The sequence below is a fragment of the Rhynchophorus ferrugineus genome, unplaced genomic scaffold (genome assembly GCF_030347505.1).
Source record: "Rhynchophorus ferrugineus isolate W39M unplaced genomic scaffold, kcgeb_rfMv2 rfM7, whole genome shotgun sequence".
Classification (NCBI taxonomy): domain Eukaryota; kingdom Metazoa; phylum Arthropoda; class Insecta; order Coleoptera; family Curculionidae; genus Rhynchophorus; species Rhynchophorus ferrugineus.
Window position 1 is genome coordinate 27300186 of NW_027472586.1, and position 72089 is coordinate 27372274.

The following is a 72089-nucleotide window of genomic DNA, read 5'->3' on the forward strand; positions in this document are numbered from 1 at the left end:
TTATCGTATATTTATAGAAACACTCCTTATTTTTTAATTTAAGAAACTATTAAAATGGAAAATGGACATTACCAATTTAGTTGTATTCTAATATAACATCTCTTACACGACGATATCGTGAACAAGTGAAGACAAATACCAATGGTGATCTTCGGTTTTCTATTTAAACATTTGCATGTAATTGTTTTCTCATAATTTTACCATATATTCTCGTATTTCAATATAACTTGATGGCCTTTTTGTTTTTTTACTTTTATTTAAAATTAATATGCTGTATTTCTAACATATAGAAAAGTTCCCACGAATTAAACATTGTCGACACAAGCAAGCGAAACTTGAAGAAAAAAGATACGACAATTAATTGTCTAACAACATCGATGGAAAATACTGATCAAATCCTAACGGACGCCTAGTAAAAAAATATCGTGATTATCAATAATAATAAATAATAATCTTGGCCCTTGAAGTTAATAATTTAAAAAGAGCTTATAAGAATAATTTATCTTCACAGAATTTTAATATTGAACCATGATACTAACGATACCTGTCATCACCCCTTGAACCTCTTGCACGTGCAGTCGGGTGATTTAACATTTCACTCCAGAAGAGAGTGACTAGTATGCGCTGGTTTCAATTGTAAGCTTCATGATCGTTTTCTTGCTACAATATTTCAAAATACGGAATGATTCGGCAATTCCAATACTCAATGGCTATTTTAAGCAATTTAAATTGACCTTTCTTAGCCCTAGGTTAGAAATTCTTTGGATAACATCAGGCCATCAGCTATCCAAGGTTTCCTTTTTTTGATAAATACCTCAATTCCACTTTTAATGGGCAAAGTCAATGAAAAAGCCGAATCATTTATTCGGAATAACCCTGCGACTGAGTCAGTTCTTATATCATATATTTATAGGAACACTCCTTATGTTTTAGTTTAAAAAACCATTAAAATGGAAAATGTATTAATTTGATAAATTAGTCATACAATGGACATTACCAATTGAGCTGTATTCTAATATAACATCTCTTACACGACGATATCGTGAACAAGTGAAGACAAAAAGTTTTCTATTTAAACATTTGCATGTAGGTGTTTTCTCATAATTTTACCATATATTCTCGTATTTCAATATAACTTGATGGCCTTTTTGTTTTTTTACTTTTATTTAAAATTAATATGCTGTATTTCTAACATATAGAAAAGTTCCCACGAATTAAACACAAGCAAGCGAAACTTGAAGAAAAAAGGATACGACAATTAATTGTCTAACAACATCGATGGAAAAGACTGATCAAATCCTAACGGACGCCTAGTAAAAAAATATCGTGATAATCAATAACGCGCCGCAGCGTAATAACCTTAACCTTTATTCTCAATTCTCAGTCTTTTTCTACTTTTAAAAGGCAAATCGTCTAAATATTGTCGCTACGTATAATTAATTGCGGTTTTTCGAAAGGTCGCTTTTTTTCCTAACGGGTGTATAATATCAAAAAAAACTTTAAACGTTTGTTAAAATGCATATATGATTTGTTGAATAAATCATAAATCCGATTATATTAGCTCGAAATGATTAAAAACTTAATTTAAAATAATTTATTAGATTTTTCGGTTTGTAAATATATTGGCTTTCAACTACTAAGAAGAACTTTGTTTTCCTTTTTCTGTTTTGGGGTTTTTCTAATTTTTATAGTCTATTTCTCTACACTGGGCAATTTCATCATGCCGACGATGATTGACTCGTTGGTTAGAGTTTCCTGCTTTTTTACTGAAATTTGTTTATGGCTAGATTTTTTGTCGCATATATGTTTGGCCGTTGGATTGCTGTTTCTTCCAGTTTTTATTTTCAATCGCAGATGACTTTGTGGAGTTTTGACGTTTGTCGAGATGCTTTAATTGTTGTACAGCTCTCATTTTATTTGGCTGAAGTTATTTTATTTTCTTCTGATGCACTAGACACCCTTTATAACTGGCAGAGTGTCCTTTTTCATTGCATAATGCACATGTTGCTACGTTATTGCGTTGCTTTCTGCATTGATTTCTGTGATGTTTACCAGCACACTTCTCACATCTAGGTTTCCTACTGCAGAAATTTTTAGAATGCCCAAGCAGTTTGTGGATTTGGAAATACTATTATTTCTCTTCGGTGGTTCTACTTTTATTTTACTATCTATTAGATATTTCACGCCGTAAACGGTTTTGCTGTTTGGTTGTTGTTGTGTTCTGAATAGATTAAATTTGCTAATATTGCTTAACTTAAGTGGGGAGGCAAAGGAATTGTATCTCCTTGTTTCTCTTTTTTCGATATTCTGTACAATATGTCCTTGATGTTTTCTTATCAGCGAGGAAGGTTTCATCTCGGACTTCTTCCTCCTTTTATTCTTCACTTCTGTCCATCCGGGATTTCACCTATTTCTCGTTCTATTTCGTCAGTGTCAGTGAAATACTCTTCTCTTTTCTTGGTGTTTCTTGGAGTTTTTTTGACGAACCTAGTTAAAATAGATATTGCTTTAACTGCTGATTAGTTGCTTTTAATATATTGTTTTCATTCATAAGTGCAATTGGATCCATTTTCTTTCATGTTTGTATATATTTTTATAAGAGTTCTTGTTTTCACTGTCCTATTACTATAAGGGCGAAACTTGGAACGTTATTCACATTAGATTAATCGTATCGCAGTAACGCGTACCAGGGACCGCTAACCAAAAGTTGATCATACTAAAATACAGATGTATATTTTGTAATATTTCTGGAGGATTATTTTCGAAAAGGGAAAAATCCGTCTTCTCTCTATTAAAGGTGAGACTGAACTATATTTTGATGTTAATGACAAAGAAGAGAAAGTAAGAAGACCTCAAAAATTGGAATACATTGAATTGCAAGACTTTCGGACTTCCAGACAGTTTAGCAGTTGATGAATAAATGGTTTCCAGATAAAAGGGAGGGAAAATATTAATAAGACACATTGACTAAAAATGCAATTTCTAACCACCTCTTTTAGTATCACGGGTTCTTTAACTGCCAAGCAACAAAAGGGTTTTCTTTAACATATTGTGACTAGCAATGAAAAGGTATCTACAAGGAAAATCCCAAGGGCAAAAATCATGGGTTAGTGTAACAAAAAGTGGAATATTTTTGATCATAAAGTATTTCGGTGGATATCAAGCAAGGAGTATTGCAAGCTGCTTAAACCTAATGAAACTCTTACTATAAAAGTCTATCGATGACAATTCAACAAATATTCTCATAAAGCTTTCATACTCTATAATATAATTCCCTACAACTAAAGTATATTAGTTGTATACTGACCTTTAGTGACTTCTTCTTTCATCGCCCTGTCTTGGTAATCGTCAGCATGGAATCATAAATTAACATTCATAAGATTTTATTCATTCAACAAATTGAACGACGTATTGTTGCAAAAAAAATCAGCCATAGCGAGTATAAGATTAGCTCTATATTGTAGCTCATATATTGCTCTGTTGCAGCTCGAATGGAAGCTTCTGGAGCCGCCAGCCTACTAAGCAGATATGGCACCTTCTGATTACTACTTGTTCATATCGATGGAGCATGGCGCTCCTTCAACACGTTATCGCCATAATATATATTAGCAATTTTTCTCAATAAGTGCCTTTTATAAAATGTGCAGAAAGCATGCAAACATTTAATATTATCTGTGCGTTATACTAAGTGTATGAATTAGTTCTTAAAGATTGTTCAAAAAAAGTCAAAGACAAAGTTAACCATCTCTGAGATGACATACAAATTCCGTTTCAAAAGGAACAATTATTTAATATGTGCTGCATTGGCCGAAAAAAATTATCGAAAAAATGGACCTAGATATCGTATGCAAGAGAAAAGGCTCTTCTAAGTCTCGCCAGCATGTCCCACTAAATACTTTTACATGCCGTCAAATTCCTTTACATAGTATAAGTGCATAATATTAAAAGCATATTGCAGTATGGAAACCACTGGTCTAGGCATTCATGACCAAGTATAACATCCGAGTATTGGAGTATCCGCGTTATCTATCTGATCTAACACCACGTGGCGTTAATTCCTCAAGATTAGATCTGCACATAAAAAATGACTACGTATCAATGAAATTGCAAAAAATAACAATGTATGCAATGAATGAGTTCACCGAAGAAAACGCTTAATTTAATATAATAATAATATAATATACTATCCCTTAATCTACTAAATAACAGCTTTTAAGCAAATCAGGAATTTTAATCGTGTCTTTAACGTTGCTATTTCTATTACGCATATACCGACGACATTCTTATCTCGACACAATAAAGCTTTCGAGGGAAGCCCTCTATTTGTTATCCCAACATACAAGTCACCGTTACGCACAGCTACGATAACTCATGGGTAAATTTGTTTAAAAAGATAAAAGTGATGAGAAACGTATTCGATTAGTGGGTTTAGTGTTTAACTGAATTACGTAGAACCTTATCAATCAAAGAATTATGTTTAATCAACAGCAAACAAAAAATAACTCACGATTTGAAAACAGAACTGATAGATTGAAAAATAAACAACATGTATAAAATAGATATGAAATAGATAGATTCAAACTAAAACATATTTGAATTAATATCTGTGAAGTTCTGTTGTCTCATTCAAATGATTGCAAATATTATAATTTCATTAATAAAGTGTAGATTCTTCCCTGTGTTTATGAGTTTCTTTTATGAGTGTAGAATGTAATTTTATATACATTTTCGGTCACTTCAATAATATATGGGTTCCTGATATTCTCATAACCTGGTTATATAAGGTTGAGAAGAATGCAATTTTGGTTTTCTAAATTCCAAAATGTTCGAAGACTATGAATTGCTGAACTTGATGGAAAACCAGTTGAAGCTGTCAACGAACTTTCAGATAACTTGACAGTTGATGTATCAACTGTTTTCAGGCATTTAGATGAGATAGAGAAGCTCAAAAGAGAGGAACAGTAGTAGTTACTCTGTAGTTTCACTTTCATGTTTCACTGCTTACAAAACACAAAATACTATATAATTATGTGGCATATTGTGACTGATAGTGAAGACTGGGTTCACTGAGTTCACCAAGCGCAATAAATCAATCTCAATAAATTAAGTTCTAACTTAAAAGTGCAAAAATCACATAATATGGAAGTACCTAATTATATCCTACTTAACCAAGAAGAAAGTTATTTTTAAAATAAAAATAAAACAATACAGAAGTCAAAATAAACATTTTGTTTTGATGGTATAAGTATGTTCTTCTTCAACTGACCTGAAATAATAGTTATTCTCATTTAAGAGGATGTTATTTGCGGATTTGCTCTAATAAAAACCGTTTGTTGATTACAGAGAAAGTTTACTGAATTAAGTGTTATTTTGTTCGTTTTCACTTCGTTTACGTTCAAATTTCCATCGGCAATGAAAAGGACATGGAAATTCTTGACGCAATCTCAAACAGCACGTATTTTAAGTATTTTATCTGTGCAAATATTAATAATTTAAGAGGTTCATTACACCGGTGAAAGTCTTGTTCGTCAGCACGATAGCGTTTTCTCTTTAATAATATCCACATATATTTATTATATATAGAAAACAATAGATTTCTTCAAACCTAATTACAGAGAAATTAATATTTCGTATATATATATATATATATATATATATATATATATATGATATGATATATATATGTTGATGTTATAAATTCCTCAGGCATGACCACCAAAAAATTACTAAGCGAACCAACATAATTTATCAGAAATCATTAATTATTAAGTACTTCGGCTAATTACATGAACTATATAATATTATTTCATGTTATATGTGATATGATAAAATAAAAAGGGGAAAACCGAAAAACCTAGTCAAGAATAATATGAAAAACGACTGCTAAAGAAAATTATAGAAAGAAACAGAATATATATTCAACAAGTACTATTAAAAACAAATAAGAACTAAAATAATGCATAAAAAGAAATTTAAACCTGAGTACAGGTACGATTAAAAATTACTATATTAACAAAGCTTTGGTGCAAAACTTTATTTTTGGTAAACACGTACAATAAAAATAGAGTAAATCTCAATTGAATGCTACAAAGCATTGCGAAAGAAAGCTGAACTGGTTATTGGTTGTTATTAGATGCCACGTCATCCATTTTTATTGCACTACCTTTTTTGTGAGAGGACAATAATTTATCAGAAATCATTAATTATTAAGTACTTCGGCTAATTACATGAACTATATAATATTATTTCATGTTATATGTGATATAATAAAATAAAAAGGGGAAAACCGAAAAACCTAGTCAAGAATAATATGAAAAACGACAGCTAAAGAAAATTATAGAAAGAAACAGAATATATATTCAACAAGTACTATTAAAAACTAATAAGAACTAAAATAATGCATAAAAAGAAATTTAAACCTGAGTACAGATACGATTAAAAATTACTATATTAACAATTGCTTACGTGCTAAACTTTATTTTTGGTAAACATGTTCAATAAAAATAGAGTAAATCTCAATTGAATGCTACAAAGCATTGCGAAAGAAAGCTGAACTGGTTATTGGATGTTATTAGATGCCACGTCATCCATTTTTATTGCACTACCTTTTTTGTGAGAGGATAATAATGATTGATGTAGAATAAAAATTGTAAATTTCAGATTAATACAGTGCTGAAGTATCGCAGCTTCAATTTTATATTGGGTTGGTCCAAAACAATTCATTTTTTTGTCAATACATGGGCGTACACACTGTGTAACTATACTTAATCATAACGAGGAACTTGTCAAGATAATTTTACCAGGTTTTGTCATCAAAATGGGGTGTTGCCATAAAATCCACCATAAGTTCCTTCTAATAAATCATTAAAATTTATAAAATATATATTGTCATTCTAACAGTGTATATTTGGGGAAATACATAGCAGTTTCGATATTTTCGATAAATAAGTCAAAAAAATTAACCCAACAAAGCAAAGCTCAGTATATGACCGTTTTGTATTTAATATTTTATTGAATTTTAGCACAATAAACATCTCGAAAACATCACAATCAGTTTTCTATCTCAGGTCAATTGTTTTTTTTTATGTTTATATACTGCTTGACTATCGTAACTTGATATTGAGTTGGTCCAAAACAGTTGCTTTTTTTGTTATACATGGGCGTACAATTCTAATATCATCTTCAATCAAAACAGCCAAAGACCATCGGAGGCAATTTCGCAAAAAAAAAGTGTTTCATAATGAGAAAGGGTAATAACACAACATTCTTTTTTTAATAACTTAATTATGTTTATATTTAATTTCCTACCGCAAGACTACTTTTTTAGGCTTTTAAATTTATATAATTCTTATGTTATACGCTTTTTGTATGTAATAATGAATTTCGAGATATAATATTATACAAAATTTTGGTTTGTGTTTATTTGAAATGTTATGCTGACGATTCATTATGCATTGATCAAATTCAGTTTCAGCGAAATAGTCTGTTAGGTTAAGGTCTGGTGAATAACCTGGATGGCTTTTTTAATCTTATGAGCATTATTTTCATAGAAAGGTATTTTTTCTTCTGTAAAACAGATTTTTTGGTCCAGTTAATGCAAACACTTGAAGATTATAATCCACAAAATATATACGTTTCCTTATTAAACATCTTTGTTTTAAGTGATCAAACAGCGTTATTCCGACCAATATCACTATTGCCGACAATTATCACATTATTTGGAAAATTTATATTGAAAAGGATAAAATCAATCATTGTGGAAATATCTTATCTTATTCCATATCACCAATTTAGTTTCAGGAAACAACATTTCGAAAAAATATAAAATTACCAATGTCATAACAAAATCACTAGAAGAAAATAAAAATTGGTTGAGCAATATTTTTAGATGTTGTTTCGATAAAGCTTAGCTTGAGCGTTTAAAGCATAAGATTAAAATGCTTCACCCTGTCCATTACTTTTAGGATCATATATTATAATATCATATATTTTAACTTGAGGAAAAGACAAACAAGTGTATCAAAAGGAAGTGATAGTCGAACCAGCCTTTTATCTGCTGAATAATAAGGACATGCCTACTTTCAATGACAACGTTGTTGCTTCATTTGCAAAAGACACTACAATCCTAGCCATTGGAGGTAACAACACCACAAAAGTTATAAGCAGCTATTGCCAAAATACAACGCTGGACAAATGAATCAAAATAAATCAGCGCATATTGATTTATCCAACAAAAGAGTCAAGCACATAGTAGTAGTCATGTATAGAAATACAGTCAAGAAGGCATGACCCTTGATGTTAAACTCAGGTAGAAGCCGCACGTTAGGAAATAATGTGAAGAACTTAAAATGAAACAAAACATAAAATGTACTGGTCATTGGATAGGTATTCAGTTCTGAGGGTATATAATAATCTTTTAGTTTACCAAAAAATCTTAAGGTGTCAGTTAAGCTCTAGAAACATTATACAAAATTTCCAAAACTGGATAATGCGAGGTAATGTTGATGCTTCATGGTGCATTTGTAATGACAATCTGCATAAGGACCTGAAAGTAGAAACCGTGGATAACGTTCAATCACTAACTAATAAATACATCTCCATAACACCATCAGCACATTAATGTTGGAGTTCTCCTGCTTCTAGATAATGATGGTTTAGTCAAAAGATTAAAATTATCGATAAATCTCAGTGCACATTAAAACCAGTGGCTTAGATGTTAAGTCTAAAGTGTCTACCGGAGAATAAGTAGTTTGTCATTTTAAAACCATAACAAATTAAGATATGAACAATCAGCTCATTAGTCTAAATTTAATAAATTGCTATAATAAGTGATTTTAAAGAAATCCTTGCTTATAATCAAGAAGGCTTGATTGTTAACAATAGTATATATATATATATATATATATATATATATATATATATATATATATATATATATATATCATTGTCAAAAAAATATGACATAAAACCACACATTCCCAAATTTCTAACAGTCTGTTTCAATTTATAATATTCCTCCTATATAAAATAATCTGTAATTCTATAAGTACTGTGACTTTAACGTTAATTTATACAAATTTATACAAAATCATAAATATTGAAACATTCTGATATAAAAAAATTGCAAAGCTGTATTTCTTAGACAACTGTGCAAATGAAGACAAAACTTGGAAAAACACCAAAAAGGTCGACGCTTTTTTTTCCAGCGAGAGAAAAACGACTGACGTCGACACGACCGGCAATCACACAAAAAAAATCGAAACCGATATTCGGGGAAATCAAGACGAAGCGACACCAATTCGTCCTCCTCCTCTTCCTCTTTCACCACCGGCTCGAATTCGGCGTGAGTGTAACGGAACGGATCGGATTCTCGGCTGCAGTTTTTCTGGAGTTCGAAACGTCGAACGCCATTCGGACGGCACTGTTTCATTTTAAAAGAAATAGCAAAATTTCGCCTAGGCTTGGTTAGCAACCAGGACCGAAAAAGTTTTGGTATTTGGGTCGTTGACTTCTTCGTCCGCTTGGCAGATCCACCGGCCGCCGGTGTCAGCGGCAATGCGAAGAAATTTTCGGCAGGATAGATTTTTATCTAAGCCGCTTAATTGAGTAATTGCTTCCTGCTGAAAAAGGCCGATGTGGACGTATCAGAAATTGAGTACTAATCAAACAAATTGCTACTCGACCAGCTATTAATAAATATTGAACTGTTCCCAAAATTAATTTGACAGATTGAATTTTAACCAGCCTGCTAATAGCGTGTGATGGTATCTTGCCCAAAATCCATCCTTCCTTCATATGTAAATAATTGACAACAGTCTCTATGCCCTGAAACTACGAATCATACTATATTTAAAATAGCTTTTTTATGAAACATTAAATTAGGACCACGGATGTTCCTGATGACGTCAAAAATCCTACAGCTACAGCTGAAATTGTAAGAGTTTTTTTGCTGAATATAACTATAGCTCTTACTGATTCGAGTCATACAGAACACTAGAAAAACTATTGACACACAGAAAACTATTAAATTATATTAAAACTATTTTATTAAAAAAAAGAAGATGCGACTGGCTGAACGGCGATACAAAACGACACAACAGACCAAACCCATCTCACTCGTTCTCACCATTCAGGCTGTTGAGATATCAGGCTCTTGCACATGGATTCTATATTCAGGGCTGTAACGTTGCATTATATAACACATCCCTGATAAAGAAACAACCACGAGGATGTCCAAATTCGAGTAGACTAAGTTAATTCACAGCAACTTTAGTCCGCCTTTGGTGGCCTTACATCTTAAACTGTGAAAACTGAAACTGAGATGTGTCGAGAATCCACGGACTGTGGATGTTTTTCAAAATCTTGAATGTTTCTTACTTGGAATAATTTACGGCTCGGTCTCCTTGAACATCCTCAGTCTACCTTTTGTGACTTTATAGCTTCAACTGCGATATTCTTGCCCAAACTCCATTTAACCACACCAAGGTATACTTCAACTTAGTGTGGTACGATTTCCAATCCAACGTCAATCTATCCTCTTTTCTTTATAGTTAATTTGATTCCGTCTAATTTAATGAATTCAAAAGAGAACAGCTTTAAGATCTCTCCAAATTCTACCGACTGTGCCTGTTATAACGCAGGAAAGGTCAGAAGAAGAAGCAACTTATTGAACAGCAATACAAACCTACACTGAAGCTATTTATCTGTTATAAAACAGACGAAATCCATCTCACTCGTTCACCATTCAGTAATCTTAAAATAAATGGCTCTTGCACATGGCTACAATAGTCAGGGTCGTAATGCTGCATTATATAACCAAGACATGAATACAATTTATGATCATTTATAATTCCTGTTGTCCATAAGAAATAGTGTAAGATATGACAAATATGACAATATCCCAGTTTTTTAAATGAGTGCACACGGACTCACTTTTGAGATGGTCTCGAAAAAAGGTTTGGCGAGGCTAGATTATTCCAGAAATTATTAGTGTATGCAAATAGAGAATGAAAAACTTGATAGAGAATGAAAATAGAGAAAAATATAATACAACACAAAACTTCAAACTTCTACTGAAAAAGTTATATTAAAAATTAACAGTTGTTCAACAGCCACGCCAGTAACCATTTTGGGTTAGTCTGAATGTCTTCTGGGGTGGCTTCTAAGTTAGTACTTTTTCTATCTCGATTTTTTTTCTTATATAATGATTAACTCTGAAAATAAACACCTAACTTCTGTATATAACACAACACTTTAAACTGACAAAATAAAAATAATTAAGTCAATTACGCTTAAATCCCCGAAATAAAGGTTTTTGCTAATATATCAGATATCAAATAAACATTAACCCCAAAGTTTTATAGAGAAATTAAGGAAAAAAACAACAAAATTGAACTTCAAACTTCTCTTCTAAAAGTTATATTTAAAAATTAACAGGTTAAATTTCCAAAAAGATCCCGGTCTGACACATAGATGGCGCTACTAGAATTAAATCCATATGGTTTTTAGTTAGCCCTAACCTTCAAAAGATGCGTGTATAAATTTAACAGCTGTCGGATCATTAGTTTGTGAATTATAGTATTTTGAGTGAAGCAACTTGTGTTATTGTGAAAAAATGGATAAAAAGGAATTTCGCGTGTTGATAAAATATTGCCTTTTGAAGGGAAAAAATACCGTTGAAGCAAAAACTTGGCTTGATGCCGATTTTCCGGGCGCTGCCTCAGGAAAATCAACCATCAAGGATGGGTATACTAAGTTTATACGTGGTCAAATGAGCGATGAAAACATTTTAAAAAGTCCACAAAATAATTTTGTTTCAGCGTAAATTGAAATTGAATGAAATAGCTGATACTCTAATAATATCAACTGAACGTGTACATCATATCATTCACGTATGAGGAAGCTCTGTGCAAAGGGAGTGCCGCGTGAGCTCACTTTTGAGCAAAATCAACGACGAGTTGATGATTCGGAGCAGTGTTTGAAGATGATCAAGCATAATAAACCCGAATTTTTGCATCGATATGTGACAATAGATGCAACATGGTTCCATCAATTCACTCGACAGTCATCCCAGTGGACTGCACACGATCAACTCATTCCCCAGCGTGGGAAAACGCAACAGTTGGTTGACCAGGTTATGGTGTCTGTATTTTGGGATGTGCATGGAATAATTTTCATTGACTACCTTGAAAAAGGAAGGACCATCAACAGCGACATGGTGTTATTAAACCGTTTGAAGGACGAAATCGCCAAAAGACGGCCGCATTTGAAGAAAGAGAAAGTGCTGTTTCACCAAGACAATGCAACTTGTCAAAAATCCATGAAATGGGTTTCGCATTGATTCATCAGCTACCGCATTCTACAGATCTGGCGCCCAGCGACTATAGAAATTTTTGTAGAATGAAGAAGTGATTGCCGAAACTCAGGCCTATTTTGAAGCAAAATACAAATCGTACTACAAAAATGGTATCAAAAAGTTGAAGTATCACCCTAGAAGGGAATTATATTGAATAAAAAACTAATTTCGCCAAAAAATGTATTTTGCTATGGTAGGCCGGGGACTTTTCGATTTACCTGTTATATATCCAGGGAGATCCTTCACATACATAAATAATATTATAAACTAAGATATATAAAAATGCATCCAAAGTTTTGCCTCCATGATTTCGTCTCAATTTGCCCATATATTCACACATTTAATATTATTTCCTAACAATTCTAATTAAATGTTTTCCTTTAATTAACTATTAAAATAATAATAATAATTATCGGATGAGTGCCTTTAATTTTGGTAATTAGTACCATTTTTGTAAAAATTTTAAGAAGAGTTCATCTCGAAAATATCTGTAATAATATCTGGATCTCCAGATTCAGATTACCAGAATTTTTTAATTATTTTTAGGGCATAAAAAAATACCGACATTTTTTTATTTCAAATAAAATTTAACTTAATCTTGAAATATAATTGGGAAATAATGCATATATAAAAGATAACATATAATTATTATAAAAATAAAGCCTGTTTCTGAAGTCTTTGGTACATGTTACGCCACTTATTATGAATCACTCTTATAATATTCAACACATTTATTTTACTCAACTTTTTTTTATTATTTAATTAATACATTGTTACTAGTCTTTTCCATCTAGGTATATAACAAGGAGGACCCATCGGTCCTATCTCAGTCTCTGGAGAAATAATGTTTATACATGTCACTGCTGAATTTTTTAATATATGCACCTCACTACACAACACTACACAAGATCAGATGTTTGATTATTTTAAGTCTGTGTCCTGTTCTGATGGTATCCAAAAGTTGCAATATTTCAATAGTCGTGTGATAATGGAGTCTTTCCTCAAGCCCCCTTGCAATTCTCTTGATTTGACTGGCTGTGGGTATCTGAAGGTCTCAATGTAGGTAATCCGTCCTATAGTATTCGGGTGCACCCACAATACCTCTCAGGACTTTGTTCTGAAAAATTTTTATTTTATTTATGTTACTCTTTGCAGAACATCCCTATAATTGAACTCCGTATGTCCATATAGGTTTCAATATTTGCTTATATAATAGCAATTTATTATGTACTGATAATTGTGATTTTCTTCCAATTAGCCACTACATTTTCCTATATTTCAATTCCAGTTCTTTTCTTTTCTTCTTTATATGTTCCTTCCAGCGAAGTTTCACATCGAGATTCATTCCGAGATATTTAGCGTTATTGCTAAATATATGGAATTATAGTATTATTTAATGTTACTGGTGCTTGTACGGACTGTTTATAGGTGAACTGCACATTTACAGATTTACTTTCATTAATTTTTATTTTCCAAGCTTCCAATTAATTCCTTTAGTTTAGTTAATTTCTGGAGTATTATTCCAAACAGCTTCTTGAATATCTACTACGAATTTTTCTGCTTCAAGTTGAATTGTTCAGTTGTCTTGAAGGGTACATTTATTTGAATTCCTTTTTCAATTATTCAGAAAATCCCTCCCAGTCTTTTCTCTTGTTTTTTAACGTTGGGTTTCTTTCTTTTCTAAATATATTTTCGCTCAACGTCAGAATCACTGACGTATGATCTGAACTTTGCTCAAAATTTTCGACTTTTATATAGTTGGATGTTATGTTTCTTACTATGAAGAAGTCTAACAGGTCTGGGGTTTTCTCTTGATCAGTCGGCCAATAAGTTGGTTTTCCAGTTGACATGTAACTACATCTTAGTTCAGCAGCTACTTTATGTAGTTCATTGCCTTTAGTTGTTGTCATTCTTGATCCCCATCTTGTATTATTTGCATCGAAATTTTTTGAAATTCTACTTAACTTGATCAACTAAATCCAAGTCCATTATTAAATCACGCTATGTCCCGTTTTGATTAATAACTTTTAAGGCTCATGATTCCATCTTAATAAAACTGATGGTTTTTTTGGGAGACTCACATCAAGACAAGTGCTTCGCAGGTATCGTGTGACGTCAATTCGATATCAATAATTTGTTACGTAAAAAAAAAAATTAAGAAGAAGAATATTTTATCTAAAGTGTAATTACAGCAGAATATTTTTTTAACGTTAGTTTTTAATGTTGCTTTATATTCAAATATTTATGAAATTATTAGTGACCTGTAAATCCTTCTCTGTTCCTGTTCAAATTTTTTTTCTAGTTATTTCTTACAATTGTTGCAATTATGCATTAAATCTATTGCACTATCCTATTTCTATCCTAAATCTATTAGTTAGTATTCAAAATTTCATCGATTATTCCGATAATTCTTTTGTTTTCCTATATGCATGCTCTCAAGGGCATGTAACATTGTATCAGTTTTTACAGCATTTAGCCGAATCATATCTACCACTCTAAAATGTGGGTGTGATGCTTACTATAACAGTGGTGCTAAAATATCGGATTCTCTTGGTAACTAAAATAGTTCATTTTATATTTATTACATAGATTTTAGAATTTTATTAGGCGTTTGCATGTATTTTGATCAGCAATATCTACTGAAGAAATTTGAAACCTAACCTAAATGTTAAATTCATCTATTCAATTCAAAATTACACTTTCGTCATTCACTACATCTACTATTCGATTTGAGGAAATTTATTAATCAAATCCATTAAACACTTTTAGAAACGCATAGTGATGCTGTCCCATCATGTATCAGTTGTCGGTATTGATTTCAATGACAAACAAGGACCTGGAGGACCAAGAAAACACAATTCAGGCTTTCAAAGAACTTTCAGACAAGTCAGTAATTGATGTTTTTTTTTAACCTCAACTGCAATATATAAAGTTACCAACTGGACTAAAAAATAACAAATGAAATTAAGTGAAACAAAATCGACACACAAAAATTTCATAAATAAAAGAATCACACCACAACGTGTCTTCATTAACGACATGCCAACAGTACAAAATACCTTGACATGACCCTAGAGGCTCAGATGGAAGAAGCATATAAAAAACAAACTCAACATAAAGTTGACGAGAAATTGGTTGTTCATCCGAGTTATCAGTTTAGAACAATCTTATTCTCTATAGGCAAATATAAAGACCAGTATGGAGCTATTGAATTCAGCTGTGGGGCTGCTGCACTGTTTCTAATATCCAAGTGATTCACAGGTTTCAAAATAAAGTTCTCTCATATATAAGTTTCTGTTATCCATTGCGACCTAGAAATTCAGATGGTCACGCACACTATCAGAACATTTCCCACTGAAAAAAAAACTACCAGATCTTGGTAATGTTTGAGTATCAAGTGATGTAGAAAATATCTTAATTGTAGTTATTTATTAGTATCTTAAGACAGAAATGTTAATCGTTAGTTTTGAAGTAGTAATTTTTTTTATAAAATCTTTATTAGATGCGCAATAGTACAATCTTAATTATTCATTAATTTATTACTACTTTTCATTTGTACTGGGATTAATTCACAAGCAAGAGGAGTGCGAGAAAATACATCAATATGTATTCCTTAATAATAAAATTATAATAACTATAGCTATTGTTTACACTAAAGGTATATTCTTTATATAAATTCGTATGATTTGGTTCGCATCAATCTCCTAATATCCTGCGCGCTGACCAGCAGTTGCATTGTTGCTACGTTAGTATGATTTAATAATCTTCTTTCGTGTTCCAATGCGAAATCTTGAATAATTTCGCAAATCCATTTGATTTCCAGGTCGTCGTGCAGTTCTTCGTTGGTTACGCAGCGATAGGCATTGGTAATCAGTCGAATAACCTTGTTTTGACAGCGTTATATGAGTTGATTTGAATTTTCAGTTCAATCCCATATTTGGACCCCATAGGTCCAAAGTGGCTTTATAATTGTCTTATAGATCAACCTCTTTGATTTTAGATCAAGCTGACAGTATCTACCGACTAATTAGTATAGTTGTTTTATTTTGGTTCTAATGTGTTTTGCCTTTTGTCTAACGTGATGTTTCCAAATAAACCTACCGTCAGGATCGATTCCAAGGTTCTTAGTTAATTCTGCTTGAGGAATCGAGCATCCATTGAGTGATATAATTAAGTTTTTATTATTTCGCTTCAATGCAAAATTAACGTGGACAGATTTGGAGCTATTAAGTTGAATTTTCCAATATTTCGCCCATTTGTAGATTTTGTTGACTGCCACTTGTACTTTTTCTATTGCCCTAGGCAGAGATATGTCGTATGCCATAACAATTGTGTCGTCAACAAAGGTTGCAAGTAGTTTTGTTGTTGGAATATCAGCAGTGTAGAGCAGTTATAGGAGAGGTCCTAAGACGCTACCTTGTGGAACTCTGGCCGAAATAGTTTTAAATGTAGAGAACGCCATTTCGTGCGGTACTCTAAATTTTCTTCCGAAAAGATATGACTCCAGCAATTGACAATAGTTACACGGTAACAATTTGCCCATCTTACAGATTAATCCCAAATGCCAAACCCGATCAAAAGCTTGTGAGACATCCAGGAATATTGCGGGCATTCTCAAACGCTTTCTCATTAACCGCAATTACTTTGTGCACTTGATCGATTATTGAATGACGATTTCGAAAACCAAACTAGAAATCTGGTATTATTACAACATTTTTAACATATTTAAATATTATCAAATAACTTTGATATTACAAGTAGTAGCGAAAAAGGGCTGTAAGATTCAATTTATTCTGCAGGTTTGTCAGGTTTACAATAGTAAATGATGAAAATATATATTTTTTAAATCATTGAATCAATAATTTCCAGGTGACGATTGATTGGATCGCTGCCAAACCAACATATTGTGGCAATTTTTATTAATATTATCAATAATAACTATAATAATTATACCTTAATCTAATATATATTTAATAATCTTATAGTAATATCTTTTTAAAGTTAAAAAAAGTATCAAAACATATGCACCTAATATATTAAAATAAAAGTCCTTGTATGTACCTAGGCGTATTAATCTATTTTATTGTCTTAACAATATCGTGATTCAATTACAAGTAGAAATGTATTTCTCAATGAATTAAATAAATCTCTAACTATTTACCTTGGGATCCTGTCTCATTCAATAATAAAAAATCGATCAAAATAATGGGTTAGGTTAAATTATTGTTCCTTAGACAATTTATCACCTTTTCGGTGTTACAAACCATATCAAGATCCAACGTCATACTTCATTAATTGTCTAACACACTGTTCCATTAATTGAATCATCATAGTTAAACCCGCAAAAATTGTTTGTACAGGGAATTGCAGATATTTCCTAGATAGACAAGCTATTCACAGACACTGAGACAACCGAAAAAATTGGGTTGGGTAAAAGACCCATTTTTTAATATGTGTCACGTCAAACTTTGTTGGCATTACTAGGCAAATTTCGTCCAATGCCATCCATGTCGCTACTCAATTCAGTTTCAATCACTGAATCATCAAAACATCCTGTATGTAAACATAGCCATTATAAGATTTTGATATTTATTTTTAGATATTTTATTGGAACTACTTGAATGGTATTTAATTTTAAACGAATTTTATTAAAATTAACTAATGGTTATGATCTCTACTCATACATGATTGATATGTAATATAATGCTGCTTATAACAAATAATATATTTATTGACTATACAGGGTGTGTTAGTAATTGTTTTCTGTCCGTTGAAACAGATTTCACTAGCCATAAGTAGGCAATGTTATGATTTATCAAACGTCATTTTATTCTAATGGTATTAGCCTCAAACTGCACAAGTTATGATCCGTCAAAATAACAGCGTTCTAGATTTAAAATTTTTTGAAAACGTAGATTTTTTTGCCCGAATACGTACATTTGCGCAATGCATCAAAATATAAGAAACGTAGTGTTCTAGAAAATGTTCAGATTGGTCGAACATGTTGATGATGCGGAATTACAAGAGTTATTAGATGAAGACCGATAACAAACTCGAAAATAAATTATAAAAAAGTTGAATCTGAGCTCTGAGTCAGCAACTTGTGAGGAATTACAAGAGATGGGAATAGTCCAAAAGATAGGAAGATAGGTGCCATATGAATTAAATGACATGCCATTGGAAAATCGGAAAATCTTCAGTGAAATGCCGTTTCAAAGATATGAAAGGAAGTCATTTCTGCATCAAAAAGTAACAGGCGATGAAAGTAGATTTTTTCGAAACTTTCAAGAGAAAAAAGTCATGGTTATCACCTGACGATCACGACCATGTTCTGTATCTGGAGGAAATAGGTTAGTGTGGTATATTATGAATAGTCATAATATACCGGTCATGTTGAAACCTAGAGATTTAATTAAAACTGATCGCTACCGATAACAGATGTTCAATTTGAACCGTACATTGATAGAAAAACGTCCACAATACGCTCAAAGACATGATGAGGTGAATTCGCAGTATCACAACGTGCTATCTCATACAGCAAAACTACTAGTTCTGAAATCATTTGGATAGAAAGTCTGATCGCATCTTTTGTACTCTCCAGAGCTGACTTCATCCGACTACCAGGATTTCGCCAATTTCGAAGAAGGCAAACACTTCTTCTGAAGTGGCATCCAAAATGTGTAGAAACCAACAGCTTCACAATAAATAACGTAATTTCTTTAGCAAAATAACCGGAAAGGAATTATCTGGTAGATATATTACGGGTGACAATACATCAAGGCAGGCTATCGTAGCCTAAAGTTGCTGTGCAAAAATAATACCTTGGAATTTTTTGCTTCTAAGATCTGTATTTATGATATTAATGATTGTTAACAATTATGTAGGTTACTACACTACTGGTCCCAGAAAACCTATAGCGTCAAATTTTTATAGACGATGGTAGTAGTAAATTTCGTTTAGCATAATCACTAGGTTTATTTTTCATTAATTACTATTCGATATACAGATGGCCATTCTTTACTAAACAAAAGTAAACTTTCTGTAATTATAGTTGAAATTGAATTAAATTAATTAATATAAAAATAAAATATTATTATATTTATTACTTACTATTCAAACCCATAAGGAACAACTACACTAGTGACCCCAACAAAAAGATGAGAGTAAGAGCAAGATGAGACTTAGTGTTGGGGACCATGTTTCGACATGCAGGTTAAGAAATAGGTCCCTAATTGATAAAACCTAAAACATACAGCTTTTAAATTACGTAATTAAATTTTAAATAATTAAATTTTATAATGATCTAAATGTACCAATGATTAGAAATAAATTAAAGAAATTGTTAGATTAACTTTTGTTTATTACTACAATGCTTCTTCGTAGATTATAGTCCAGCTATTCAATAGAGATGTGATAAAAAGAGGGCCTATAAATTCGGCGTCAAATTTACAATATCTCTAATAAAAAACTTCTAGAGCTTTTAACCTGACCTGAAGCTTACAGACGCCTACAACAATTGGCAACAGAATTAATTTTTTTGTTTATTATATATATAAATTAATAAATTAACTAATGGTTTAAAATATTTGTATTCTTTTATAATCCACACATGTATAGACTAAATTAATTTAACTAATATTGAAAAATATTTTATAATAAGTTTGTTGTGAAAAATTAAGTTTAAAGTATTAAACTAACCAAACAAACTCAGCTGATAAGATCAATTTACTAACCCATATTTTATTTTAAAAAGAGGTCTTCTAAAAAAAAGTTGAATTTAAATGTCGTTCTGTGTATTACCAAACCCCCCAACCCCCCGCAACCCAAAAAAAAACATTGTATAACTATTGGCCTTGAAACTGAAATATCAAAAGAACGTCATAGTACAAGCATTTCCTAGACTACAAGTTAGCACAATGTACCATTCATTCACTGCATCAAGAACAACCGAAATAATGGGTTTGCCGACAATATTATTCTTTGTACTAGTAAAACTGTTAGTAAGCAGATCGCGTCCAATGTCAAATTTTCGAAATGTTATTATGAATGACGCTAATTCGCTCATTAGATTGTCATGAGTTGAATTAAATAATATTAAAACTGTACCGTATATAACAGGTCATTTGAAAAGTCCCCGGCCTACCGGAGTAAAACACATTTTTTGGCGAAATTAATATTTTTTATTCAACATAATTGCCTTCAAGGGTGATACACTGATTATAGCGACTCTCCAACTTTTCGATACCATTATTGTAGTACGATTTGTCCTTTGCTCCAAAATAGGCCTCAGTTTCCTCGATTACATCTCATTCGACGAAAATTCTTCTTTCCAGCGAACATTCTTCTGACATCTGAAAACAGGAAATAGTCGCAGGATACCAGATCTGGATAATACAGTGGATGAAGAAGCAATTCGAAGTCCGATTTATGGATTTTTTCCGTCGTTTTCACTGACCTGTGACACGGTCTATTGTCTTGGTGAAGCAGCACTTTCATTTTCTTCAAACGCGGTCGTTCAAAAACAGTCCTATAACGCTATGTAATAGTCGCTGTTGGTGGTCTTTCCTTTTTCAAAGTAATAAATGAAAATTATTCAACGCGCATCCCAAAATACAGACGCCATGAATTTGCCAGCGGACTGTTGCGTTTTCCCATGCTTTTTGAGCGGGTTCATCTTGTGCAGTCCACTCGGATGACCGTGGATTGGACTTCGGAGTGAAATGATGGAACCATGTTTTATCTATTATCACTTGTCGACGCAAAAAATCATTTAAAAAAGGTTTATTAGGCTTGATCATCGTCAAACAGTGTTCCGAATCATCAACACGTTGTTGTTTTTGCTTAAAATTGAGCTCGCGCGACACCCACTTTGCACAGAGCTCTCTCATACCCATATATTCGTGAATGATATGATCTACAAGTTCAGTTAATATCTTTAGAGTGTCTGCTATTTCATTCAATTTTTATTTACGGTCATTGAAATTCCTTTTGCTGATTTATTTAATGTGTTCGTTGGTGACAACCTCTTTTGGGCGTCCACTTCACCTTCCACTTCGGTGCTTATTTTACCATGTCCAAACTTAGCATACCAATCCTTGATGATTGATTTTCCTGGAACAGCGTCTGGAAACTCGGCATCAAGCCAAGTTTTTGCTTCAACTGTATTTTTTCCCTTCAAAAAGCACTATTTTATCAACACCCGATATTCCTTTTTATCCATTTTTTCACAATAACACAAGTTGCTTCACTCAAAATAGTATAATACACAAACTAATGATCCGACAGCTATTCAATTTATACAAGCATCTTTTGAAGGTTAGGGCTAACTAAAAAACATATAAGATTTAATTCTATTAGCGCCATCTATAGTGCCAGGCCGGGAACTTTTCAATTGACCTGTTATTAATATTAGAGATCGCCCTGTGGTGGAAATTTTGCCACAATTTATTGAGTTAAGAGGGTGAAGAGAATAATTTTAAAATATGTTAATTTTACTAAAACTTGATTTGGCAATATTTTCAAGATAAGATCATAAATATATTTGATATAGAACATTAATTACAGTAACAAATGTTTGTATGTTAAAATAAATATCTCAAGAACTAACACTCACTAACTTGTTTTAATGTAATTTAATTAAATCTAGTTTTCCATTAAGTCTCAATAATTAAAACACTAATCTTAAATTTAAATTAATAATTAATTCTTTAAGTTTAAATTAATAAACACATCATTGAATATTATATCAAAATTATCAAGAGCAAAATTATTTTCAGAACTGTAACAAATTTAGAGCATCAAATTTGTTATGCTTTTTTTTACATTTATGTTATAAACATAAAGGTAGAATATTAAGTGAAATAAACATATCTGTATATTTAAAAACAATAATGAAAACAATTAGGTAATTTTAAGTTATGGAAACTAATTTGAAGTAATGTATTTATAACCATTTAACGAACTATTAAGTTCTAAAAACTTAGTTCTCTAAAGTAAATATTTAAAATAATTGATACAAGATTCAAAGAAAAAATTGTCACATCATTACATATTTTATCGCATTAACCGTTAAACATCTTAATAGTTATCAGCTGTTGAAAATACTTACCAATTACTGTTAATAATTAAAAATGTCTTCTTTGTTTTCTCATGTGTTCCGTCCTAGCAAATTATGAAGTTCGTTTCATTTTATCTACATATATTTATTACTTCATTTATGTATTAATATAATTTTTATCTTTTATGCGTATTTTTCACCTAAAACATATATTAAAAACAATAAATTGAATTAAACCTTGTATTATGTTGATACTACCACATATATAGCACCATCCCCATAACTGAATGCCTTAAGCCCATGTAGGTTTTTGTATCTGTTTGTACCGCAGCAACTTATTACATACGTATAATTTAGATTTTCTTTAAAATAAGTAATATATTTCGAGATTGAAATAAAAGCATTGATGATGAACAATTTGGATATAGGCGAATTCAATATGTACTGAATTTCTCTCATTCTCTTTATGTCACTTATGTATAATAACTTGTTTGTTGCACTTTTGTGGTGGCCTCTTCGCCATAATAACATTTTCTATTTGAGAGATATATACATCCAATGGGTAAAGACGGGACCCTGAACACTGCCTTGCGATACACCTGGTTTTGTTTCTTTCATTGTTGAGTAAGCTTCTTCTTATTTAACTCTAAACATCCCGGCTGATATATTGGAGTTTGACTTTAACGTATTGCTTCAGTAACATTTTATGTAGTTTATATATGAGTCCCTTACGCCAGACTTTACCGAATGATTGCGCTACGTCTAAGTATATAACTGAGCAAACTTTTTTCTCTTAGTAGGCTATTGCTATAATGATTCAATCACTTTTACTAACATGTAACTCCGGACACTATTTGGGCTACCTAATTTTGCCTGACCTAAGCCTTTTAAAAAGATATTCCGAGTTGTCTGACATTTTGTAACTACATTATTGTGAAAAATAAACTTTTTAAGCAAAAATATTACTTTTGCCACCTATAACGCCAATAGGTTATCAATTAGTGTTGGGGAAAGCTAAACATAAACCGGGCTACACAACTAGAAATGTTTTAATCTGAATATTAGATAAAAGACGATAAAATCATTAAAAATATATGTTTTACAATTTTAAACAATTTAAATAATAGTTTATTCAATATCACAATTATTTCATTAATTATATTTACTTCATAATCGCTAATTTACCTAATTTAATGTTAGTTTTAGTTCACTAAACTCTTTTGAAAATTTAATAATGATGACTCCTATTTTTTTTAATTGTAATTATAATAAACTTTAATTATTCAGTTTTTACTTACTTATTTTTTAAAAATTAATTAAGCTTGTAGTTTATGATACATATTATTAAAATATAAATAAGTAACAAATGCTAGCATATGCATAATTATATTTTTCATTAATTAAATACCTCAAAGTTATTATATTATTAATTTAATAACTAAATTACCATCTTGATACTTAAATACTTAATATCTAACTATTTCGGAATCTATACAATTAATTGGAACGTATATTTCTATTATTAGATAGTTTTAGTTAACTATTATCTTTACAGTAACTTAAATTTTTTTATAACTTATATTTTTATATATAATTTTATACCTTCTCCATTCTATAGATGATTTTCAATTAGGTTCATTCAAAACAGCCTACAAGAAAAAAATACATAAAAAAGTAAAATAAACGTATAAAATACTCAATATATTTCTTGGTATTTAAAAATAATATAGCAATATCGCCGTTTTTATTTGATCATAAATTGGAACTGGTAAATTATATTGCACTTTCAAAACCCTATGAATCGTCTACCTGAATGACTTTATTAAGGCCGCCACCTTAAGCACACGCACAAAGCTGTAAAAGGTGGTCGGTTGTTTCTGCAAAAATAAACTGCAATTCAATAAAAAAAAACACCATATCCGCCAACAATATCATATTGCTTTTAAAACAGCTACCTACTAGCTTTATACAATTATTTTGAATAGAAATAGGAGCTTTGTTTTTTCCTATCAACACTGTTTTAGTTAATTAGTATTAAAAAATAACCATCCATAGTCTATGTATTAAAATACTGAACTTACTTTTTTCTAAATGTATGACGTCAAAACGTCGCAATGTTGTCGCAATCAGCTTTGACTCTTAGTTTATTTTTGCCTTGATATTCTGATGTAAATAAAATAATGAAACCAAAATGTTATAAAATATAATTTATTTTAACAGCCAGCTTGGTTGGCGCAGTGCTAAATCCTAGTCATGCCAGTAACCAGGCTGGGTAAGATGGTTTCCAAGTTGGTCACTGGTGAGTCGGTAGGCCTAATACCGAGGACCGTGTTTCGGAGACCGCGTTAAACAGTAGGTCCAGGGAAAAGGGAAAAGGGATATTTTAAAATATAGTTGTTTAAAATATAGTTAAACTTTCCTCCAAATCACATGTGCTATAACCTCGAGGCTTTCAACAATTGTATATCCAAGTAACATATATTACTTTCATTGGGGAGCATATGTACCTTTCTATGTTTAGTTCTTCTTTCCATCTTTGCGAATTTCCCTTGTTAAGTCATTCTAATATCACCCTACTTCTCCTCAGTTTCTTCTGAGACTACATGTGTATGTCAGTAATATTTTAATAAATATTATAATAATTAAATGTAATATATATATATATATATATATATATATATATATATATGTATATATGTGTGTGTATAATTGCTCAAAATATATATGAGCATTTGGTTAAAATATATGAAGATTACAGTTAAGATTAAGAACTACAGTAATCCAATGTTAACTCATCTGTAATTTTTTCCACTCTTATCCAATCATCATTAAATGTTATTCTAACATTTCCCATTTTCCATCAACTATGGTCTAATGTTCCATTTTGTTATAACACATCATAACTATGTACAAATTAAAATAATAAAATATTTCTTAGTTATATTTAAAAAATCTCCTTCTAACAATTTTTCTTTAAAAATTGTATTCTTCTAACGCAATGTCTAGAAGTTCTGTTGGAATAGGCTATCTTTACATTATTTTTTCCTAACATATTTCCTAACAGTGCATGAAAGGATGACTTGCATCACTCAAATTTCAAACGATATTTTCTAAATTAAGAGTTATCTCTGAAATAATTGATTAAATTAAGTTTATAGCGACTAAAAACTACTCGAATAGAATATTGTATATATAATATATTATTTTTTTATAGCTTCTAGTTCTAATATTTTGTGCAGCTGCAACACAATAAAAATATTTCCAATAAAACAACAAGCAACTTTATATTTAATAGTGTCAATAATTACCTCTCTAACGCATTTTACTGGCAAGAAACGGCCCCCATTACCCGGCACATATACAAAGTTATTGATTAAAGATTATATCTATTTTTGAGAGACTATTTATTGGCTTTGGCATTTTCAACTCTGAATAAGCAACGAATTGAAATTTATAAAATCAAGCAAAGCATCATGATATCCTTTGCCGTTTTATAGCCTGTAATAGTTAGGATACATTATTCCCCAATATCTTCGAATTTGGAGCATGCCCATATTGACCCCATTTAGTTTGAATACAGAGAATAATCCGAGCTGGGCGCATGCGTATATATGAATAAATTGATATAATTAAAATAATTTTTATATGCATTTTCGTTTTTATAAAAACACCATAGTTAATTAAATTTACGTATTTGAACAATTAACAAGATATAACAACCATATAAATAAACACTACCATAAAAAAGACCAAAATCGTTTAGATCAAATACATTCAATAGAGTTAAAATGAAATGAAAAGTCACCACTATATACGAAAGTAGTAAAATTTTTCTAAATATCTCCAAATATTATCGCTACTAATTTTTGATCCACAAAGGCCATTAATAAATTAACCACAATTATTAACAATACATCATTATATTCACTAAACAATAATTTATTTACCTATACTCTTACATAATAATGCAGTGTAATTTCCTTGTCATTAGATTACTAGAGTGTCGTTGAGAGTTTTATATTTCGATTATTCGATCCAGGTCTACTTTTATTAGCAAATTTAATTATTTCAAAGTATGAGGGTACACTGTTCTATATCTCAGCAAAATGCTGTCTAATTTATTCTCTGATCCTCTGAATTTCACATTCTTCGACTTTTACTCCCAATAAATTCCAGCACATCTTAGCTATAAAAGAAAATATAAATCATTATTAAAATATATTATGTTTAAAATAAATGTCTAATTCTTATCATATACTACAGTTTTTGCCACAATTCTTGATGGACAAACCTCATAAATGACTTGACTACTTCCAACATAACAAGAATCATTTTCTTCTCTGTTCTTGTCATCACTAAATTTTGGCATATGTTAGTACCTAGTCCAGGTCGCTGAAAATGATGTGTTATAAATTTGGCGGCCAAAATTCCTACTATAAATAAAACTGATGTTCTATGGATTTTATAACTTTTAAAATTTTAACCTTACATTTTACACTTACCCTCGTTCTTTCATATTTTAAAAGCGATGTATGCTAGACCACCAAGATTAATACAACAATTTAATTATTATTACCATAGAATTATTAATGTAACACAAAATCTAAATATTCTAGATTTTTTATTGTTTTGATCTGATCGACCGTACCTATCCTCTCGAAAAGAATGGACCGCCGTTAGAATAGGAAGACAATATAGTTTCATATAGTTTATTATTTTCTATGACCTATTTTATACAGGAGAGTGCGGATGCGCCAAATCCGGAGATGTTGAGGAATAATGTATCCTGTAATTGTTATCACTTAATGTTTTGAACAATTTTACAGATATTTCACAACTAGTCTTATAATCTCATTCGGTTACATGTTCGGCCGTATCAGGCAGTATTACACACTTTGATGACGTGATTTTGACGCTATTTTATTTTGTATTAACTATGACTAGAGAATGTCTAACACTAAAGTGGATATAGCCTTTTTTAAATGGTGTGCTTCTTTCCTTTTATTTATATCATATCGGGCTATGATATATTAGACGCATACGTTAGATGCAACATAGCCCTTGATATGCGCTGCTTATTGGAGAAAACGCAGCAATGTACAACAGTCTTTATTAAGATTGAATGTTGTGAGGGAGTGAGGTATCTAAAAATACGCGTTATCATGATAGGAATTAGGTTTGTATTATAGTAGCAAAACCTCAGTATCGTTTTATATCGCCATTCAACAAGTCGCCTCGTCTTTGTTTAAAATAAAATAGTTTTTAAAGTAAATTAAAGTTTTTGTAACTTAAACCCCTTTACATTCATAATATTATATTTTTATAAACTCAAGCTATTAATATATTCATATTGTTATTGACGTTTTAAATTTAAATTTTAACTTATTTAATTGGCCTTTCAATCCAATTTTGTTATCTACAGTGACAAATATGATAGTTATTTTTAATGGCATTTTTGAATCATATTCTTTTGGTCAAATTAATTCATCCTAACGCTTTCATTAATTATGTCACCAGAGATATTAATTAATATTATGAGCCAAAACCTTTCTTTAGATACTTTTCGACTATGCTAGTTCAAAACAACGCACAAAGGAGAAAAAAAGCGATTTTAAACTGGCAAAATTTTGTTGTCTTAGAACCCCGTGAATGTATACCTGTGTCTCTTTATTCCACATGTCTTGATGATTGGCGCCAGTAATCAACAACTGTAAAAAATTGACGGTTATTTTGCAGAGACAAACTTCAGTTAAAAAAATGCCTATTCTGCAAATAATATTATATCCCTTTTAAAATAGCCACAATAAAATTCATATTGAATTCAACCAAGAAGGTTTTAGCCGGCTTGATTGGTACAATGGTAAAGGCGATAGAACGGTCCACCTACTGTTGCGATAGTCCCGGGTTGGGGTCATGGTCATAAATTTGTATTTGTGATTGTTTAAAATTTGTGATTGTCTTTAGGCAATAGTGCAAAATCCGATAAAGAAAATGATCCCAGTACCATGCCAATAACATGGAACACAGAATATTTGAAATAGTAAAATTTCAAATGTGCACTAACGCTCCAAATCTAAACATTATTTTATTTACTCATAGTAGTTCCACAATCTGCCCAGAGGGCAATAAGTATTTATTGTGTTTGTATTATACATATGCGATGTAGACAATTAATTCATTAAGTGAACTCCTGTATAAAATACTATATTAATTAATTAGTCTTATCCTAAAGTTTTTTCTAAAGTATATATACATATATGTAATAATTCGATTGGATGGCGTTAAAGGTTTTAGTCTACGCACTTCCCCATAACTTTGCATGTTTAGCTGATTAGAGACTACGTTGGGATGCACTGACACTCGTTCGAAGTACTTCACACAAACACGTTCAATTACACTTTTTATTGGTTCTAGGGGAATATCGCCTTGTATCACTACGTTTGAAACATAGTACGGAGAATCGACAATGTCACGCAACACTTTATTTTGGAACCCTTGTATGATGGATAGTTGCTTTCCATATGACCAAATAAACTTGAGTACAGATTTATATAATAATATCTTGTTATCTAATGATGAGTTGGATTTGGTAGAGTTTAAGTCCAAGTTGTTCCCGTTTGATGAGTATTTGCTTCTTCTAAGTTAGGCCTATCTAGGTGAATACCACGATATTTACCATCCTCTGCTTATGAGAGTTGACAATTATGGATGTATACTGGTGGACATGTTCTTCTACGGAACGTAAAATCTATATGACTGGATCTTGCTTCGTTGGCTTATATACGCTATCTTTTCAGCCACAGTTTTTTTAGGTTAATTATTGTTGTTGTATTGCGTATGTTGCCACAGTGGTTATTTTTGTTGTAAGTAGATGGGCAGTGTATAGAAGATATAGTATTGGACCCAGTACGCTCTCTTGCGAAACTTCTGAATATATAGCATTATTTTTACATTGTTTTACAGTAAAATGACAATCTAAGATGGGGTAAGATTTTAGTAGAAGTTTCTTTAATTTAACCTAGGTTCCCGTTTACCATACTTTATCAAAAATCTAAGATATGTCTAGGAATGCAGTGGAATAATATCTCTTGTCGTTTAAGATCATATTTATTTTTTTAAGAAGTTTATGCACTTGTTCCAAAGATCTAAGCATGACGTAGTTATGTTGGTTTTATGGATTCATTATCAATTATTATCGGTCTTCTTGATACATTAATTTAAAAATTTTACATTATAATTATATATTCTAATATGTACCGCTGGTGTAAGGTTATCTAAAATAATTATACATTAATGCAATTTCAAATAGGTTGATTATTTTCATTTCAATTAATATACAGAATATTTCAATACAGAAAATGTTGGATAAATGAGTTAAAATCTTGTAAGGCATGAACAAGCCTTTATAGCTTGAACCTTTATAAAACTGAACCTTTAATCCCATATTATTAATTGTATCTAAAATTACTTATAAACTTAACATTGTTGAAACTAGCGTTGTTAATAAAATTTGAGAATGTGTGTATGACGTCAGCAGCTATTCCCATAATATTCGAATGCTCATCAGGCAGGAGAAAATGGACTTCTAACACTATTACATGACCATATATTTTCAAAGTACAAAAAAGGAAAATAGAAGCCTTGAGCAAGTGTCAATATCTAGTCTAGTGAGGTATATGTCGGTGACGTCAATGTTTTGTAACGCTTCTGACACGTATTTGTTTCAACGTTGCGAATTTTCAAATATTTTTCTTTTATTCCTACAAAAATCTTAATAATTACACTTGTAATTTAAAAATGTATATCTATATTTTTATTATAAATTAATATTGTTGGGACTTATTATATTACCACAAATATTATTTGATGTTTTAGCCAAAACTTTCTTTTTTCTTTCACTTTCAATTATGTTCATTAATTGATTTAATTCAAAACAATGCACAAGAAATATTTTTCCATAAACAGATACAATTCTCAATTACATTTTTTGATATTTAAAAATTATGTAGTATAAAATAATTATAATATTTTTTAATTCAATTTATTATTACTCTTGTATTCGTTCAAAAAACATTTCGTGAAATAACTCCTTCCGAACTGCATCTTTTTTCCAGAATTTTTTACAATATTAACCAGTCCTAAATTTGAACTTGCAAAATTTTATTATACCCTAAAACCCTATGAAACATCTACCTGGATTCCTTTAAATCATCATCTTAAGCACACGTACCAGCAAGTAAAACCTAAAACATTGAAGGGTGGAAAAAAACTGCAATGCAATAAAAAAATACCAGTCCCGCCAATAAAATAATGTTGGTTTTAAAATAGGCATTATAAAATGCACTTTGAACAGAAGCTTGCGCTTCAATCAAGGGTCGTTATGTATTCTTCTATTAGGACTTACCTTTTTTTACCAACACAATTTTAGAGGTTCGAAAGAATTCCGAATCGGCGTGGTTACGACACGGTGACCTGACAATGCCACCATTCTTGGAAATATTCTGTATGATTTTCAAAAGCAAGGGAGTACCTGCATCCAGAACTTCAAGCATATTTGGATTACTTCAAAGATATTCAGTAAAAAATTAAACGTACTATAGTTAATATACACAAATAATATTTATATACATGTATGATTTTTTTTAAAATCATTATACATTTTTCAAACATATTATAATAACGATATTAAGAAACATATTAGAATCATATTAAATTAAATATTAAATTGAGTTGATTATATGTACATTCATATAAACTTATTATTATAAACACTTACCATGTGATATATAAATCAGATCAATAAATAAGTGTGTTCATTTTAATTAAGCCTAAATATATATTAAATATATAAATTACCTTCAAATGTAATAAACAATATGAAAACGTGTTATTGATAAATTCATGACCATATATGAGAGTGTTGTAATACAAAACAAGAGGTTTAATTATATAGATTCAAGGAATTCATGTTCTGTACAGAAAATTTAAAAAAAAAACAGAATTTTAAGCAATATTTGACAAGATATTTCTATATCTATATTATATAAAATAGGTAGAAAATATCAGAGTAGTTAAATATATTTTACTCACTCAAATAAAAAAGCAATCGTTTGTTAATGAAGTAGTGTAGTTTTTTTAAAGACATATGAGATCATCATAATTTGATGGAATTTCCACATGCGAAAGGCAAAAACGAAGGGAAATAATATCATTCTACGCACAACTCATTCCCAGTATTTATTAAAAAAATATTTGATTTTTAAAGCAGTTTTAAGAAATAGTCTGTTTTATCAGCTTATCAGTGTTTAAATACACCCATAACTAATTTATTTTCATCCATAAATGATAATACACAAACTTCGTATATATTTTATTTCGACTGTTGCATTAAAATTTAAATCGGTTGTGCATTAGAAACAAATTGAAAGTTCATCAGTCTCCGACCGAACCAAAAATAGCCCACAAAGAAATGGCGAAGTAGACTGGGGTCAATGACAGCGTGACTGGGTCATGGCTGCCGATCATCCAGACGCCATCTACACCCACCCAAAGTTCAGAATGGACATTTATCAATGGATTAAATGTTTTTAATTATCCGATTACCATCAAAGATGATGCTGACATCGACTGATATCAACTGTAAAAAATCAAAATGTATAATTTTTGCGTTTCTATTCGTCAAAGGCCTCTTCGTAGACAAAAGTACCGTAAATTTGGAGATACAAATAAAGCGAGAAACCCATAATATGTTATTAACCACAATAAAATATATATTTGACATAAAAAAAAGAAAAACAAAAAATTATTTTGAATGACCGTAAATTGAAATTGAATGAAATAGCAGACACTCTAAAGATATCAATTGAACGTGTACATCATATCATTTACGAATATTTGGGTATGTGCAAAGTGGGTGTCGCGCGAGCTCACTTTTGGCCAAAAACAATGACAAAAATCCATGAATTGGACTTCGAATTGTTTCCTCATCCACCGTCTTCTCCTGATCTGGCACCCAGCGACTATTTCCTGCTCTCAGATCTCAAAAGAATGCTCGCTGGAAAGAAATGTTCGTCGAATGAAGAGGTGATCGCCGAAGCTGAGGCCTATTTTGAAGCAAGGGACAAATCGTACTAGAAAAATGGTATCGAAAGTTGGAGGGTCGCTATAATCAGTGTGTCACCCTTGAAGGGAATTATGGTGAATAAAAAAACTCATTTTGCCAAAAATGTGTTTTACTATGGTAGGTCGGGGACTTTTCAATTGACCTGTTATAAATATATTATACTTTATGTTTTAAAAATATGACGTCAACGAGTAAATGTTTAACTTTAAAGTACATTTAGCTGATAAGACGTACCAAGATATTTATTTTGTTTGAACGCAAAAAAACGAAATGCATATTTTATGTTAAAATGTACGTTAGTAATTCAAATATGATAGCGGAACTACATTCCTCATTGAGATATTTTTAATAAAATGGTTAGTTCAAATTATTAATAAATAATAATTATAAAATAAAATTGATTAATATTTTTGTTATATTTTAGTAGAACTACCCAACCTGGTTACTAATTGTGATATATACTGCAATATATAATACATTTTTATTTTAAATTAATATTTTAGTCGAACAATATAAATAAACTTGACCATATATTAATAATTATATTAGTTTGGTTTATTTTTAACGATTCATCTCATTACCTAAACATATTAAATGTAATAAATTCCCTTGTTTACTAGTGTAGGGATGCAGAAACAATATCGATATATCGGTATATTGATATTATCTGAAAAAATTCTATCGATTCAATCTAATCTATCGAACTAATATATCGATATATCGATATTTTTCGATATTTTTTCAGAATAAATAAAATACTGTTTTTAATAAACCTTTAAAATTTTTACTTAAATTTAAGGGCTTGGTGCTTGATATTTTTTATACTTATTATAAAAATAACAGACAAAATATCAAACATACTTTCTTTTGAATAAAAAAACCAGATATATTAATAAACAATCAACTATCTAATATTGTATATCAGAGAAAGAATAGGAAGAAAATCTTAAAATCTAACTAGATAAATCTGTCTTTAATTTTAGGGAGGATCCCAAATTGACCGTGCCTTCTTTAAGGGTCTAAAAGGCGGGGCTTCCAAATGTACGATTTCTAGGGGGTGGGATTAGTTATCTAATCTTTTATTACAAGTATGTCTAATATTTACCATTGTTTTTAAAATGCTAGTAAAGGCACAGCATTTTAATTAATGATAGTTGAAAGTCGAGATATAAAAAAGGAATGGCAAAGTTCCTAAAACAAAATTAACATCTACTATATTATATGTCAAAACAGCATGAGCATAAACATAAGTATTTTTTTTTGGCTACCATAAATGTTATCAAGATCTGCTATTTTAACTACGGAATTTTTCTAACAATTTTTAAATTGTCATAGGTCAAATTCTGCAGCAATCCCAAACAACGGTTTGACAACAAAATTTATGTCTTCCCACAAATATAGGTAAACAAAATAATGGGTGTTATAAAAATGTGTAATAAAAAGTATGTGTCTTATAATGAGTACCGTTTCTATTTTATTAAATTATAGTTTCACAAACCGATGCATATATATTATACTTAAATGGAACTATTTTATAACAAACAAATATAATAAATAAAAAATAAAAATTATAAGGGACTTCCGAAACCGAATTTATATATTAAATGAATGTAAAAATTGATTCTCTATCAACTCTTAACTTCTGCACTGAAGAACTGATAAACGTTTCAAAAAGTAAAAAATAAATTATATTAAAGTAGAGACCGCCGAGGGAACGACATTGGTCCAAAAAGCAAGGGCCTGTAAGAATTTTAGTACAGCCGTCAGATTAACATTTTGTATAAAACATTAGTAGATTAGTACACCTAAGTGGGCATAATGAAACAGTTTGCAAAAACTTTGCCTAAAGAAAATTATTATTTATTATTATATTAATAATAATTATTTTTACACAGAAAAAATTATAAACTAAAGATATCCGAAATCTAAATTAAAACAAAGGATTATTGTTGGGCCTAATATTCCTAACTGTGAATTTTATTATGAAAATTGTTTTTCTTTTGTTAACTATTGTAGTAATTAAGACTGTCTGTTAAATATTAGCTTATAATGCAACAACATACAAGAAATATAAACTAATTATATTACAAATGACGATAAATAGAATACATATTGCTTTTGTGTGATTTATTATTTGGGATTTTTATTAAATATTTGTGATTAATTCTTTCACTTAGCTGAATTGATGTAAAATTTCAAAAATAGAATATATATTATTGGAAGAAAAAATTTTAAAATTGAAGAAAAATTGAAAAAAAAAAATATTAAATTGCATAGGTATTATTTATTGGGGTTTTGATTAAATATTTTTGTGATTAACAACTATTTTATGCTAAGTTATTAGCTTAGAATTCAGGAATTTTGAAGAACTAAAAAATTATATTATTTAGTTATTTTATAAATGAAGATAATTGTAATATCATATTGCAGACGATTTATTTATTTATTGACCTACAGTTTAACGCGGGCTCCGAACCACGATCAGAATATCACCCCAGAATAATATCATCCCAGAAAACATCCGGTCTTACCCAGCCAGGTTACTGGCGTGACTGGGATCATTTTCCTTGTCGGATTTTACACTCTTGCCTAGAACAATCACAAGCATAAAGTCACGATCATTCCCCAGCAGGATTCGAACCCGCGACTATCGCAATACCAGATTAACCGTCCTGTCGCCTTTACCACTGCGCCAACCAAGCCAGGGTTGCGGGATTTTCTTAAATATTCTCTACTTAATTAACTCTAAAGTTAATTACACTTTTTCCGTTTACTGAATTGACGTAAAAGTTTAAAAAGAGAGTTTTTTATTTAAATATTGTGAGAAAATTATTATATTATAAATGAAGGTAAATGGAATATTATATTGCACACCTGTTATTTATTATTTTGGGATTTTTGTTAAATATTGTTGTGATTAACAACTCTTTCTGTTAGTTGTTAGCTTAGAATTGATAAACTTACAAGAAATATAATATTATTATATTGTAAATGACGGTAAATATAATATTATATTCCATACGTGTTATTTAATATTGGGGTGTCTGTTAAAAATTTTTGTAATAACTTTTTTTTTAAATCAAAAATAGAAAATATTATAAAGTGTAAGTATAATATTAAATAATTTTTATTATGTTAAGAGGGTTTTTTATTAAATATTGTGAGAAAATTATTATATTATAAATGAAAATAAATAGATTACATTGCAGGTTTTAATTGTTATTTGGGTTTTTTATTAAATAATCTTGTGAATAACATTTTCCGTTAACTGAATTGATATAAAAATTCAAAAATAGAAAATATTATAAAGTGATATCTTTATATATTATTAGGTTTTTTTTTAATTAAATGTGAGAAAATGGTTATATTATAAATGAAGATAAATAGATTATATTGCATGTTTTACTTGTTATTTGCGCTTTTTGATTTTTCGTTCGTTGAACTGATGTAAAATTTCAAAAACAGAAAATATTATAAAGCGATATTTTTATGTGTTAAGAGGGTTATTTAATTAAACGTTGTGGTGATTAAAAGTGACCCAAGAGGATGGCAAAAGAAGACGGACCGGAGCTGTCCGAAATCCGAAAAGGCCCAGCCGCAACAGAACCGAGTCGAGAGTTCATCAATCTCGCGTTACCAAAAAATCGTCGACAAAGAATTGGCGAGGAAGACGAGTAGAGAGGAGAAGAGAAGACGAAGAAGAAGAGGAGGTTCAGTGACAGCGTGACTGGGTCATGGCTGGCGGACGCCGGGACGTCGGCGACGCCCCCCACCCCCGCTCCGTGTCGTTTTTAAGCTCGCGTCGTCCGCCGACCGATCACTCGTTGTCTGCGCGCCGTATCGAGACGTCCGTTACCACTACGCACGGCTTCTGTACTCCATCTCTGTCTCACCACACATACCGTGCGCGCGATATTGTCGCTTTTTTTGCCCATAGCACACATTTCTTCATCGACTCATTTTCGGGCCGGATTAATTCTGTCTCTTAAGTTCTCCGCCTTGTTTCGTACCACGACCAAACAACCATGGACGGAGGAAAACTGGACCCCACCGGTCAATATTAACACCGCAGAGGAATATCTGGAGTGTTATCGAGCCGAACACCCGGAACCGCTCGATTTTTCTTCAGGAAAAACGCAAACGGGCATCGTGAACGTCGCTTCCTACTATGGAGAGAATAGGGGGCAAAGGCTTGGACCCTACGGGATTATACTAAATGTGGCACCACCGAGAAAAGGGCGACGGTGGTCGCCCGGAAACATCCAGTTGTCGACGTAAAAGGCTTCGGTAAGTACCCAAAACCCTCTAATTATAATTCAGACGCGACGGTTTAACCCAACCGAAAACGAAAATTCGAACTAATCGCCTCGGTTTTTCTTGACGATTCTCGCGAATTTATGATCAGGATTTTCGCTTCTATAACCAACGACGGTTTCCGAGAAGTAACACCGATTTTAGACTCGGTTCCTGGTCGATTTTCTCACGTCGTAACGTCATAGTTATATCAATCAATTTTTTCGATAAAAATTAACAATTTACCGAGAAACATTCGTTTAAACAATTCCAAGTGATTCAGAATCTGGCTATACTAAATTAAACGCGCCGGTCGCTTCATTCGACCGTATCCATTTTACTTTCGTCGAACCTGTGCCGCAAAGATGAACCCTCGAAAGTTCTTCCTGCTTCCGCAAAACATGTGCGGTTATTGGCCTTGCGTCAACAATCAAATTCCGATGCTCCTACGGCGTTTGTCTATAGACGCCTTCATGTTATTCCGAACATTGAATATTACATTAAGTGAGTAACGAAGATGTGAATGTCTTTTTCTCGGAGCAAATGTACCGGATCAGTGATTAAGCGTTTACGAAATCCCCCAGTAGTAAAACCGCTTGTTTTCATTCAACACCATCTGTTTTTCCGATTATGCAACGATCACACACACATAATCCATATCGATTATTTTGCTACAGCGTGAAAACAGATATAAAATGAGTTAAATAATAACCGATAAATGTTGATGACCTTGTCGGCGCAGCGTGTAAAAATAGCGAAAAAACCTTGATCTTAAAATAATTTCAAACATCATTTGTTCAATGTTTGCCAACCTTTTTCTCGCCAAGTACGAACTATTTTCCACAAAAAATATTTCCTGCGTCAAACGCTAGTCATATTCACATAGATAGTGAAGGCGTAATCTTAAGACCGTTTTTTTTTCTTTCGAAATCCACCCATCGAGTACGACGCTGGTTGCTTTCGCAAATTTATTTAATTATATCAGGTGATTGTGTTGATTCGCTTCAAAAGTTCTGTTGCTTGTTACACATTCCTCCGAATATCTACCCTGACGGGATATAACAGTCCAAAGAAACATTTTCCTTAAACTTTTATTAAATAATCATAGATAGAACATTACTCCTAGTTCTGTCACTTTTTCGTCATTTCATTTAAGTCAAAATCATTCAAAATATTTTTAATGATCCAAGAAGAAATTCTTATAGCTTATGTATCTAAATTTATAAATTAGTTTATCACTATTGTTCTGTTGTGCTTGTATGAACTGCAAGACTAGTGCGGAATAGATACATTACTATGTGTTTCCCAAATTAAAAAAATAGTTAGTCTACTTAAGCTAACTTTAAAAGAAAAACTTATACACTATACAAGTTCGTGTGGTTTGGTTCGCTTCAATCTTTTGATATCCTGCATGTTATCTATTAGCTGTATTACTTTGGTACGTTGCTATGATTTAGTAACCTTGTTTCATGTTTTAAAAGAAAATCTTTGTTAGATTCGTAGATGCATTCGATTTCAATATCGTGCAATTCTTACGATAAGCATTATTTGTTTTGGCAGCGTTGAACTGCCACTCGGTTTGATGTCTTAGTGTAAACCAATGTCCTTGATCTGCGATAAAGCTCAGGGTAACTTCCAACTAACCAGCAAAATTCTTTGATTTTGAGTCTGATCTACTCTGTTTTTTGACCAACATGATAAAACACTTGATTATCTGACATTTTCGAACAACATCATGCATCATGTAGCATGTAATGCCATCTATTGTATATCATTTAGAATTAGCTTACAATACTCGCCTTATTCCTTAGTTAGATGTCTTTCGAAAAAAAGTAGACTAGTAAAAAGTGTGAGAAAAACGTTAGCATAGGTATTTATGTACGTGCTTATCATCGTGATTACTAAGAAGATGAAGCGAATTCTCCACATTTTTAACCTTCGCTGGTCGGTTTACTTTATATATAAACGATCCCAGAAATGTTATTTGTAACTCTTATTAAAAGCTGATAGAAAAGTGCTGCATTTGTCGAATCGTTTACGAATTCAATTAAAAGGAGACCAGTGTCGAGAAATTCAATTAACTGCAATAGTTTTTTTCCTATGTTTGCCATCATCGTTCGAATCTCTTAATTGATTATGTTAAAAGATGCGAGGCGAATATTTGCAGGTAATTAAAATTCAACGCAAGAGTTCAAAAACCGACTTATTCAATAATTATGTTGACACAAATAACAGTTACCCGTGATGAAACTGACCTAACTAGTACGATCCGTACATCGTATCGCGTGATTTTATTTTTTTCGTTTTCATTTTCTCTCTGTTCGATTTAACTGGCGCTATTAAATCTGTTTTTGCTGCATTTTTTTGCCGCAGTTTCGGCCTTACTACGACTGTTTGGAATTTTAATAATCACGTACAGTACTAACGCAGTCATCTAGTTTAAAAAAAAAACGTAAAGTTTCGAATCTAGGCCGCTGTATTCTCGATTTTGCCCTGATTAGGTGTCGGTATTAAAGGGTGCGCCCCCAGACATGACCGTCAAAATACCGATCCAATAATACGTACAGATTTGTTTTCGTGTATTCGTCATATGCAAGGTCTGTCCAATTTCCAATTAAAATGAAATATTTGCTCTTTAGGAAGAATACGTCGAGTCACACGCAAGGTCAGGTTTATATTAATTTTTTGAAAGTTGCAATTCGCGGAATTGCATTTTGAGCGGGCATATTTTTAACTCAACCATTCAAGTATGAACGAGCGTTTCTAGCTTTATTTACCAAAGGCGTTCGAATATTTTGATTAATTACAATGTGAAGAAAGTCGTTATAACAGTACAGCGAATGCAATTTTTGTTAAGCGTTAAACGCTTACCAGTCAGTTTTAATTACCTTTAAAAATGATTGATTACTAGTTTAGTGATGATTAACGGAGAATTAGAAAAAAATTAAGTGTTGTGTCACCTGTAAACAAGCATAATAATATATAAACTGAAATTTGAAAAGTGAAACTCAAGTAACCTCAAATTTTTTAGGTGTCTGTATCTATTGTGATCATATTTTTCATTTTATTGGCATCATCACACCTTGGTTTGGCTGCGATACTGTCATATATCCATTTTCGCAGTACTGAACAAGTAGTAATCAATAAGAGTTATGAAACCGCGATATTTAAAAGGTTCGAAATATCCTTTTCAGTCAAATCGTGTGGTAACAATTTTTCTTTTTTAATCTTTCTTTGTTCGTTGATTCATGAATTATTAAACTACCTGCAAGTTCTTTGAGAGTTTGAGTTCGATTTTCGTCCAATAAGTCTTGTAATTCACTTTCATTTCAGGTCCTCCTGGCCGTTCTTTGTCATTTACATCGAAATAATCACTGTTAAATTAACTTTATAGAAGTGTTTGATTTCTTCAAATCAACCAACGAAATCAAGAAATGGCGAAAACGAATATCAATTATTTTATGTATATAAATATTAAAACCATCAATTTTAGAAGGTATTTACATTGATATATTTCATTTTCACTAATAAATACTGTCAGATGTCATATAAAAATGATAAAGGATACGACCAAATACATTTTCGGACGAGTGCTTCGATTTATGGCATTTTATATAAGCAAGGAACATGATCCAGTAAGTGTATGATCCACTTTGGTGTATTCTTATTATAATAGTCACTTAACCGACGCCGACTGCAACAAATGTCCGACGTTATATCGAAATTAAGCTAATGGTGGTGGAGGAATCCGCGCAATTTTGATGATTAGCGCGTAGCTCGGTCCAAGAACGTCCGGGATACGGCAGGAATTCGACAGGCAAAGGTTTAATTGATGACCGCATGGCATTGACCTTGACCGCCAAGGTCGCCGTACTGGTAAACACTATCAGATTGGAGATGCAAAAGAAGGAGAGCGCGATAATTACACTTCAACTACGGCTGGTCGTTTCCAGTTTTTTTTTTCACCCCGCTTCTTCCTCCCGGTTATTTATTTAATCGTGACGGGTTTGTCTCGAGAAAATTTTTTTGCCTCCTTTAATTATTCGACCACAAGACTAGGAAGTATTTATCAATGATACCGACGGAGGAATTTCAGTATTACTCGGACGCGAAACGTTCTTTTCGAATCAGGGCTAATCTGGTACGGTCGCAGATTACGCGTACAATTATCCTCGCCTCGGTTTCGATATTTACGAATTAGTGACATTGAAATATAAGAAAAAATATGTCCGAGGACCTATACATTCTTGTGCGTATTCCAAGTTATTTTTCGGATAAAGAGAATAATTTCTTTTCAGTTATTAGGCTTATAAATTAGTTTTAAAAGTTTTTTTTTTAATTTCACAATTTATTGTAAAAAATCGCTACAGTGTATTTGGTCAAAGTATTATCCATCAATAGCCGTTACTTCTTCCCATCTTTCAGGCTATTTACGGATTCTATCTCGAAATAATGATGTATCTTTTGAGGATATTAACAATCTTTTTGTATCTTCATTAGTAGTTAAGCGCTGCTTAGACGGGTCACTACTCATATGTCGATACTAGTAGGAATCAGAAAGTACAAGATCTGGAGAATATGGCACTTCTCATTTTAGTGTTTCCAAGTACGTTTTCACCAGTAATAGTACGATGTTTTTCAATGTTTGTTGGCTTCAATTCATACCGCATAAAATATCCAGGTTTTTGGATGATTCCCCCAAGAATTCTGCATATTCTCTTAATTTTTTGACTGTCCAGAATGCTTTTTGTCTTCGGTGGCAAAATCATCGACACCCATTGTGTATGGTTGTCATAGCATAAACTTCACACAACATTCGATGACCTTCATGATGAAAAACCTCTTCCTTCATATTGATACTTCATACAGAAGGAATTCTGGATAAATTTAAAAATTTTCAACTCATTGGCAATGTTTTTCTTAACACTTCGACGAAATGACACACACTGAAAAGTGAAGCCTGTTAGTGAGACTTTAACATGAAGTGGGTTTCAAATGTCCCCATGCGATTTAATACATAGTAAAATGAATTTATAAGCCTGATACAATATACTAACCCTTACTCTGTGGCAGTGGCAAAGAGTACCGTTTAAGCTTTTAAAATCTGACCTGAAAATATGTCCAACACATCTCTCATATAAACGATCTCATTAATAAAAAAAAACAAAATAATTTTACGACTCTCCCGTACTATATTTTCGTTTTCTTTGGTTGTCTTTGCCGCCAATTTAAAAAAAGAAACACTGATACCAGAACTGATTATATGCAGTTCACATAGTTACCAAAATAATCATGCTAAGTCGCGCCATAGCAGAGAGCAATGACATCTCCAAGTCAGTGGCTTCGCCGCACGTTCTTGAGGTACGACAAAAAATCGATCACACTCCGATTAAAAAGTTTAAAAAAACGGAGGCAAGTAGGCCACCCCGTAGGGTTAATAGAGTGACGGTGGTGTGAAAATGTTCCTGGAAGACTTGACCGACAAAACGAGCAGAAACAACGACAGCGCCTTAACAAAAGACGGATTTAATCCGTCTGCTGTTTTACAATCAGACAGGAAATTTAAATTTTGAATTCGTAAGGAATATCGACGTGCGAACCAGAAGTCTGCACAAGCGTGACGTAAGAAGATAGCGAGCAGTGTCGGTTTTTGTTTTGATTCGGCGGGTATTTAAATATTAAAATTTGTGTGGATCTACGATAATTGAAAGGACTTATATATAATTGAAAGGAAGTTTCGAGATCCCACCCGTCATTAGCGGAATAGCAACTGCACGGTACCATTTCTTCCTGAAAATCAGTGCCAGTAGCTTATATGACTCGAAATTATCCTAGCAGATTATAGAGAGGTGCTTCGTGAGTGATTGAATATGATGACCGCAAAAAGCACTAATAATAATTGTAATAATAACAGGGATATCGTTAATAATGACCGACCTGAGCACCTCAATTTTCTACGTTTTTAACCAGAAGCCTTTTAATCAGTCTCCGATATCATTACATATTCAAAATAAGAACTGGTTATATTTTTATACAACTTTAACACCTGGCAATATATATATATATATATATATATATATATATATATATATATATATATATATATATATAACGTCTGCATTCCTGTTAATTTTAATTTAAAATATTACTTATATTTATTTGTTGTGTATTTATTAAAACAAAATGCCACGTCTTTGAAGAATAGGAACTATTGGTCGAGGTACACATTATACGCAAAGTAGTCCGTAACTATCGGTTAAATAGAACTAGAGAACAATACTTAACGGATAATGTAAATTTAAAAGACCAGGTTGCAAACACACGTGTAAACGAAATTCGAAGGCAACACAATGAACGAGCTAATAGATTGAGACAACGAGAGGCAGGACACGTTCGAAAATGAAGCCCACATGGACCACTTGTCACATGAACAAGTATATATATATTATCCTTCTGGACCATGCGAAGTAAAACAAAGACATTTCAGTATTTTTTCCTCTGCTTTCGTCCCATATTACTTTCGTTCTCTGGGAATAGGCTCTTTTTGTTCATCTGATCACTCAGATCCAGGTTTCCTAAGCGTCTCTCTAATCCGTCTCCCAGTCACAAACTTTCCGTCTAAAGCCTTCAATTACAGCGATCCATTTTATTGTTTCAACCTCGGCCTTACTTCATAGAATAGAAGAACAGAAGAAGAAATAGCTTCATAGAATTCCACCACCCTTCTGTGCAATCTGCTTGGTTCCATTCTTTTATTATGCCCATAAAACTTTAGTCTGCGCTTTTTTAAATCCGAATATATAATGCTAAATTTTCTTATATGCCCTTAGACTGTTTGTTCCTTCTTCAGAGTCATATTTTTTCTTCCTCTGTATATATATATATATATATATATATATATATATATATATATATATATATATGACAGAAGACTGTACTATGCATGCGGGTTTGTTGCTCTTCATGCGTACCATTGACCTCGGGCAACGCCGTGTGTGGCGCTGCTGTAGGAGGCGTTTTAAAGGTCCTCCGCTTCGTCTTCGTGGTCGTCTTTTTCGGGTTATTTTTGGTACCGCCGAAGCCGAGAAATGCCGCGTCGCCGTCTCAATTTGTGAACGGATCGAGTTTTGCGTGAGTCCTATCTGGTCTTGCCGAATTTGAAACCTCTCTCGAGGGTATTCTGATGTAATCCTATCGGTTGACGAAACGAAAGTTAACTAATTGAGTCAGAACGGTGTGAAGGACGCAGATCACTTGGGAGAGCGTTATTGATACTGTTGACGAATTCCTCCATCAAAAATATGTTAATTACATGTAAACAAATACAGTTCGCCTTCATCGGCCACACTTTACTACTCAAATACGTTAAATAATTATAAGGAGTCAGTTATAAGCTCGTTGACACCTTCCGAAATCATCTAAATAAGAAACGTATAGAAATCTTCAGGCTATCATCAAGATTAAGTGTGTTTATATCAGTATATTTATTTTCAACTATTTACCCATTAGAAACTAATAGTTTCTAGGCAGTTTCTAGGATATAAATAATCGATCATTAAACTAATATAGAATTCAACATTAATCTAATAACAGTAACTGAGCACTCCTAATTACTATTTGCAAAAACTTGATATTTTTTTGAAAAAGAAGACTATGAAGTAGAATGTCTATAATGTAAAAAAATATTATCAATTTCTGAAACACTCAAATATAAAATAAACATATACCATCAGAAACTTTATTTTTCAATATAAAACATAATTAATAATACTAAGTATCAGTTAGAAACCGGCATAATAATTAGGATATTAATAATTGTTTGCTATTGGATCATTAAACTAATGTTGAATTTAATATTGTTTTATATAATAAAACTGACCCTCTACTTATTATTACAATGCTTAAATACTCGATATATTTTTGAAAAAGTAGACCAAAGTTAAGTACATAGTGTAGAAAAGAGGTGTTGCTAGCTGATTATTAAGCTAATATAGATCTTCATATTTTTGTAATAAAACTGTCTCAAGTATTTTTAAAAATTATTTACGTCTTACTGTAGATATGCTTAGCACAATCTTAATTTACAAATTAATTTATTACTCTTCTGTTGTACTTGCATCAAAACACAAGCAAGATAAGTTCGGGATAAATACATCAATATGTATTTCCCACATTCAAACAAAATTTAACTTAAGCTAACGCTGTGAGTAATACTTTTACACGATACAAGTTCGTGTGGTTTGATTCACTTAAATTTTCTGATTTCCTGCGTGTAGTTCAGTAGCTGTATTTACTGATTGCACGTTGCTATGAGTTAGAGAGTATCTATAATTACTATTTATATTTTTTTTTTCTATAAAAGACTATAAAATTAAAGTATCAGTTACTTATCTATCAATTAGTTAACTCCCATAATAATTAAGATAAACACTAAACACAAATAATATTAATAACACTGTTTTAAGTATTTATATTAACTATTTTTAAAAACTTTGGTATTCTGAGAACATTAGACATAAAGCAGAAAAAAATTATACATTTCTAAATATTATATATAATATTAAATTATATGTACTAAACAAACGTACATATTATTTTATTTTATTTATTATTATTTACTAAATCAATGACAATGTGTATTGATTAAGTGACGATATCGTATTTTATTTAATGAATATAAGGATGTAACAAGAATTCACGTTTCTAACGCGGAGAAATCTGTAACGATAGAGGAAAAGCTCGTTTCTGATCTATTATTTCCTCTATTTTTATATGCCGACACTATCAATTATTGGAAAGACTTTCTTCCTTTCAAATCAACTAATGCAGGAAACTCTTTAATCAGCTACATAATTTTCATATCATTCAGTGGCTCTTCCTTTTTCACGGTATGGTGTATTTCCTTAAAATCATCGGCTTATAGGAAAAACGTTTTTTTAATCTAATCAGTAATCCTGTAGCATTTTCTCTAACTAGCCATCGGTGATGAAGCGAAGAAGGTTTTTTTGCAGCGAACATATGACCATTTTGGTGGGCTGTTGCATAACCCGGCCGATAAGCGAGTGAAGACACGAGAGAACAGAAAAAGCCGCAAGCACAGATACATTTCCCATTGCAATTCCTCAAGGTCACCGCTCTAAAGCCAAAGGCTGCACGGCGCGGTGACGGCAGTCCACGGCGGTCTATTATTACGTGTTGAATGTAAAAATAAAATCGAAAGTTCACAGGTTGAACAATTTCAGTCCGGTGGTTGTTAGGCTACACGTACGAGTATACTGATAACATCCAATATTTTAATGCAAAAATAAAACTAATTGTACCGATAAAATAAAAATGTATATTACCAGAACGAGAACCAATTAAATTATCGCAATTTTTGGATGGATTATTATTTAATATAAATTTATTCGATCGAAATATAATTGACATGAAACGCCAACCTTGGAATTGCCGGTCGGAATGTTAAGGTTAACTCTAACGGAAAAAAATCGGAAAAAAGCCATCCGACCAAAGTCAAGAACGCGTTTTTTTTTTGTTCGAAGCATTCACAATTCACCTCTAGATGAGCTTCGACTCCGGTTGAAACCAACATCAAAATGTATGGCTGCTCATCTGCAAATCCGAACTGGTAAAAGCGAAATCTTTGGGCGACTGGGTATGGACCGTATTGACTGATTCTCCTGACCTTTTACCAGTTAAATGCCACTAGTCGATATTAGAAATGCATCTCGATTCGAAACAACGGCTTTTAGCTTTATACAATTTTGTTATGTAACATGACGACCTTCAGTTAACAGCGAAGAATCACAGTCCTAGACAATTCGTTGCTCATTGATACATCACTTAAAATCACGAATAAATGGAGTAACTAATTATTATCGACTCGGTTTTATATGAAGCCTTTTTGAGTATTTTTATTGATTTTTAGTACGTTTTCTTTATGTTCGTTTATTTCTCATTCTTTGTTCAGTTAAGTTCACATTATCGCATGAGCGAGTGTTATAGTTATTCTATAACATTTCTATATCAATCATCTACATAAGTATTCATTAATACTAAAACTAACCGTCGGGATTAGACTGGAAGAACAGCAATACATTAGAATTGTTTCCACTGGCTCTATATCACGTTTTGTATTAATTTAAACTGGCTTAATAGCATCGGAGGGTATCATGGTATGCGAAAAACGTGTATAGCATTTCGACTTCAAAATGAATTTATCGTATTTGCTTAATTTCCTGTTTAGGTCGGCCGGCCAGTCCACCTGTTCCTCCATCTAGAAAAAGAAAACCTTTATATATATGGCAAGATGCTGCGAATTTTAATAGAACCAGACGTATGCCGCTATTATTTATATAACCACATTATTGGACAGACTGGGAGCCTCACTCGTGCTTATTTAATAAAGAACAACATGCAACTAATTTGGTGGATGGCGGTACATCTCTCTCTCTCTCTCTCTCTCTCTCTATATATATATATATATATATATATAAATATATATATATATATATATATCTCCAATACGCGTATATTTATATCTCTCCGGTCCTCTCAGGTCCAAACGGAGAGTGAAAGCGGCTCGATTTCACCCATAATATGATTATGTTAATATTCGTTTGAGTATTCTAAATAGACCACTTGCATCGGCGACCTTCTCATTAAAATTCTTTCGCGTTTAGCAAGGTCGAATTTTTTTTGTATGCTACAGCGGATTTAACAACGCCAAATACTACTTAACAAGACCGTTTTTTTTTAATAAATTCGGGATTTATTTATTTATTATATATCTGTTCTATACAGACTATAGTCCGTTTAATAAAACAGTGAACTCAAGTGATCTGAATTGATGACGAAAACGTTAAAATATTACCCCAGTAATTCTGAATTTTAGTTAATTTTCGCTTCAACATACAACAAAATTCTAATCTAAATAAAATAATTCAACAAAAATACTGTCAACAAATATATTTTATCCATCTAATTAATAGTTTTATATCCAACTAATATATTTTACTTTTATAAGAGAGCATATTTACCTTTTACATTTAGTTCTTGTCTTTTTAGGTGCGGTGTTTCCTTGTAAAATCATTTTGATATCACTGTATTTCTCCTTAGTTTGTTCTGTCACCACCTCCATTTATCTTTCTTGATACAATTAGATTTAATCACTGCATACTTCCTAATGCATTTGCCATATCTGCAAAATATCTCACACTCTACGATACTAAATGAGATTCGTATACTGATAAATTAATTATTTATTATTCGTATTTTAATAAATGTTATGACTTATAAAATCTTGTTAATTGTTATTCCTATATTTACCTTTTTTACCATTCTGAAATATACATATCTCATCTAAATACACAAATTGATTTAATAGGTGTTCCATGACTTTATTATATGTTTTTAAAAATGACATTCTTTTAAAAGCAATGTCCGGAAGTTCCATTAAAATTTTTCGTGAGTTATCCTTACGCCTTTTAAATCCTATATTACCCAGCACTATATGAAAGGATGTTCTACATCTCTCAAAATGTTGCATATCTCTAATCTATCTATGGATGCTTTTCAGATTAACAGATTTCTCTGAAATAATTGTATTAAATTATATTTATATTGAAAAAACTACTCATTGTTTTTTACACTTCATTTTTTTTAACATCAACCTGATCTTGATTCATCACCCTCTTCGTATGAGGACGGTTTCTCGTCAGTACATCCAAGATTATATTTTTCATTTCTTGAGATATTTCAGTGATCGTTTCCGTCCAATTATTCAATACAGCTGCAACACGGCAAAACATATTTTCAATGATTGCCGTTGCAACTTAATATATAATAAATTTATCAAAATTAGCAAGGCCTTAAAACGTTTGTCGATTTATAACCTGCATTTATTTTTTTTTTTAAATATATTTTAAAGTCTTCTTTTACCTACTATGAGTTTATCTGGACTGCGCTTAAATTCTAACGTAGGCTCCGAACCACGCTCCTCAGCATTAAGCCTACCGACTGGCGACTGACCAACTTTAGAAATCATCCCAGAAGACATCCGGTATTACCCAGTCTGGTTACTGGCGTGACTGGGATCATTTCCCTTGTCGGATTTTACACTCTTGCCTACGACATTCACAAATTTTAAACAATCACAAACATAAATTTACGACCATGCACAGCAGGATTCGAACCCGCGGCTATCGCAACAGTAAGAGGACCGTCCCATCACCTTTAAAACTGCGCCGCCAAGCCGGCTAACCTGCAGTTATTATAATTAATATTTTGAAAAATTTTGCGACGTTTGGCAATCGGACGACTTCTGCAGGGTAGTTCAATTACATGTTCGAACGTATCAGACAGCATTTGAGTCTTTTTTTAACTAGAATCAAATGAAGAAAAAATATTGTCTGATTCTAAACCGATTTTACAAATTGCGGTCGGAATTACATCAAACATCTTGATAACGTGAATCTTCAATAATATATTTCTTCTCTGTGTATTTTCTCTAAAAAAATTATACTGACATTTATTTATAGAATAGTCAATAGTCATATATTTTTTTTTTTTTTTTTTTTTTTTTTTTTATTATTACTCTTCGTGAGTCCACAATCTGCCCTATTGGCAATAAGTATTTCTTCTGTTTATATTATATATACATGGCATGTAGAAAATCACTTCATTAAGCAATCTTCTGTATAAAATATTATCTTAATTAATTAGTCTTATTCTAATGCTTATTCTAAACTCTACATATGTCCAGTAATCAGATCAGATGGTGTTAAACGTTTTAGTCTACGCACTTCACTATCACGTCGCATATTTAGCTGATTAGCGAGTACATTGGGATGCACTGACACTCTTTCGAAGTACTTCACACAAACACGTTGGATTACACTCGTTATAGGTTCTAGAGGAATATCGCGTTGTATCACTTTATTTGAAATATAGTACGGAGCATCAACAATGGCACGCAACACCTTATTTTGGAACCGTTGAATGATGGATATATTGGATTTGCTAGCGGTACCCCATAGTTGAATTCCATATGTCCAAATGGGCTTGAGTATAGACTCATACAGCAATATCTTGTTATCTATTGATAACTTGGATTTGCGCCCAATGAGCCAATACATATGATATAATTTTAGTCCTAGTTGTTTCCGTTTAGAGAGTATGTGCTTCTTCCAGGTTAGGCGTCGATCTAAATGCATACCAAGATATTTAACATGGTCTGCTTGGGGGAGTTGGCGATGATTGATATTTACTGGTGGACATGTTCTTCTACGCAGGGTAAACGTTATATGCGTGGATTTTGATTCATTGGCTTTAATGCGCCATGTCTTCAACCATAATTGTATTTGCTCCAGGTGGGTTTGTAGGTTTATTGATGCTGTGACTGGATCTTCATGGGATGCTAATATTGCTGTATCGTCTGCATATGTTGCCACAGTAGTTATTTTTGTGGTGGGCAGATCAGCCGTATACAGAAGATACAGTACTGGACCCAGTACACTACCTTGCGGAACTCCTGAATATATGGGATTTAATTCGGTATGTTCATCGCCTTGATTTACAATAAAATGTCTGTCAGTGAGATACGATTTTAGTAGCTGATAGTCCGGATGAGGGAGAAGTTTCTTTAGTTTAACCTGCAAGCCCGTATGCCATACTTTGTCAAAAGCCTGAGATATGTCTAGGAAAGCAGCCGAACAATATCTTTTGGCATTTAGGTCAGCGTTTATTTGGTTTACAAGTCTATGCACTTGTTCTATAGTCCCATGCTTATTGCGAAAGCCAAACTGATGTTCTGGAATAATTTTTCTTTTTTCTATTATATAGTTTAGTTTTTTTATGTATAACTTCTCGAAAACTTTCGAGATTATTGGTAATAAACTTATAGGTCGGTAGGAGGTCACATCTTCTGGTATTTTTCCTGGTTTAAGTATCATTAATATTTTAGCTACTTTCCAGATACTAGGGAAGTAATTAATTCGTAGCATAGCATTAAATATATATGTTAATAGTTTTATAGCCTTTTCTGATAGTTCTTTTAAAATTTTGCCAGTAATTAAGTCATAACCAGGAGCTTTTTTAATATTAATCTCTCTCATTATTGTATGTTTAACTTTTTTGACCGTTAATTTCTCGTGCGGTAAATCCATTTGAAATGGCGAATCTAGAAAGCTAGTAATTTTATTTTCGTCATCTTTATGTAGCTGAGACTGGAAAGGTTTAAAAACATTTTTTAAGTGTTTTGAGAAAATGTCGGCCTTCTCTTTATTGCTTCTCGCCCAATTATTTTCGCTTGTTTTAATAGGTGGGTTATGCTGCTGGGATCTCCTAAGCTTTTTTGTTGCTTTCCACAACGAATAGTCTGTAGCCTCAGTTGATGTTAAGTTTTCTAGGTATTCTTGAATGCCTTGGTTCTGTTCGATTTGGATTAGATCTCTCAGCTCTTTTATGGCCCTATTAAATTTTCTTTTATTCTCTTCAGTCCTTTGCTGTTGCCAATTTCGTCGTAACTTTCTTTTTTCTGCTATCTTTTTCTGTATTGTACATGATATATGTGTATTTTTTCTTGGAAATGTTTCAATGTTGGGAGTCGCGGAATATGCTGCCTCCTGTATATTTTTTGTAAGATTTATTGCTGCTATTTCTATATCCATTTCAGTTTGTAACGGTAAGTTTAGAGAGATATTTTGGTCTAAGTTTTCTCTAAATGAGGGCCAGTTAGTTCTATTATTGCACAGAGAAGGGGGTTTATCTTTGATGGTAATTTTTGAAGAAATTGTTACTATTATTGGTGAATGATCAGAAGACAGGTCGAAACATGATTCTGCTTGACACTTTTTTGGATCAATATTTTTTGTAATACAGAAATCTATTGTATCTGGTTTTTTATTTCTGTCTGAAGGCCAATATGTTGGTTCACCAGTAGAGATATGTTGTAAGTTATCTATCCTTATGGCTTTGAGCAGTTCTCTACCTTTTGAGGTTATTATTCTTGAACCCCACATTAAATGTTTTGCATTATAATCTCCTCCTGCTATAAATCTATTACCTAGCGTACGGAAGAATTCTTGAAATTGTTCTGCCTTGTTGTTATGTTTGGGTGGGCAATAAATCGCAGAAATTGTTAATGGTCCATGGGCTTCCTCTATGGTTATACTGGTGGCTTGCAGGTAGTCTTTGCGGAATTTTTCTTTTTCGAAATGCTTTATATCATCTCGAATTATTATGGCTGTACCTCCATGTGCTTTATTATCAGGGTGATTTGTATGATAAAGCTTATATTTAGGAACTTTCAAATAATTTTTGTCCGTAAAGTGTGTTTCGGAAACCATCATAACGTCAATATTTTGTTCAATTACGAACATTTTTAGTTCCCTGGCATGTTGTTGGAGCCCATTGGCATTCCAGACGGCGATTTTGTAGCTATTGGTTTCAGGCATTAGGCAAGTTTGCTTACGACGGTTGTGAGTAGACCAAGCATCGTACTCATTTGATCCATTAGTTTGGCCATCATATTTTCTAATCTTGAGATGTTGCTAGTTTCAGTAGGTTGAGATATTGTCTCTCGTTTTTGTGCTGAACAATTTTCAACTATTTGGGCATAAGTTATGTCTGGTTGACTTGTTCTGTTGGGTAGTGGTAGATTGGTAGTAGTGGATTGTTTTTGTTGATGCCTTTTTTCCCTTAAGGCAGGATAGAGTTTCTGCTGTAGTTGCTTGTGAACTGCGCAACCCTTGTAGTTCGCTGGATGATTTCCGTTACAGTTGACACATTTCACTTTTTCATCGCGAACTTTACGAGTACAATCTCCTGTCTTATGTTCTCCTGCACATTTTACGCATCTATATGATTTGCGACAGTAAGTCTTTGTGTGCCCGTGCGCTTGACACCTTGTGCATTGTGGTATAATTCTTTTTATATGTGGTGGTTCGCATTTAATAATATTATTTTCCAATTTGGTGATTTCATACACCGCCTTATTATTTCCATTAGGTTTTATGTCTATATAAAACATAGGCAGAGGTTTTTTTGTCGTGTGATGTCGTATATTGTGAATATTTACGACCTCGTGGCCTTTTTCAGCTAGTGCTACCTTGATGGTGTTAAAGTCCGTCCCGTGATGTAATCCTTTTAATACGAATTTAAATGTTCTCTCGGATTTTGGCCTGAATGTATGGTATTGGGTGTTTCTTTCATCTAATTCTTTTATAAGAACTTTAAAGTGATCCGCTTCGAACAATTGGATTTTAATTGTTTCATAGCTCACTGTTTTAATTGTGTAGTTCGTAGTAATGGTTTTTAATAAATCATGGATGTTTTTTATTATTCCTACCTTATAGACTGTTATTGGTGGTGGTTTGGGAACAACTTTTTCAGGGCTTGGTTGTATGTTCTCTTCAATTTCTTCCGACAGGTTGCTAAAACTGTTTTTTGTCTCTATCGGTTTCTGCAACCAATAGTCACTGATTCTTGTTTGTTTCCTCGCGATTTCTTCTTCTGGACTTCTCAATCGTTTTTTGTTAATGACTGTAGTCCATTCTGATGGTGGAGTTTGCGTTATTGCTGATTGTTCTAATCCTATGTCAAAGTGTGCAGGTGATTTGGTTGAATCGCTATTGTTTGCCATTTTTTAATTTTTAATATTTTATTTAATTTACTTCCAGAGGATAAAAAAAATAAAATAAATACATTGTTTATTTCACGCACTTCATTTTTCACTTACGTTATTTTAGCACTAGTTTTTTACTATAAATACTATAAATGAATTTCAAAAGGACTGTTGTAAAATAAGATGAAATTATTTTAAACACTAATAAAAATGAGATGCAGACCTTTTGTCTGGTCACGTAAACACGTATTCACTACACTTTAGGTCCACTGAGAGACGGATAGCCGCATCTGTTATGCGTTTTTAACACTCAATTAAATAACCGTAATAAAATACTGGGTTTTTTTAAAGAAAGGTATCTTTTTATAGCTTGGACCGTATTGAAAATACGTCTTCACCCTACGAAGGTTGGAACTGAACTATAGTCATATATAATTACTCATGCTATAGAGTATATTTTAAAAAGTTCATAGTATTTTTCTTCTATTTATTTTAATGATTCTATTTCACAAATATTTAATAACAATAATGATAATTTAAAGTGAATTACACTAAAACCATTATTATTTATTTGTTTTTGTCGTATCAATGTCTCTTAAATAATTCATAATTCAACAAAAAATTATATATAGCAGTTTTTTCGGACGCCCTATACATTATACCATATTTTATGACCTACTTACATGCTGTTCAATTACAATCATTTAATTGGTGTGCCATAAAACAAAAAATATCGTAGTCAATAGGTCAATTAGCCATAAATTATCAACTTATACGGCATAATTAATGTCTCTATATATACAAAGGTAGAAAAAATGTTAATTAACGCGCTAGAACATACAATAAATTACCTAATTGTGGAGCAATTACCAATTTCTCTTTTTCCATCCGAACCTTACGTAGGATTAGATGTGGAAGGACCTTGAACGGGTACCGAAACAAAAATCAAACATCGAAAAACCGGTCGGTGTTAATTTTTGGGGGGGTTGCGGCGATATTATCGCACAGTAATATCACTGCAATAAAACAAGGTGACTGAAATCACGTTTCATCAGTTGAAAGCTCCAAACCGGTACTGTTTCCGCGAGAAGTACCGCGTTCCCAATCGTAACCTTTATCTACTGGCTAAAATTGGGCGTAGATATGACGAACTAAACGAACGGGAGTCAGATCAGTTCCTCGTTACGACTTTAATTTAGTTTTTCGAAATGCAATCGCCGTTTAATTTTTATGCATGATTAAAAATAACTCGGCCTTGGTACTCGTTTGCAATTCCTTCTGGCTCTGTGTGTGTGTGTGTGTGTGTGAAGTTTTTGTAACATTTTACGCAACATAATAATTGTGGATCAAAGTTTTGTCAGTTATTGTTTTAGATCTATAATAATTCATACTGCACATTCTTATTTTCATAAATATGAACTTTTATAGAAATCATAGTTATTTCAACACTTCCTTAACTTTTATGTACTTTTCTAATTACTGAATTATTCTCTAAATCGAGATTATTTCTTAAAACAAAACAACATGAACATTGTGAAGGTCATTTTTACAAACATTAATTTTTGATAAAATACATAGGTATTTTAAGTTTTCTGTGCCTTTCTAACTATTAACTTTTATTAGACATTTCTTTAAACTGCTTCACTTTCAAATTTATGAAGGAAAAACTGGGAAACTAATTCATAATACAATTTATCATCTCCATAAGTCCTAAAGATGACTGTGTGCTAGAGAAAATACGTACAGCACAAACACAAGAGAGTGAGATTTGACATAAAGTTTATATGAAAAAGAAGTGATGGATACCAGGAGGTCTTGCCATTTTCCTAAAAATCTTCTTTTAGATCTGAAGAATTTTAATACTTATTTTATTACTGCGTCGTTAAGGGGATATTCTAGACTAGAGTTGTGAATTCTAGGTATTTTTTCAAGTGAAATTAAAAGAGCAAACAATATTTTCCCTATCTCTTTTTTGCTAAGTATTTATTAATTTTTAAAGAATACATAAAAGGAAAAGGTGAAAATAAATAAAATACAAAATACTACATGCATTTGCCTTACATTAACGTACAAATTTAAAAAAAAAACATTATTTTTGCCAAATTAAGACTGTTCTATAATACGAGATTTTTTACTATTTTACCAACAATTCTGTATGGTTTTAAAATAGTAAAAATCTGTTGAACTTGAGATCTCCTGACAACTGTCTGCTAACATATAGGGGCTCTTAACGGCCTTAAATTCTTAAGGGGTTAAAGCTTTGAATATATGAAATTTTTTTTATGTCTACACTAGCATACCCTTTTAAATTTTGACTAAGTTGGTCATAGGAATAATTTTAATATGGATTTCAACGAAATAATATTTGACAGTCGCCCAAAAATGGAAAATTGTTAAGACATTCACATCACGATATAAACTATATTCTTTTGGATGTATTATTATTATTATTATTATTATACTCTATGATTTTTGATAATTAAATTAAAAACTGTAATATATCGTTGTTTATTACGAATTTTCAATTGTCGCCAGATAATAGTATGAACAAATTTAAAACAGCACACAATGATTTTACTCTTTTATGAAAGAAATATGAATAACTTATTGTTGAATTTAAAAGACTAGGCCATCAGTTGTAGCTATAAGTGTAGTAAGAACATAATGTTATAAATTCGGATAGAATGACACATTTAAATCATTTCAAAAATGTGTTAGACCGTTACTACCTATATTTATCTTTCGCTACAATGCTGGTCAAAAGCAGCATTTGGTTTCATATTTTAAGCTGCTATGAATCATTTTGTCAAGATTTAGATAAGAACGATTTTAAACGCATCAAACATAGAACATGATCGCTTAGCGAAAAAAAGGGGGAGTGTCCTGGTCACCAAGTTGGTTTAGAAAAAAACTTCCGGTCTGATACTGTCCCAGGTCCATTTTCTTCCTATACCCAGATTAAACGACAATGGGCGAAGGTCGGATGTATATCGACCAATTAAAACCGAACAAAAAAACCGCAAAAAATCTATCTAACATTGCAGCCAGCTTAGATTTCCTGCATCGCCAAGGACACGTCAGCAGCCTATTTCCAATTAGTTTTGAAATATGTATTGTAACTTTAAATTAACTTTTAATATAATCAAATTCTTACTTGCAAAAAGTCGGAAAGCTTTTTGCCGTTGTGGAATTCGCTATAGAATAAATCGTTTTGCAGTGGTCGAGTCGGTAGGCGATGGTAGTCGACGTTACAGTTTGATTTTTATTTCGTCACCGCATCCTACGATTCATATTTCTTCATATAAATCGTTTTTCAAAAATGAATGTTTATTCACGTACTAATTGTTCTCTTTTTTTGTTACAGGTAATCGGGAACTACAATCACTTAACTTACTACACTGCCACATAAGTTACCGAACCATTCTGGATGTTCAAAGACTGATGTTTTGTTGATTTTATTAATTATAAGATTGTTTTTTATTAAATTATATCACTAGGTTAAGTTCCTGAAGATCAAGCAATCAACAGTTAAAACATGTCGTTTGTTTGTCTTAGCCCTTGTATATACTTCCAACATCGTACTGTAAAGTTTCCCCTTTTTTCTATGCTTTTATATATTATATAATTTTTTTCAATAAAAATTTTATTTAATATGTCTTGTTTTTTATTTATTAATATATTATTACTAGTCTTTGCTGACTGCGATTTAAAACTAGGTACTAGGTATAATCTAGAAAAACCCATTGCCTCTTACTTAGTCTTTAATAAAATAAGTGTACTTACTCCTAGTGTAGTATTATCCAACAGATACAGCACTTCGGTGTTAACTTCTTATCCACTCATTGTTTTTATAGTATCTAGGTGCATCTATAATACTTCTCAGGGCTTTAGTCTGAAATGTATGTTTTTATTTGCTAATAGAGCATTAACTTATTATGTACGAATAATTTAGATTCTCTTCCAAATAACCAATAAATTTTTTTGTATGTTAACTGGAGCTATTTTCTGTTCTTTTGGATATGCTCCTCCGAAAGAAATTTAACTTCAAGATTCAGTCCAAGGTATTTGGGATAATAATATAATTCATATTTATTCGTATATGAACAGTTTGGTTGTTGTAAGTATACAGTAGATGTAGCGAGTACTAGTATTTCGCCTGTATAGAATAGGTAAAGAACAGGAACCAAAACACTGCTTCGCTATAAAGCTGCTTTTGTTTATTTCATTGTTGAGTAAGCTTCATCCTGTTTAAATAGAAATTTATATTCACTGTATTAATTCTGTAACATTTTAAGGAGCTTATACATGAGTCCCTCAAGCTATACTTATCGAATTCTTGCGTTACGTACAAGAATATAGCTGAACAAACTTTTTTCTCTTAAATTCAGTATTATAAAAATATTATAGTTATAATCAAAGAAAGTATGATATGTATGACCAGATAGTCTAGTTGCCATTCGAATCTTGTAGCAAAATAAATGATGCCTAACCTCCAATGTTATCAGCATGGTTCTTTACCTTGATATTACGTTAATTAATCTTTAGACATAATTAAAATTACTTGAAATAGTAAATATTTACATTATAATGATCTTATTGCTGATGTCAAAACTATACTGGCTGGATCCCGCCTTGCAAAATTGTTTAAGGTTTTTACCCATGTATAATTACATTAGGCGGTCGGACACCATCGATACACGATAGACTGTCTAATTATAACACACAATTATTAGAATAACATATAAATAAGGCATGTACCCATACAAACCGTTCAGTGCGACCGAAACAACCACGTCAGGCCCAGATTTGGAGCGGTTTAGCGCGAATTTAAAATTTGACTATTTCAAACGAAATTTTTTTTCAAATTTCAAATTGATTTTAAAAATCAATTTCATAAATTAGTTTTTTAAAATTAGTAATTTTTCCTCTCTAAGGTGGTTGCTTTTAAGTCAATTGAAGCAATGAAACAAAATTCGTACAAAGATCTAAAAACAGCTAGCAGTAACCCATAGTTATATGGAAAGGGTTTAAATACCTTCTACAGAACTATTAACTAATAAGTAATGGAGTGATTAGAAAACATCAGTTATTCCACATTTAGTCATTATTGTGACTGGACTAGTTTTGAGATTATTGTTATTATTTTAAACGGATGGGCTAGACTGTTATGCTTCTGAAGCTTGAATATAGGCCAAAATTGTAAAATGATCTCATGAATTACGGATTTCATTCCATTTCACATTCCGAGTAAAATTCGGCATGCTAATTACGCTGCCGTTTACCAAATTGCATTATCTCTTATAGTTTCCGAGATATAGGCTATCGAAATTTTACACTTTTAGTCTGTTTAATTATCTAACCTAAAGAACCTAAATATTATATGCTACATTTATTATAAAATAATATCTAGATCGTCTTGATTTTTAAATGCCTTAATTTTTTTAATTGAAACAATCGTGAATCAATAAACAATTATGTGGAGATCAAGCTCAATATGTTAATCAAGATATCTCTATACCATTTATTCGGAATTCAATTAAATCAATTCCATACTGCTTTTTATAGTTTAAAAAATAAATCGGACTTAGTTTAAAATACACTGGCTGATTAAAACGATGAATTAAAGGTCAAGTCTACCATACAAAAAATACCTGACACACAATGAATGAATTTAACAAGAAATAGGTCATTAAAATAAACCCCTAAGTTATTGAATATATAGAAACTATGCTTGCTGCTTTCTCTTCAAGTTTTTTAATGGCTATATTCAGTAACACCTTCAGCTTTTAAACAAAGAGACAGAGGACCCTTGGGGAGATCTAAGTGCATTTAGACGAAAAACTTTCTAATTTTGCAATATAAATTACCTAGTTTTTTTTCTAGACATAATTTTGTATGAGAAAAAGAAAGTTTGGTATTTTAATTAAAAAAAAATTATTTACATATATATATATATATATATATATATATATATATATATATATATATATATATATATATTTCTTGTTAAAGTCACTCATTGTGTTTCAGTATTTTTTGCGATGTAGATTGTCGTAAAAAATCTGCTAACCTACATGTCATTATGTCTCTAATATAAGTAATTTCTGTTGTCATCTATAAATTATAAATACTAAATAATTATGTTGTTGAAATTAATTTGCTTGAAATTTTGTTTCAACATTCTAAATGATGTGTAAAAGTCAAAGGATCATTTTTTAAGATCTGACTTTTTATGCATGAAATTGTAATTGTAGCTGTTGTATAAAATACTTATTTCATTTGTTTTAAAATATATTATTTTGAGATAGCGCGCGGAAAGTGAACAAGACTCAGTCGAATAAAGAGATTAATACTAGATAAGCCAACGCAAATAAGAGGTTATATAAATTTTATTTATTCATGAAAATATTACAAATATTTATGATATATTTACTAATATACTAATATTTATGAATATCATTAATATTTATCAATAAGCTATACTTGGTGATACTATTCTCAAAAAAAAACTCATTTGATAATCATTTTCATATAATTATGTATATGAATATGTATATTTTAACATCATTTATATTTTATATAAATTATTTATATTTTAGGTAGGAAAGAGATTAAAAATCTATATTGTAATAATAGTTAGTAATATCAATTATATAAATGTGCTTTAATTATTAATTAATATTGCAATTGTGTTCAAATATTGAAAGTATTTTAATAAAATGTAATTATTAATTAAAAAAGGACCCCTTTCCTGACTGTTGCTTTAGCAACTCCAACTCAATATCATCATCCTCAAAGTTTGGAGTAATCATATGTAAAGATTCGGCAGTTATTTACTATATAACAAAACATATACAACAAATTTTTGGTGCAGTGGTCAAGGCGACAAGACGGTCCCTCCTACTGTTGCGATAGTCGCGCGTTCGAATCCTGCTGGGGCAGGGATGTACGTATGTTTATGACTGTAATTGTAAATTTCTTTATAGGAAACAGTAGAAAATCCATCAAGGAATCCCAGTCACGCTAATAACCAGGCTGGATAAGACCGGCTGTCTTCTGATCCCTAAGTTGGTTACTCGCAAATCGGTAGGCTTAATGCCGAGGCGTGTGGTTTGGAGGCCACGTTAAACTATAGGTGCAGTCCAGATAAACCCCCGTTGGCAAAAAGGAGACTTTAAAATAATTATAGAGCAATAATTATTTTTAGTTGCAGGAAAAATATTTCTCTCCACCTCCAAATGTTTTATAGGTTCTTTGTAAAATGTGTGTTTTCAAAACGCTAAATTGTAATTATAATTCCTTCAAAAATGGTCATAATGCATGGTTGAATATCCAACCTATTGAAATAATCATTACTCGAACGGTTCACTATAATAGTCCTTTTCAGGTCGAAGGTCCTGAAGGTGAAGTGTCGAAGTTAATCGACTTTGTGATATTGTGATTGAAAAGTGCGATATGCAGGATATTATTTAGGGTATCTCATTTTAGCGTTTAAATGTGTAGAAAATACTTACTATATGGTAGTAGACGACAGTAAAAGCACATTAGCTTGCGTGCAGTCTGACCAGAACTACTCATGTACCTTTATTTTAAACTAGCTTTTCAGATATCACAGCCTGGCATTTGTTTTTTACGAGAGTTATGGTTAGGAAATACATTTTAGGTTAATTTTATGTTTACAAAAGTTTGTTAAGCAGCATAACAAGAACGTTAAGTTAAATTGTAATCTAAGCTAGATAAAAGTTATTTGAATCTGGCCCACAGTCTCTTATGTTCATGGCATATTATAAAGAACATTCAAGGCAAAAGGAAAATAAAAAATCTAGAACTGAGATCACAAATGAAAGAATAAATGAGAAAATATTATAAAGAATATTCGAGTCAAAAGAAAAATAAAAAATCTAGAATTTAGAGCACAAAAGTATAATATTGAAACAGACGAAACCATATTTATTCAGCTGGTGAATGTGTATTTTACAAAATTACAGGAGCTGGTGAAGTTTAATTTACATAGGAATGAAGCATAATTTTAAAATTACTTCTATTGACATGCTACTACTCCTTTATGAAGAATTACTTTATGATTATATTCTCTTTGCAGGTATTACTTATAAGATGAAGACAGAATAAAAAATGTGTGTCCATTGCTTCTGAAAAAAATGTTGAAATCAACACAAATATGGTAATAGAATCTCTGAATAATCTCTCGAAAACAAATACCGTAAAGAAGAATGCTAGGTTAACCGTTGGAAAACTATTATATATATGGAAAAGGATTTTGGATACTGAACGACCAAATGCTAATATCTACCAAAATACAATCTTTATCAGAGCCCTTAAGAAAACTTACAAAAGAGAAGTACATAATCCATATAATTTTACAGCATTCAGGTAAATTTGAAGTAAAGTAGGATAAATCGATAAAAAATGTGTATATTATACATAGTGTATATTAGTGTCAAAATTATGTTTATTCTAGTTTTTGTTTCTAATACTTTAGTTTTGTTGTTTGTGTGTGTAACTTATATTACTTTTTTTCACGAATGTCTTTACTGTCGTCTTACTACAGAAAACGTGCTGAATCACTTCAAAGAAAGTAAAATTTTAATTTGTACTTGAAGTGAAACAATATTTCCAGCTTATTTTACAGAAATGTAACTCAAAGTTTTACGTATCTTACGGCAAAATAATTTTATAAGTGGTTTTGCCCCCTTTTGTTGATTTTATTTAGGCATGTCACCTCAGATTTTTCTAAAAATTAGATTTATTTTATGATAAATCAGTGTTTCTGTGTATATTATGAAAGTATATCTAATTAGTGTAACCCACTTTTTAGTAAATAGGAAAACATCCAGGGTCACATGTGGTTGTCTGTGCTTTACAAAACTACCCCCCCACCCCCCTAAAAGATTCCAATGTGGCTGAAAATGTTTCCAGGAACATTCGTTTGATAATAAGAGTTACAGATTTTGGGCCAGAAATTGTGAAATCGGACTCACGCTGCTATGATACGATTTTTTTACATTAAGGCAATGTAATCATTATTGAATGTTTACGTCATCAAAAAAAAAACAAAAATACTTTTTCCCCAACCGTTATCCTAGAAAACACAATCTGAGCCCGTAAAATAGATTTAAAAAGTATCAAACCTAACCAGGAACTGACGCAGATTAATGAGCAATCAATGGGCGACGGAAACGCCCTTCTGATTTATCAAAATAGCTCTCTCACGAAACTAAATTTCCACTTTCGTTTCGGGTAATAAAATGGCCGTCGGTAAAAAGTCGGTAACGATTAGCACGTCGTTAAAAAAGAGTGCCGCTCATCCGCGTAGATGCGTGGGCAACCGAACGTAGGGAAATCGTAATAAAATAGATGCCAGAGTGAGGCAAGAGGCGGATTAAGTGCCATATGAGCCGCTCCATTCATAACTTAACGCCGTTGTTTATATGGAACGCACCGACCTTACAGCACGTATCTTATATTCCTGTGGAATATGTAAACGTTTTTTTTTCTATATTCTACGGCCCATTAACAAGTGTTTTTATTATTTCACCACACCGAAAAGAAAACACATGTTTCAAACTGTGATTTGATGGATTCTGGTTTAATTTCAGATTAAATTGATACAAAGTAATGAAGTAAAAATTAACGTTGAGTTTTTTGGTGAGTTCAGGACTGTATTAAACTTCAGCGGGCGCGAGATTATTTGTAACGGCTGTTGCGAATCACTTATGATTAGGGAAGAGACGAAATTAATAACACCACTTATGGCTTTGGAACAAAAGAGAAACTTTATTTACATCTATGTTCTTTTATACATTTTTGAACAGACTCGATACAAATTACAGCGCCCTCTACTAGTTGTTATTCTTTTTTACACTGGCTCTTATATCGATAAAAATCATATATTTAACACTCCATCTCAATTTAAATGTACTTAACCTGATTAACATTATAAACAAAGAATACAAAAATCCATTTAAATTACTATTTAAAAATATATATATACGTTTATATATATATATATATATATATATATATATATATATATATATATATATATATATGTATATATATTATATATCAATTTATTCCATGCCACTGTGTTGCCTTTATAAAATGGTATAAATACATTAAAATTTTCTCTAGTTCGTTACCGTCCCAGTCTTCATAACCTGCTCCTTCAAGTTCACTATCGCTTTATATTCATGGTTTTTTGATACCGCTGAGGTATCAAAATAGTTGGTCACCACCCCAGTATTCGTAACTTGCTCCTTCATGGGGAGGTGATTGCACTATTGCCTTACTTTATATAACAATCTCAATGTTAATCAATCTTTCGTACCACTGAGGTATCGTAATACTCTTTTTACACCTTTCCAAGCGCCTTTTGTTGGTCTATCTAAATCGAAAAGCTGCATTTTAATCTTCTATATAGTACACTTTAAATCATTTCTCCACTTTTGCTGATGTTAATATTAATTCCAATCGCTGTAACAACCTTGTACGTTGATTTCCTTAAGCAGTCCTTAAATTATGTGTTTTTGATGAATTTTTAATCACTTCTATCTCCTCTATTTCCATTTCAAGAAAGCACTCTACTTCTGATATAATTCATAAAGATTTTCCATTAAATCCCCTGTTATGTTTCAATATCATTTGCTTTATCTTCCTGTTTTGTTGAATTGATATTTATATCAAAATTCTAATATTTTGCAACTAAACTATTCTCTATTGGTTTCAGTGCCTTTTTATCTTACCTGTAACACTGGTGGACTTCATGTTTATAGTTTTCAATATTTCTCTGGTCCTTGCAAATTAAAAACTCTTCTTCATTGTTTTCAGAGTATGTTTTATCCAACCTGCAACTCTGTTGGACTCGATATATCTAGTTTTATAAGGCACCCCTGTTCTTTGTAAATTACACGTAGCTGAGCTTCTAAACTTTTATCCATTATTTTGAATATTTCTTCTTATTCTACTGTTAATTCTGTCGCTATGTTAAACCTTGTAAATAATACACGGCTGCGTTACTAAACTCTTGATTACTCAGTTACTAATTACTCCGTTGATTACAATATTCCTTTCTATCCTATTGATAACTCAAGATTACACTATGAGTTTTTGCGTCGATATGAGACAATGGATAAAACATGGCTTCATCATTCCACTCCGAAGTCCAGTCGACAGTCATCCGAGTGGACTGCACACGCTGAACTCGCTCCAAAGCGCGGGAAAACGCAACAGTCGGCTGGCAAGGTTATGGCGTCCGTATTTTGGGATGCGCATGGAATAATTTTCATTGACTACCTTGTAAAAGGACAGACCATCAACAGCGACTATTATATAGCGTTATCGAACCGTTTCAAGGACAAAATCACCGAAAAACGGCCGCATTTGAAGAAAAAGAAAGTGCTGCTTCACCAAGACAATGCACGGCCAAACATCCATTAATTGTGTTTTGAATTGGTTCCTCATCCACCGTATTCCCCAGATCTGGCCTCCAGCGACTATTTCCTGTTCTCAGATCTCAAAAGAATGCTCGCTGGGAAGACATTTTCATGAGTGAAGAGACCTATTTTGAAGCAAAGAACAAATCGTACTACAAAAATTGTATCGAAAAGTTGGAGGATCGCTATAATCCGTGTATCACCCTTGAAGGGAATTATGTTGAATTAAAAAAAAAATTTGCCAAAAAATGTGTTTTACTATGCTAGGCCGGGGACGGTCCGGGAATTTTTTAAATAATATTCTCAGTAATAAACAAATTCCAAGCTTGAAGAATCGTAGTAACCTCTACACCATTTCTACAAGTAACCGAAACTTCTGTGAGAAGATTTTGAACATGGTGTCTTACTCTATTGTTGTTAGACCTTTTCCACTTTGTTACCTTATTACGTCCTGTAAAATACGAAGATATTTCTGCAAATCCTAATCTAAATCCGGACTATTTCATTCTTCAGAAGACTGAGGAAACATGAAGCTATGTAGTCGGACACTTAACCTTTGAAGACTGATTTTATAAATAAAACGCTTAATTTGACAATACTTTATGATATTTTAAAAAAAGCGTTGGGCTTCGTGCGTAACCCTTTAGACGATAGGTGCGTGGTACCCTTTCGAGGCCTGCGCCGTGACTGAAACAGTTGCGCGCTGTGGGGAAAGAGGGCGCCGGAAGTAAAGGTAAACTGTTTCTTTGGTAGGTAGTGAAATCATGACATGCTACTTAGGACATGATATGCATGGCACGAGAATTATTATTATTATCAGCGAAAATATATTGATTGCGGTCTAATCGACGTCGCACAATCGCTTGAGGGTTAACGAAAATATGGGCGTTCTAAGTATTGCGAAGCTAAGTCATTTTATATCAATTTTCTCTGTGAAATCTTACTTTAAAATCTCTTCTGCCGATTAATCAAATCAGTTGCTAGTGAACGTTTCAGTCTGCACACTTTTTTTCTATCGCGTACATCTAGTAGATCGGTATATTTAAAGCGCTTGCATGTATTATGGTTTCTATTTGTTTGCAAAAATGCGAAGTATTTGCGCAAACAACTGTTAAAAACCTGATCTAACAGCTATATTCAACGCTTTCACATTTCTCTACATAAAATAATGGTATTTTAATATGTTAATTGCTATTTTCAAATAATATACTCTATATAATATACTCTCTATAAAAAATAGAACTTAAACGAAACCTAAAAACTAAAGTTGTTCAATAACCATAATTATTAAATAAAAATTAAACATAATAACCTAATCATAGAAAAAAAACTAATTCATAACATAATTAAAAATGATCGCACAATAACTACTAGAGCTTTTTTAAATAAAGTAAATGTTTTATTTATTATTGAACCGAAATATTTTTTAACAAAAATCGAGAGAGTAATCGAAATAGTTCCTATTATTGCCATAAAAAGAGTCAAAAGAATTTTACTATTTATCATTCACAATTTTAATCCTTTTACCCTATTACATTAACAATCTTGATATCGTATAAAATATCGTTCCAAAATGCTGCTATGTTAGTATACAATATATTGTTATTTCCAAGCAAGCTACCAAAAAAATCATAAAACTATATATAATACATATAAATCCATGTAAGCATAAATTGGGTACATTTTTGTCAACGTCGCGGCAAGGACAAATGAGCCAGAACATTAAAAATCAGTCGAATGAAACTAGTAGAACCAAAAATAGTAAGTAAAAGTACACGACGGAAACAGACGATAGTAAATAGTAACAAAATCAGTCGAACCAACAATAGTAACTGAAACAGTCGATAGTAAAAAGTAGTCAATACTAAACAGTCGACAGTCCATTTGAGTCGATAGTTCCCAGCACTATTCTTAATATAGTCAATTTAATTCAGTGTGTTCATCACCTTGCTACAAATTAACTGCATATGAAGGAGAGTTATATTTAGTTTAACCTAATACTTCAAATTGAATAAATGATTCAATGTTGTTTAAAATATGACGTGACGCAGATATTGTTATACAAGCACAATACAAGCTTCACAAGCAGTAAAGAGATGCCACCTACTTGGCGAACACTGTTTCGGATATCAAATTAATTTAACAAATCAACATTCGGTCACATCTTAATTTATTGATATTCTGACTTCTTGATCACTACAGACGGACAACAAATAATAGGTCTTGTAGAGAGTTTAACCCGACGAATTCTATAAATATTCCACTATTTTGGCATCTTAATCTTTTTTGATTCCAGTAGAATAATAGTCTCCAAAACGAAATAACTTTTAAATGAATATCCTAATAATTTTATCCGTAATTCATATATCCAATAGATAGAAATACGACATTAAATAAAGCGCGAAGGTATAGAAATAATGAACATGCGGTGTGACTAGAATAGCAATATACTAAAATGTATATTTATGTAACCGCCAGTTCGACACTCGATAACATCATATTTCCATATAGATTGATATAAAACATAAACTGCAATAGAAACGCGATTTTCGTTCATAAGGACACAGATATTTCAGGATCACTGTCAACGGTGAATTTCAATTGTTAAACGGCCTCCACGATTTACATTATACAAAGATAAATGCTGATGATTGGACACAAAAATTGAGAGAATATTTTTAATAATCCAAAATTTAACACTTATAAACAAATATCATATATCCAATAGATAAAGATACGACATTACATAAAGCGCGAAGGTACAGAAATAATGAACATGTGGTGTGACTAGAATAGCAATATACTAAAATGTATATTTATGTAACCGCCAGTTCGACACTCGATAACATCATATTTCCATATAGATTGATATAAAACATAAACTGCAATAGAAGCGCGGTTTTCGTTCATAAGGACACAAATATTTCAGGATCACTGTCAACGGTGAATTTCAATTGTTAAACGGCCTCCACGATTTACATTATACAAAGATAAATGCTGATGATTGGACACAAAAATTGAGGGAATATTTTTTAATAATCCAAAACTAACACTTATAAGCAAATATCAACAGTTATTACATTAGCTCCAGCAATCAACAGTTATTAAAACAAAATTACATTATTTTTCCAATAGATGGATGTATTAAATTATATATAGCCCTGTAAAGGTCCAATAATTTTTCACTAGATGGCATTAGAAAACTAACGCTTTGTATATTTTGTATATAACAGTTCAATTGAAATGTCTACCGGCCTACCATAGTAAAACATGTTTTTTGGCAAAATTAATTTTTTTTAATTCAATATAATTCCCTTTAAGGGTGATACACTCATTATAGCGACCCTCCTACTTTTCGATACCATTTTTGTAGTACGATTTGTCCTTTGCTTCAAAATTCCTCAGCGAGCATTATTTTGAGATCTGAGAACAGAAAATAGTCGCTGGGTCCCAGATCTGGAGAATACGGTCGATGGATGGATTTTTGCTATCGTTTTCCCTGACTTGTGACACGGTGCATTTTCTTTGTGAAGCGGCACTTTCTTTTTCTTCAAATGCGGTCGTTTTTCGGCGATTTCGTAATTCAAACGGTCCATTAATGCTATGTAACAGTCGCTGTTGACGGTCCTTCCATTTTCAAGACGCCATAAACTTGCCAGCCGTCTGTTGCGTTTTTTCGCGCTTTGGAGTGTGTCCATCGTGTGCAGTCCACTCGGATGACTGTCGATTGGACTTCGCCAAATGTCAAATGATGGAGCCATTTTTCATCCATTGTCACGTATCGACGCAAAAACTCGGGTTTATTACGCTTGATCATCTTCAAACACTGCTCCGAATTATCAACTCGTCGTTGTTTTTGGTCAAAAGTGAGCTCGCGCGGCACCCACTTTGCACGGAGCTTTCTCATACACAAATATTCGTGAATGATATGATGTATAGGTTCAGTTGATATCTTTAGACTGTCTGCTATTTCATTGAATTTCAATTTACGGTCATTCAAAATTATTTTGTAGATTATCTAAATGTTTTCGTCAGTAACAACCTCTTTTGGGCGTCCACTACGTTTACCGTCTTCGGTGCTCGTTTCACCACGCCTAAGCTTAGCATATCAATTCTTGATGGTTGATTTTCCTTGAGAAGTGTCCGGAAACTCGGCATCATGCCACGTTTTTGTTTCAACTATATGTTTTCCCTTCAAAACGCAATATATTATCAACACTCGAAATTCCTTTTTATCCTTTTTTTTCACAATAACAAAAGACCTGTTATATTTAACAGTTTTTCTTCAATGAAGAAGTTTATAATGTTTATGATTCCTATACTATAACAATTAATATTAATTCAGTATAGTTTTGGTGTCGTCAATTTCATTCTAGTAATTTCGATGTCAAAGATGTATCAGGCTCTGAATAGTAATTGTCAAAAATGTATATAAAATCGTGGAAATATGTAAATCCTGCCATCATAAGCATTGTTTCTATTTTCCAAGAGCTTCGAACTATTTGGAGAAAGCCAACGACTAAAGACGAGTTAAACAAGAAAAAAACAGAACAGAACAAATAATATAGCAAATAGCGAAACAAGTCAAAATAACAGGCCAATCATCAAGAAGCAGTAAATTGTGTTCACTAAGACAGAAAATATGTTTCATCAAAACAACACTGGAAAGTGAGGGTGGCTGGACAGTTCTTACCAGTCCATATTATAATTTGGACCTAGCATCATGTAGTTACTATCTGTTTTTGTCCGTCTGAAACTAATTTTCTGCTAAAAAAATTGTATTCAGAGATGTTAGTGGAAATCTACTGTCCCATTTCATTGGCGGTAAGAACAAGAACTTCTATTAAAGAGGCTTAGTAAAATTAGTTTCAAAATTACAAACTACTGAACAAAACGACGCATATTTGACCTAAATCAGATCATAAGTATTTTAATTATAACCTTAAATTTCATGCAAAAATAATGTTTAACTAATTTAGCTAACTTTAATTGGATTAGTGAATGTATATAAGCAAATTTGTAATTGAACTTCACTAGTTGTGCCATCTTTTGTAAATATCTCAAAACATATATACACACTTTATAAAAACCATATGAAAAGTTCCCGATAATACAGCAAATATCTTGTGAAAGTTTTAATATACTTTCAGATCATAATTTATTTCGTTTTCATTCGTATTTTCTACGATCAAATATAATTTAAAACCGCAAATGAACAAGAGTAGATGACAATAAGTAGATATTAAAGTTTAGTATATGAGTAAAGTGTGTAACAGAAAGTATATAAATAAAGAAATATTACAAGACTTACGATACTTAAACATACGTACTCAAGACATTTTGTCGCAAGGACGCTATTTGTTTATTTTATATTTAGTTGAAAGTTTCGTCTCGGCAAAAAATGGAACTGAATCGTGAACATTTTGGTGCGATTATTTTTTTACGGTTCTCGCAGAGGATTATCACAACAAGAGTGCATCGATCAAATCAATTTGACTGTTGGCAATGAAGCTCCATCAAAAACCACCGTGAATCGCTGGTTTAGTGAATTCAATCGTGGTCGTAATTCGCTGTCCGACGTGTTTCGTGAAGGTTGTCAAAAATCGGCTGTTGTGCCAGAAAACATCGATGCTGCGTGCGATATGATTAAGCAAGATCATCATGTCCCCTATTGTGAGATTGACACATACCTAACCATTAGCTCCACCAGCAGACATGCGATTTTACACGACACTTAGCTGTGCGAAAGTTATATTCGCGGTGGATCCCACACAATTTGACAATCGCTCAAAAAAAGGCTCTTGTCGATTGGTGAAAAGAAATGCTTAAGAAATTCAATCGCGGTGCTTCCAAAGACGTGTATAAAATCGTGACAGGTGACGAATCATGGATATATTCGTATGATCTCGAAAGTACGCAGCAATCGACCATATGGGTGTTCCAGGATAGGAAAATTTGTGAAAACTGGTCATGTTGCAACAATGACTCTAGAGGATCGTAGAACAGTAAATTATAATTGGTACACAACAATTTGTTTGTCAGAAATTTTCGATGAAATACGGAAAATAAACAAGAGGCTCCGGATTGTTCTTCTTCGTGACAATGCGAACTCTCACACATCGGCTCAAATAAGAAACTATTTGAGCACTCAAAACATTGAATTGATGGGTCATCTGCCGTACAGCTTTGGTTTGGCACCCAATGACTTCTTTTTGTTCCCATCCGTGAAGAATAAACTGCGTGGTCAACGATCTTCATCGCCCGAAGAAGCTATTGAAGCGTTCAAAGATCATGTTTTGAAGATAGCACATTAGGAATGGAATAAATGATTTGAACATTGGTTTAAGCGTATGCAAAATTATATAGATCATCGTGGCGAGTACTTTGAATGGCAATAAAAATATATTCGCAGCTTAACTATTTGTTTTTTTTTTAATTAGCGAAATATAAATAGTGACCCTCGTACATACTCACAGAGTAGCTTTTTTAGAGTAAGTCGATTTGTTCAGTAATACTCCGCCCTAAAAGATATATGAAATAATTATAAAGAGGCCAACAATAATGCCCTGAAGATCTACATTAAAAACTGCTATAAAAATCGACTATAAATAGTTTTGATAATTTTTGTTCGTCTAGAATTAGAATATCATATTACATGTTAAAATAATATGCGACATCTTTCATATCTCCAGTAATACTATAATTTACTGCAATTGATCTTTATGCATATGTGATGGTGTACATTAATCAGCAACTCAACCTATTTCAGTTTCACAAACCGCCGCTAATTTTAAACCATTAAAATAATTATCAATTTACTTTTGAGTTTATACCTATTTAAGGCTGACTAACATTATTTGTCAGAAGTTAAATGTACATCAATTTGTTTTCTATCTAAGCCTTATTTTTAAAGGTTGCGATTGTTGATGCTCCGTACTATATTTCAAATAAAGTGATACAACGCGATATTCCTCTAGAACCTATAACGAGTGTAATTCAACTTGTTTGTGTGAAGTACTTCGAAAGAGAGTCAAGTGCATCCCAATGTACTCGCTAATCAGCTAAATTGCGACGTGATAGTGAAGTGCGTAGACCAAAACGTTTAACACCACCTGATCTGATTACTGCACATATATAGACTTTAGAATAAGCTTTAAAATAAGACTAATTAATTAAGATAACAT

General features: G+C 31.9%; 2 long non-coding RNA genes across 2 annotated transcripts; one reads left to right on the forward strand and one right to left on the reverse strand.

The window, feature by feature from the left end:
* Positions 1–36353: 36353 nt before the first annotated feature.
* Positions 36354–57105, forward strand: LOC143200177 (uncharacterized). The gene is made up of 2 exons (XR_013006654.1): positions 36354–36822; positions 56817–57105. It is a non-coding gene; the product is annotated as an uncharacterized LOC143200177 (long non-coding RNA).
* LOC143200176 (uncharacterized) lies at positions 48280–48782 on the reverse strand. Its single transcript, XR_013006653.1, has 2 exons — positions 48478–48782; positions 48280–48420 (listed from the first exon to the last, which is right to left on the reverse strand). It is a non-coding gene; the product is annotated as an uncharacterized LOC143200176 (long non-coding RNA).
* Positions 57106–72089: the final 14984 nt, after the last annotated feature.